Source organism: Strongylocentrotus purpuratus, unplaced genomic scaffold (assembly GCF_000002235.5).
Source record: "Strongylocentrotus purpuratus isolate Spur 01 unplaced genomic scaffold, Spur_5.0 spur5_contig_836, whole genome shotgun sequence".
NCBI lineage: Eukaryota > Metazoa > Echinodermata > Echinoidea > Camarodonta > Strongylocentrotidae > Strongylocentrotus > Strongylocentrotus purpuratus.
Window position 1 is genome coordinate 740,745 of NW_022145542.1, and position 72,089 is coordinate 812,833.

General features: G+C 36.7%; 5 protein-coding genes across 5 annotated transcripts; 3 read left to right on the forward strand and 2 right to left on the reverse strand.

The window, feature by feature from the left end:
* Window positions 1–932: 932 nt before the first annotated feature.
* Window positions 933–6,191, forward strand: LOC575133 (isochorismatase domain-containing protein 1). The gene is made up of 5 exons (XM_030985596.1): window positions 933–1,136; window positions 3,585–3,632; window positions 4,275–4,433; window positions 5,314–5,430; window positions 5,888–6,191. The coding sequence occupies exons 1-5, from the start codon at window positions 1,008–1,010 to the stop codon at window positions 6,032–6,034; spliced, it is 600 nt and encodes a 199-aa protein (XP_030841456.1). The 5' UTR covers window positions 933–1,007; the 3' UTR covers window positions 6,035–6,191.
* A 2,404-nt stretch (window positions 6,192–8,595) lies between these two features.
* Window positions 8,596–15,425, reverse strand: LOC115917919 (complexin-2-like). The gene is made up of 3 exons (XM_030985608.1): window positions 15,358–15,425; window positions 13,900–14,057; window positions 8,596–12,102 (listed from the first exon to the last, which is right to left on the reverse strand). Exons 2-3 carry the CDS (start codon window positions 14,043–14,045, stop codon window positions 11,868–11,870), a joined length of 381 nt encoding a protein of 126 aa, XP_030841468.1. The 5' UTR covers window positions 14,046–14,057; window positions 15,358–15,425; the 3' UTR covers window positions 8,596–11,867.
* Window positions 15,426–17,743: 2,318 nt separating this feature from the next.
* LOC575001 (U4/U6 small nuclear ribonucleoprotein Prp3) lies at window positions 17,744–31,935 on the forward strand. The gene is made up of 12 exons (XM_030985619.1): window positions 17,744–18,094; window positions 18,527–18,714; window positions 19,374–19,597; window positions 19,912–20,002; window positions 20,659–20,850; window positions 21,807–21,908; window positions 23,145–23,304; window positions 25,052–25,192; window positions 25,919–26,018; window positions 26,570–26,802; window positions 27,390–27,470; window positions 28,355–31,935. The coding sequence occupies exons 1-12, from the start codon at window positions 17,950–17,952 to the stop codon at window positions 28,558–28,560; spliced, it is 1,863 nt and encodes a 620-aa protein (XP_030841479.1). The 5' UTR covers window positions 17,744–17,949; the 3' UTR covers window positions 28,561–31,935.
* Window positions 31,936–32,292: 357 nt separating this feature from the next.
* On the reverse strand, window positions 32,293–48,927 carry LOC115918636 (protein KTI12 homolog). Its single transcript, XM_030985629.1, has 9 exons — window positions 48,711–48,927; window positions 44,669–44,720; window positions 43,389–43,441; window positions 40,760–40,815; window positions 38,039–38,118; window positions 36,187–36,346; window positions 35,481–35,543; window positions 34,445–34,513; window positions 32,293–33,393 (listed from the first exon to the last, which is right to left on the reverse strand). Exons 1-9 carry the CDS (start codon window positions 48,859–48,861, stop codon window positions 33,250–33,252), a joined length of 828 nt encoding a protein of 275 aa, XP_030841489.1. The 5' UTR covers window positions 48,862–48,927; the 3' UTR covers window positions 32,293–33,249.
* Window positions 48,928–51,693: 2,766 nt separating this feature from the next.
* Window positions 51,694–64,152, forward strand: LOC574856 (probable deoxyuridine 5'-triphosphate nucleotidohydrolase). Its single transcript, XM_030985639.1, has 5 exons — window positions 51,694–52,017; window positions 55,829–55,965; window positions 57,381–57,455; window positions 60,817–60,887; window positions 62,415–64,152. The coding sequence occupies exons 1-5, from the start codon at window positions 51,782–51,784 to the stop codon at window positions 62,469–62,471; spliced, it is 576 nt and encodes a 191-aa protein (XP_030841499.1). The 5' UTR covers window positions 51,694–51,781; the 3' UTR covers window positions 62,472–64,152.
* Window positions 64,153–72,089: the final 7,937 nt, after the last annotated feature.

Below are 72,089 nucleotides of genomic sequence, written 5' to 3' on the forward strand. Positions count from 1 at the left end.
CTAATAAGTGGAAATGAGCTCATGAATATTCCAAATTTTAATTTACATATTTTACGCGCTGCGCGCAGTCCAAAATCCCCAATTCGCTGGTGCACTAAACATTTGTCGTCTTCATAGGCTAATACACGATAAGTGGAAGCAGTGTGCACTTTTGACCCTCCAAAATTTCCCCATGGCTAGACGGATGCAGAAGCGGAGTTGAACCCCCCTGTCATTATTCAATAAGCATAGAGTTTGACAAAATAATACATAGTAACGTTTTTAGTCTTAATGTCACCATAATAAACACATACCATTTGATAAAAAGTTCACATTCACAATTTAATCTTGGTACCTGCAGTGTTAATCTACTTTTTTTAATGAACATATTATTATATTTAATTGGCAAACACAATCATACTGTTACAGGAAAAAAAGTTATGTTAAAAGTGAGGGAAGCAGGGTATGCTTTCGAAATGCTCTTACTGCAAACCCAAACTAGGGTTAATCCATTAACTACTGAATTATCATATTCCCCATGAATTTAATACAGGAACCGCTATTGGTTTTTAAGAATGAATAAAACTTAGGATATTGCTACAATTCTGACAGTTTCCTACCTCACTAGTGCTACGTGTTTACTTGAGTACACTCATGGCTAATAGGGAGGCCTTTTATGTTCCATGATCCTCGTCCTTCAAGTGAGAGCTCTGGAACCTGGAAATAGGAAAATAGGATCTACTTAAAAATATATATCACAGCATGATCGGGCTTTCCCAATAAATGTATGGTTTACTCTACAAGATACTTTAATTCCAATCAACTATATCAACTTAATTGGAAGTGCATATAATTTTCGCTTTAAGGTTACTCTTTGTGCCCCCTTTTCTCTCCAAAAAGTGCAAGTTTTGCTGGTGCACTCCACTGACTCTACCAGTGGTGCACCACCGCGCTAGTTTGAGAAAGATCGCCCCCTGTGGTTGGCTATTGTAAAGCTTTGACAAACTTCGAAGTCGAACTCTGAAATCATGGCTCAAAAAACTTCTTTTGGTAATATATCACCTGAAACAGCAGCCTTGTTCGTGTGTGACATGCAAGAGAGATTTAAACCGGCCATTAAATACTTTGATGATATCGCAGTTGTGGCCAAACGACTCGTAAGTGTTGACAGTTTATGATTTCAAACGTAAAGTGAAGCATATGGGACTGGGTTTAATAGAGCCTCTGAAAAGCCAAAAGTTTCGGGAACAGTTCCTGGTGCTGATGGCTGTGCCGCGGTGGATTTCTTAGTAGATAGGAAACTGCAGTTGGGAGCAGGTTAGGAGACAGGATTGGGAGTTTGATCTTACTGCAACTTTGATTATGGCTCTAATTTGGGCCTAAGTGTACTATTGCACCGCCTTAAATTAAATGTGATTGTGTTAATTCTGTTAAAAGGATCTACACTAGACTCTAGACTAAAAACTTTTAAAATAGAAAAACATTGATTGACCACCACTGGCCCCCGGCCCAGGGGCACACATAGGAGTAGACCTAATTTTCCGTCTCTTTCGTTCGTTAAGCCTCTTATTTGGGTAGGGTCGGCTCTCTCTAACTCTAAGAAGAGAGAGCCGACCCTACCCAAATAAGAGGCTTAACGAACGAAAGAGACGGAAAATTCGGTCGAACATAAGAGCATCACTATCCTGGCATCGGCATGATTGTGTGCAGTCTATGCAATATTGTGTGGTGTGAATATTGTGTGTATAGGTCTAATAATACCTGCCTCACAGCAAGTATGCAGTGCTAGAGGTCAATACGCCTTAACATTGACTCTATGCTTTGCTGGAGTGCCCAGGTCACTCCCAACATGACTGACTACGCGCCCGCGTCCAGAAAAAGCGGCGAAAGGGTGTCTTTTCCAGCTATACGGCGGCGTCGATATTTTCCTTAACTAGGGGTGTTTTTCAAGCACTGATCGCAGAATTTGTGTAGAATATGAGAGATCGAATATCACATTTTGTAATATGTTCAAAAATGTCCGCGAACTTTGGTCACCCCTTCGTACTCTATAGACTATAGTATAGCCACTCAGTCAAAGTCAAGGCTAGTCACTAGGCACTATGTATGTATGATTAGGTGACCAAGATTAACAGGGATTTTTGAAAATATTAGAAAATGTGATATTAAATTTATGATTTCTCATATTATAGACTATATGCTACACAAATTTATTTGTTTCAATCAATTTTTGGATCAGCGTGTGCGCTCAGCGCTGCATCTAAAAAAAAATCATATAAACAACGAGGCCTTTCTTGGCGTATGGGGGTTTACAGCCGTTATAGTAAAAGAGCCATCCATCAAAAATAAGGTAATTTCATACAATCATTTGTTACCACTTTTTACTTACAATTTTGAAGATATCTGCTCTCAAAATTAAGATTTCCAGACCCTTATAGCCTAATCGGTAAGTAAGTAATTTTTTGGAACAGACGCAAATGTCTGCAAAATTATCTGATCTTTTGTCAACATTTTCATAATTTCATCCCCAGTTTCGAGGAAAATTCCCTCTTTGGGTAATTTTATGTTCCTCTTTCCATTGGTGATATCAGATTTTTTGAGTTGGCGGACTTATAATGTAGGTCACACGCGAATGATGGTCGCACCACCATAGTAAGTGTTGCTGATGTGGAAAAGAGGAATTTTTTTTTAATCAAGACCAAGAAAAGAATAGAAGAATTTTTGTTGTTGATAGCTAGTCAACCCCCCCCCCCCCAAAAAAAAAGGAGGTAGGCAGGACAAGAAACTAGGTCCTCTAGGAACCATTTTTACTTGGCCTAATGTACACCTGATATATATATTTTCTCCAGAATCGCGATTTTCACACTAAGATAGGTCTTTTCTCTGCACCTTATTTCACAGAAAAAACTATATCATGTTTTAAAATGTAGGTGACTGGTGTGAAAGTGCATTGGCACCCTAATTTGTATGTTTTCAACTGTCACTGTCAATGAGAATGCTTAGCATTAAGGAGGCGAGTTGGCTCAGTCGGTAAAGCGGTCTGCCTGTCGAACCAAAGATCCCGGGTTCGACTCCCACCCAGGCAAAGACTAAAGCCTGCGTTGTGTGTTAACGTACCCCTTCCCTTGTTCATAGATGCAGGTTATGTCAAGTGGAAAACTCTCTGTCCCTCGGATAGGATGTTAAATGGAGGCCCCGTGTACAGGAGAGTCACCACCATTGCACGTTAAGAACCCATTGCACTATTCGTATAAGAGTAGGGGGAAACCCCGGTGTAATGATCCACTTGCATACCCCAACCAGGCCGAGTATACGGCATCTGCAAGAATCTTCAGTATTGAAGGAGGCAGATTATCTTGAAGAAGAAGAAGAAGAAGAACCATTGGTTTGCCATCCTTGAATAATCAGTAATCAAATATATGACTTTGCAAGTTTGTATTTCATCTAAATGAACTGAGCTAACTCCCTCTCCACCCCAACACCTGTTGTGATTTAGTTCATGTCCATGTACATGTATGTCCTTTCTGTATTTTGTATATGTTCTGTTTTGAGCTGGAATCAAAGAATATTCAAATCCTGTTCTTTTTCTTCTCTTTTTCATGCAGATTGAAGGAGCCAACATCTTGGCTATACCAGTCATTGTAACAGAGCAGGTATGAGATGGAAGATACATTAGACTGTTTTGGCAAAAACAAAAACAAACAAAAACAAAAATTTAGCATGGTAGCATGCTAAACCCGTTTGTAGAAATCTATGTGATGATAACATTAAAAAGTATATTCAATTTTGCTTGTTATTGGTTCTTTTACAAAATGTTGACATTTAACCATTTAAATTTGTTGACATAATGTCCTTAATTCAAGTTACCGGTATGTCAAATGAGATGTAAAGGTAACCAACTCCATTTTAGTTTGTACTTGGCTATCCAACTGATAATATTGTACAACTTCTTATTCATGCAAGTTGATCCTTTGTTACCAGGGCTTACTTCAAATCCTCGTGTCGTGTGGGGCGGTGGCGTTACCCGACCTTTTGTGAAAACATGCCCCGTTATTCACAAAATGTCACGGGTAATGTTTGTGAAATAAAGCCCTCTCATGTACAAATGGTCTGGTCCAATTCACCCGTTACTTTGTGAAAATCCTACAGCAAATCTATGTGTAACACATTCATCCGACTGGACGCGATGACCCGATGATTTGAAGTACGCTGTTACTAGTAACCATTTTCATTCTGTGATTTGTTTCACCAATGTTGTAATGCATTTGTTAAAGTTTTTATTTACCTCTACATAGTACCCAAAGGGACTTGGACACACTGTAGAGGAGCTGGATATCAGTAAAGCTATTGGTGTTTATCCGAAGACCAAATTCTCTATGGTCGTTCCAGAAGTTGAAGCACAGCTCACCCAAAATCTGACCAATGTGAAATCCATCATTCTTCTTGGAATCGAGGTGAGGAAGAGAGACATGAAATTTAATTACTTAAAGGCATCGTTTAACAATGTTGAATCTGAGATGCATGGCCCTACGTGTTATCAGTATCTGTGATATGGTGTATTATTGAAACCCTACAAAATTGCACTTCAAAATGATCAAGAAGTGCCTCAAAAAAGTAAAAATCTTTGAGTGACCGGTTTTACCATACCCATTTTCCCCAATAGACTTTATAAAAAACTGTTAGGTAAACGAAAAAATGAAATTTTGATTTCCAATCATAAATATCTTGATAATCAGACAGGCGATCTGCTTGTAAAAGTCATGGGATTCCTGACTGACCTAAAGGTTCATAATTATGATTGCAGCATGAGCTAAATGCAGGATTTTATTTCAACATCTGAGGCAATGTTACTGAGTCACCTTAACGAAGGATATCATGTTGTTTGAACATTACCTTTTCAATAGAATTGGATGGGGATTCAGTGTCTGTAGCTTCAAACCAGTTTCACGATCATATAAAAAATGATTGATAGATTTAATTGAGGAGAACCAATATCAATCACAGATTGAAACTTGAGCCACAACTTTTTCACCTGCAATCTTGTAGGGGGCACTTATTACAAAGTTCTGATTTTAAGAAACATGACTTTCACACCAATGATACCAAAAACAAACAAACAAAACAGATATGAATTTATATCTCTCTTACTGAAAATTTCCTTCTTTCCACAAGAGGAATAGTAAGGTACTTTTGATTTTATTTATTTTCACCACTTAGCCTGAGATCTATAATAAGCCAATGAGTATGTTAATGTAGTAGCATATGATTGTATCTCGCTTTTTTTACGGATCAGTGTCAATAAAATGATAGGGTTTGGTTTGATTTGACTTACAGGCCCATGTGTGTATCCAGCAGACCACTTTAGATCTCTTAGCCAGAGGGTATGAGGTTCATGTGGTAGCTGATGCAGTCTCATCAAGGAGTATGATGGACAGACAATTTGCCTATGAGGTCAGTTCTTTCTTCTTCTTTTTTCTTCTTCGTGTTCTTCTTGTTTTTCTTTTTTACTGAGATTCCTAAGTTAATTGGGTTTTCATTCTTTTTTCATTCCCAAAATATTTGTACATATTTATGCTTTTGTGTCGATTGTAATTGTAAATTATTCTCATTTTTTAAAACAAAAAGTAGATATCTAGGAGTCAGGAGTTAAGAATGAATATTTTTAGCCTAAATGCATGTTTCCAAATGCCAATACACCCTGTAACACCTATTTTGGTAACATATCAAAATCAAGCTTATTAAAGGATGTCAAATTTTAATCAAATTTCTTCTTTGCTTTTGGTATCGTAGTAACTCTTATAAAGCAACAGTCATTTGCATCTATATTACATTGCAATAGATTTTTACTATAAGTACACGATTTAGTCATTTAAATTCTATAATGTATCATCTTGATTTTGCATCACAGAGGTTACGTCAGTTTGGAGCCATTATCACGACCAGTGAATCGGTACTCTTCCAGTTGCTGGGAGACAAAGATCATCCAAAGTTCAAGCAGATTCAAGGCTTAGTCAAGACAAGTGCACCGGTCTCTGGACTTGCATCAAATATGTAATATGAATTAGTTACCCATCTTGCTTCAAGTACCATGCAGTGATGTCGTCATTGTATCATTCTTTGGCTTGATAGACAATGTTGTTAGATAATTTAATCTAGTCCTTGAAAAAATGTGAGATACTGTCTGAAAGGCATGTATGTATTGAACAATTTGAGGGAAAAGTGGAACATTACGTTAGTGATATATGTTTATTCATGGGTGTCACTACTCTATTTTGAATAGTAAGTGTTTGACCAAATTTCTCATCAAGTTCATTAATATTTCCATCAATCAAATGTATGGAGAACATTAATTGGCAGACAGAACATTTGGGGAGTCGTTACATCCCGTCTAGTGATGGCCATGTCTACATTACAATGATTATTTTTTGCTTTACTCTCTCATATGATTGTAAGGATCATGATATTAAAGGTAATACAAAGTTTTAGTATGGGGTCATGAATTTGGTTCAAATGAACATATTAGAAGCATATGCGATCCTACAATATTCAGTGATCGTTGTCGCGGTTGAAATCAAGTCTAAAGTTAGGAAATTGGAAATAATGAACTCTTTATGTTGTATAGCTCCCTCTCAAGGCCAAGATATTAATTAAGCTATAAAACCATATTTCTTGACTAAAATCGACCGATTGGCTATTCCCGTTTGGAAATTATATATCACAACTACATTTTCTGAGATTTTCATGGTCGCAGCTACTATTGTACGGCCGTAGGCGCTATTTGAAATTTATCCAAATTTACCGGGAGCACCGGTAAATTGTTATATTCAATTTTCTCAAAAGCAGAAGCATTTTAGGGACTAAATTTTCTATTGCTTATAATGCATCCACAGGGGCATCCAAATATACCAAAATTGTAAAGAATCACTATCCACCCAATTTTCAAAATTTACCAAAACTTTGTATTACATTAAAGCGATGCAGTAATAAAAAATGTGTAAACATGGAGCTCTACACTCTTGTCTATCATCTCATACAAAAATTATGACTGTTATTTCAGTAAGCTAGCTAATTCATATCTGATTGTGAGAATCTGAATGTAGATCAGATGTGTTAAATGTATGTAATAATATATACTGCGCCTAGAAACAAAGTATTAGGCGTGTGATACATGTGATCTATTATGTTTTGAATTAATTTGAATGAGGATTTTGTAATATTTTTTTGTAACATGTAATATGTAAAATGTTGTATGAAAATATTTGTTTAATAGTAGCACTTTAATAGAAACTGCCTGCAATCGTGCCAGCCTTTAATATCAATAATATCTCATAAGTAATGTCTCAATTAAAGCTTGAAGAGGTATAGTCTACATGTCCACCCATTAAAAATGAGGAGAGGCTACTTTGCGAGAAAAAATAAAAATTGAAGGATAGAGAAGTAGTCCATGTATTGCCTATTAGAGGTTCTCCAAATGTCTAAATTCATCTCAACTCAGAGCATTTAGTAGTTTTGCCAGAAAAGGAAAGCTAATATGTTGATATATATGACTAGGATAGATCAGATCCTACAGGGCCTGTTATACAAAAACTAAATTATTGTATCGCGTAATAGAAACTGGTGTATTTTTATATTTGGATTTGCTTTTTATAAAAATGCAAATCAGTAATTGAAAGATTGCCAAGATAGTTTAAAGATATACAGGGTGTACTGAATTATGTATACTGTGTCAGTGGTTATTTTTGGTTCGTTTATGTTCGATACTTTGTACTATGAAATTAAAAGAGCAATATTTTTGTAATTATATGGTTTATCTATTTCCCTATGTGATAAGGAAAACCAATAAATGAATTGAAAATCACATTTTTTGTTGTTTTTGTATATATTGTGCAATTGCGAACAATAGCCAGTTTAGGTATCAACTGATAATTGTTGATAGCTCGTGACACCAGCAGTCCCTGTACAGGAAATCCCCCCCCCCCCAAAAAAAAATACTCATTTCATCCTATTTCTTGATTGTGTTTTTTTTTTGTCCATCAAATAATATGTAATTCCTTGCAAAGAAAGTGTTAAAGAGAGAGAGAGTACACAAAGGGGGGGGGGGGGGGGGGGGGGTGTAGAAAGTAAGATGGCCCTCAATTTGGAAAAATCAGAGGAAAATGGATTGATGGGGGAAAAACACAACAAAATATACCAAAAGGTCACATTCTATATAAGTGTAAGATATATTTATTTTGGAATATATTTTATTTAATGATAATTTGAAGCAATTCTGCATAAATTTCAAGACTGGTAAGGCACATTTTATCGAAGGCACATATCGTCGCTGTTTTCACGAATTGACGGTAGTGAAAAAAAATTGCATTCACTTTGCGTTACGATTTTCCTCACTACCGTCACTTCGTGAAAATAGGGACGATATTTGGTTAACAATGGTCAACACTGCATACATTTGAAATTATTCACAACATATCTCTGGCCAGGTCATACCTCAGTCACACTGCTAACCCTACTCAACACTGATCCCAAACCGACTGATTCTTTTACCATTCAGTGTAATGTATCTTTTGTTCAGTCTGGAGTCGGTCTGGAGTTGGTCTCTTTGGTATGACCTGGGTATAACGTATTCTAGTTTCTTCATTTAAATAATCAGAGCAATGGGGCTATCCATTTCAAATTCCCAAAGCTGAAAAAAGGCACATTAATTCATTTATGACATAAGGCCCCTCAAGGACAACCTATAAGCACTTAAACTTAAGATGGTACATAATTATATAGAGTTCACTCACAGTGAAACAGTGAAGAATATACATGTATGATAGTTAACGCAATATATTAAACTTCATTTCACCTTCATTATTTAAAGAATTGTATAAATGTACATTTTTTGGCAAAGAACATGAAAATTCACTAACATGCAAAATCACAACCCTCAAATCCCTTAAAAAAAAAAAAAGGACATAATAATATTATCTGTCTTGAGCCAGAAGGGCATTAACTCTGTGTTGAAGAATACGAGTTAACGCTCTTCTGGGTCTAAACAGATGTTATCACAGCAAAATCAATAAAATAAGCTTTCAGATGTACATATACAATGAAGAGTGAAGTTGCATACTGTACCTAAAATGACAAAGCCCATATATCCAAAAGATGCATCATGTTTTATTGCTGGTACACCTATGCATAGCAGATTATTTTTGCATCCAAACATTCATCATATTTACACCTTATATGCCGGACAAGTTGTTTGGCCCAAATTGCATGATTAAAAGTATATTACATAAACTCAGATAATAATAAAATTTACACCTTTGATATATATATGTACATATGTTACTGCTTCTTTATGGTTGTATGTACATAATCTCACAGTAGACACATGTACATATACCATATGTGCACTATTCACATGTACATGTATGCAGGACATTGGCCAATACAAAGGCATCCTCTGAGCTGCATTCTAGAAAGATACAAATGTATGAACGACTCTGTTTATGAGGAAAATCCTCCCTTAGTAGGCATCACAAATTGCATACAGGTTGCATGTAGATTTACATTAGTAGTTTGGTTTATTTTAACCGTCTCTGATCATCACACTATCTCATTATCTCAATAGTCACTACCGGTACATTGATTACATTCTCCTCTTATCAACAGCACATATACAAAGTAGAGAGACTTGTAGATTAAAATCAATGTCTCAGCATTGTACAACTACATATTTGGCAAAAGTCATAGTCACACAATTTGCATAACATGTGATACACCTACAATGTATAATGGTTGATTTTTTACCCTGCAAAGGCTTTATCTGGAATACCTGAATAGTTTGATAAATTACATGATGAAATGTTATCTTTCATCAAGGCTGATTAAACTGAAGTAGAGTTTAAAAGAAAAAAGGAAAAAAAAAATCAATTCAATACCAACCGAGTACATAAAACAAGAATATTGTACTTTGTAATAACATCTAATTAGTCCAGGAAGTCCAATAAATCTAGGGTGACCAGATTTTTGGCATTGGAAGTACAGACTTGGTGTACACCTGTATAATCTAAAAGTAGGACTTTACCCTGTACATTATGTTTGTACATGTACATGTATTTGTGTTTTCTGATGGTAGGCAATCTCTCTTTTCAACAATTTGCAAATCAAAACCAATACCACAAATAGGATTTCCTGGAAGACACAAAACCTAAAAATATGCAGTATGTACATTATACAGTGGTCATGCTACTGTTTCTTTCATCAATACAAAAGAAGGCACTTGTTCAAGAAAAAGAAATTGTCGGTTTCCTGTATGATCTCTGGAATATAATGAATCAGAATGAACAAAAATAATTTGTTAAATATACAAATCCAACAGGAAATGAAACTAAATCCTCATAGGAGCAGCACAAGTTGATCAATTTCCAGGACATTAACTCAGAAATTAATTCATGTTTCAAAAATTCAACAAAAAAGATAGGTTAAAGATACAGAGAATTGCCAGTGTGAATTTCCCCATATCAATTAGTAATCGTATCAAGATTCTGCTATTATCACAATACCTTTTCAAACCTTTACTTCTCTGTTCATACAGTGTATTGAAGAAAGAATATCTTTACAAAATAGAATCAAAAGTCTACAGATACTCCTCTATAACGTAAATGAATATGAAAGGACAAAAATAGATAATAAGTGTACTAGTAATACTAGAAAGAAAAAAATTGTCCATAAAGAACAAGTGTTATACATGTACGCTACTGAATGAAAACAGGAATATCTTGACAAAATAGAATAAAGTTTACTACAATTTGTCCTTTATACTTTGTAACTGAATATGAAAAGGAGAAATTTGATTAAAAGTGTACATATGCAGCGCTAGAAAAATATGTCCATGAAAAGCAAGGCACTACCTGGACTGGAAGGGCAACCGCTTAGCCTTAGATGGAAGACTAAAATATCAAGAAATGTGATTGGTGAAAGACAAATTTCTGAAGGCATTCAATAATTTTGGATAATTACTTGAAAGATGTCTTCGCTCAAACTGTGGAGGGAATCCAGTACAATCTCGCCGAGAACAGATAATTAGAGTATTAGACAATATACACCATATCAAGAATACAATGAATAGCTCTGGAAGACCCTTGTGCAGCAATGAGAAACCTAGATTGACAATGTTGACATCTCTGCAATCTTCACTTTGTATACCAGTAATCACTTTGTTCCTGCATCATATATCAGCAAATCAGCATTTTCAATAGTCGAGATAGTTTCGTTTAAAAATGAGAAGCGGTGGGGCAAGGCAAATGTTTGATGGTAAAGTCATTCAAAAAGGAAGAAGAAATTGAACACCCTCTAAAATAAAAATGGCCACTGAAAATCACGTAAAAATTTCCATTCTTGAAGGCATAACAATTAACATGATGACGTAACATGACTTCCATAATTCATCAGATTTTATAGTAAGCCACAGAAATGAGAACATAGGTGAACGTATGAAAAACAATCTTGTAGCGGTAAACAAAATTCATTATGCTCATTCAAATACATAACTTTACCATTGGAATGACCACTGCATGCCCACAGTGAATTTCAATAGCGTATCTTCATTTGTACCTTGCCATTTACTTTGCACAATCATAATAGAAGTTACCCATAATAGAAGTTACCCATCTCCAAGGAAGATCAATCACTGTGGCAAGCATCTCATGGTTTTTATCATGTTTGTCCCAGGCTGATAGAAGCTACCAAAGCCATGAAGCCATTCTCCATCTCAACATATACAGAATATGCATCATGATCTTAGGACGAAGCTACTACATGTACTGTATATTACTCCCAGAAACTCATTCAACACACATCCTGAAATGGTCACCTGATGTATTTAAGGCTTTGAGAAAAGATCACATGACTGCACACTTGTCATCTTTCTTATCCTGTGATGATGATGAAGACCCACTCCTTGTTAAAGAAGAATCGTCTCTTGAGGGTTCTTTCGCAGAAGGGTTTGGTTTTCCATGGTTCGTCACTAGTTGCTGGTCGTGCTTGTTCTGCTTCAGTCCATATTTTTCTCTGATTTTGTTCCGGTTGACCGCCCTCTCTGCTTGCTTCTTACCCTGTGCTTCCTTTCGACGTTGTCTGGAGGAAGGGGTAGGAGAAATAATAAATATCATTATCTATATAAGGCTTCCAAGTGGTACAATAAATCAGTGTATTCAACATCTTTAGCGCAGTACTGGGAACACTGATCAATATTGTTTTAGTAAAGCTCAGTCATCCAGGAACTTCAACTATCAATATCGATATCACGCGAAAAAAAAGCCATATTTACCGAGGCAAATCAAATGTTGAAATTTCGCTGGTCAGCCTGATATAGATAATAGTAATATATATATGGCTTCGTTTTTGTGTGATACAAGAATATATTTCTCTCGCTAAGACGATATTGGACTCGTCTCCGAATCGTTCAATATCGTCATAGCTCAAGCAATATATTCTTCTATCGCACTCAAAGCCATCCAATATTATATAAGGATTTATTTGAAAAACAATTTAGCGAAGATTAAATGATTACATCCTAATATGGCACTGTGCATTATTGGTCTCATGATAAGTTCTCTACTACATGTATAATCATTTCTGTAATAACCCTACAGCTCATGTGAGTAAACATTATCATACTTTTAACCTCATCCTAATTCTACCCCAAACACAATCTATTAACCTCAGATCAATGATGCTAATGTTCCAAGATTTTTCCTGACTTGTTTTTCAATTACAGATCGATCAATCAATCTTATTTACTGGGTGTAAGCCACAAATATGTTTAAACTATTGAATTTCTCCCAGGAAGCATTACATTTATAAAAGGTATTGTCCTATGGCGGACTAATGAATATTAATAAGTCAGAATGAATTAGGAGAGCTTGGGTATTTGTTTCTAGTTCATCGTTCATTCATATTTACTGGGTGTAAGCCACAAATATGTTTAAACTATTGATATTTCTCCCAGAAAGCACTACATTTATAAAAAATGTATAAATTGTTTATAATAAATCAATTTTCCAGTATGGGCTGATTTATTTTTCTCTGGGCTAAATATGAATGATAAATCTACTAAGTACATAGCAGACCAGGGTATGATCTCATTAATTCTCAGCTCATCCTCAACACCAAACTCCATGACCTGCATCACAATGAATTGAAATCCATGGCAAGTGATCAAATTGATTCTTACAATACTGAATGGACTTATAAATGTAGAATAAACTTTAGGCAGTAATTATCAAAATATCGCTCATAACTGTTACTTTTTAAAGTAGTATTTAGTCAGATATGTAAATTTAGAATATGATGAGATAATGTTGTCATACTTTCACCAAATCTTTTAGAATTTTAATGAATTACAGTATTCTTCAAGTTCAAATTCACATGTTTTAAAATAGTGATTCCAGTAAATGTGCCTGGATACTCAATTCAATTCATTCTATTCAATTAAATTCATTTATTTTCACATTTAAACAAAAAGAATAATTACTATGAGTTAATGATAAATACATAATATATTGAAAGAGAAAATAACAAGTACTGTATACAGAACTGTGTCATATCATCAAGGCTCAAAATACACAGGGGCGACAGGCAATTTGCCCCCGGGAGCTACATAATTGCCTCGGTCTGATTGCTCACGGGGGCGATTACAAAATTAAAAATCGTAAATTTAAAAGAGGAAAAATGCTGACTTATATCAATGATAATGACGGAATAGCAAAGAATTTAGGAGTATCATGGTTACAAATTCAATGGAAATTTGTATTTAAAAAAGAGTCTCTGTGAGAAGGCTCACCGGGGCTCTTTTTTTTGGAGAGCCCCCGTTTACAAAAAATTAATATGAGCCTTGCATATCATACATATCAATCATGAAGCATGACCCACCTTTGTTCTGCTAGCTGTTCTTCTTCCTCTGCTTCTTTCCGAGGATCATAGTTACTCGTCTTCTCCTCCTCGTCTCCTTTCAATCCAAGGTCTTCTTTGAATTTACCAACTTGGTGAGAGAACATAGCCTTCCCCATCATATCCATCCTGAATTCAATCTGCAAGAGATTATAGCAAGAGTCGTTTTACAGCATGATCTACTTAGGACTTATCTACTTAAGTCTACTTGGAACTTATTCTTTAATCTGAGCCTTTTAAGGACTCATCAGAAGTAAGTTTCGTACCCTTCTGTTTATTTTCTCAATTGTCTTTAAGCCTTTTGCAATAAGCGGAACTTGATTCTCCTTCCCTTACCTCACGGTACACTATGTGGACACTGCATGGAAATTTGTTGTGAAATCAGAGCACTCAGGGGCCAGTTTCTTGAAACTATCATAAGTCTAAGTTCATGGACATCCCATAGAAATTTTGAATGGGATGTCTAAGAAGTTAGACTTATGACGGTTTTGAGAAACGGCCCCCAGCATAGTGGTTCAGCCTACCATTTCTCTCCTTTCTTTAGTGAATTTGTGCGACAAACAATCTTCATGGAGAGAATTTGACTATGCTATGATTTCCAACTGTTACAACATCAGTAGACTATTATTAGATACATATGACAGAATACAGTGAATATTTATTGGAAGTAGATCTAGGCCTATACTGTACTCTTTGGGGTTTTGGTTTCAAGTAAGAGCCTACTCTCATCTTGGAATAATAGTCAAAAATCAAAAGCATAATTAATAATACTGATGCTGATGATGATATAACAATATTAATAATAATAATTCAAAATAGATCTAATAACAGTAAATGATAATAATTCTTATTATTCTTTAAACATATTAAAAGTTAAAACTTATTTAGTTATTGTTTATGTAAAGATGGGAAGAAAACCCTGACAATGATGAAACAATAAAACAGTTTTCCTCAAAAGAAACATTGTGTATTCTGTTCACACTAATTTTTTGTCATCAAAGTACATTAATTTATTGTAACTCTGAGATTGCTAGGTGGAGCCTTTCATAAGTTTCATTCAGTTTCTTGCATAGCAGCAAAAAGTAACAATATATTATAAACAGAAAATATTGTCATTATCAAGAATACCTTGCTATAGACTTCTACTAATGAAGGCTAAGCCATGTCATTTAAAATACTTCAAACAAGTTCACACACAGTGTCAGACTGTATCATTTCAGTGACTTCGTCCTGCCCGAAACCCGGGCGGAATTCTACCAGCAGTCGCCATGCCCTAGGCCTCGGCTCGAGTAGAACTCAAAAGTCAAAGCCAAACAAGATTCCATCGCTCTGTCGTACTCGTACATGTTTCTTAGACTTTAATAAGTCAACATATTTTAGACTAACTATTACTTATTATGCCACAGACCAATCTATACAAAAAATCAAGTGGAATCTTACTTGTATGTACGCAACCCCTCTGTCAAGAAATGCCAAGGAAGTTAGAAAAATAACCACTACCACACACACAACATGAACAAGGAATACATGTTTCTAGACTATTCACTCCATAATACAACTCACTGTACTATTTTGTCGCCCTTATTACCGACCGATTGTTCAAGGGACACTGGTAGATGATGGATGGTTGGGGACTATGTCGGGACCATGGGGTGACACTACACGACAACGGAGACAAAAAGAGTTGCCCCAGTATTGTGTTTCTATATCATTTTAAATTTCAGTTCCAAAGTTTAAACCCAACTGGAAAAATTACGTGCCCCCCCCCCTTTTTTTTCCTTATCCGACTCGATCGATCTGGAGTAGGCCTATTGTGGCACAGGCATATAGGCCTCAATTATTATGCAGTGATGTGATCCCGTTGTGATCCTACTTTTCAGTGAAAGTGATTTCTACTTTTAAGCAGGATTAGTCTTAATTTGTTTGACCAGAAAAATCAAGCCGGTTCTTCCTAAAATACGACGCTATTTAGCAAGAACTCAAGATATAATTAGAGATGCAGTCTGGAGAATGGGGAAGTTTAAAATCTTTAAAAAGATGATATCACTTTTTAATTCAATTCAATTCAATTCATTTATTTTTCCTCTTTTTCAATAAATCTAAAATCTCAACCCTTCAACCAGGCGCTGTGAAAAGTTCGGGAAGATCCAGAAGCTATAAGCGTATATACGAGGCGAAGGAAGGTTTTTTTTTATAGATTTTATAAAGTTTCCTCGGATATTTGGGTATTACCACCGCTTCGAATTTGGGGTGAAGGCCATATTTGGGCAGTTTGTGGTTATGGGGGAAGGGTAGGGTCGTAGTCGGTCACTAAACTTAGCTTATAGATTCGGACCTCACTTTCAGGGCCAATTTCTACATTTTCACTACAAAAAGTGTAAATTTTGTGCACGCTCACTATAGCAGAAAATTTAAAGGCTTCATCCTGGCCTCTCTTAAAATTGTTTATGTACGCATATCGGTCAAAGCCACGGTCGTTTCATATATATTAAAAGCCCCTATTGGAGACGGAACTTCCAACACTGACTTCAAAAGTTCAAAGCTTTTTACCGTGGTGCCAGGATCAGTGGCGGATCCAGGGGGGGGCGGGCCCCCTCCCCCTCCTTGAGAAAAAAAATCATGTAAAATCATGTGATTTTTACCTTTTTGGGGGGGTCAATTTTTAAATTTCCGAGGACCAAAAAAAAAAATGTGCTCATTCCCCCCCCCCCCCCCCCCCCCCCCCCCCCCCCCCCCCCCACTGAGCAACTTTTCGCCCGGCGCGATTTTCAATTTTTTTCGGGAGCAAAAAAAAAAAAAAAAGTTAGGCCCCCTCCCCTAAGAAATCCTGGATACGCGCCTGGCCAGGATTATAGGGTCACTCCTAATAATCTGACGAACAAGCACGTAAGAAATAAATATCAAAATAAAAGTGGAGAAAGGTTTTAAAAATACTGAGAAAAAAGTTAATTATCACGGTGTGCTGCATCATTATTCGTTGACCACACCCAAGCACCCGAACCAGAGCACCTCACCACACCCAATCCTAATTCCATGGACAGAGGAGAATATTTGTCGACCTGACAAAAAAAGGTGAATAAGGTCTTTAAGATGCCATGGTCGGGCATGGTCAGGCGCGGATCCAGGATTTCTTAGGGGTGAGGGCCCAAATTTGAAATCACTAAATTTAGTGTGCTGAAATATGAAAATCGTGCCAGCCATTATTTCACTCAGTGGGGGGGGGGGGGGGGGGGGGGGGGGGGGGGGGGGGGGGGGTTGTGAGCACTAATTTTTTTGGGGGGCCTTCAAAAATTTGACAAATTGCGTATGTGTATGAGCGCTAGGGGGGGCGGCCGGGTGCCATCGATTGATTGATTGATTGATTGATTTTTATTCGACAAGCTTCCAACATACAACAATATACAATAATAACAGATCAAAAAAAGTCAGCTTGAACAGGATAACCCACGAAAGAAAGAAAGAAAGGATAACCCACCAAAGAAAGGTAAAATTTACGTTAAAAAATGTAAAAATACACATCCCCCCCCCCCCCCCCCCCCCCCCCCCCCCCCCCCCCCCCCCCCCCCTGGATCCGCCACTGGGCATGGTTACACCAGGGATCTGTAAAAGTCGCAGCTCCCTGCTTAAAAGGTTTTAGGAACCCCTGGCCCCTGCCGACATCGACAACTCGTTCGCAAAAAAAAAATTTGTGCTAGGAGCGAGGAGGCGAATTGAGAATGGGACGATCATTCAACTAGGTTCTAGACAACGTTAATGATTTGTCCAAAAACTTTCGGGATCTCGCGTGTAATCTTTCGGAGCTTGGAAGCTGTCTCGTTTAAATCGGGGATGCAGTGCTTGTACGATATTTTCATGTGATTGCTGTCCTGTAGTTTATGGAGTTTTTGGTGAAACAAAAGAACAGACTTCGCCGCAGTGGTACCGTTTCTACATATCGGTCCCACTAATATAATATTTTGTTGGAAAAATTGAATTGAGGATTCTGAAAATCAAACGTCACTCGGAGCACTGTTGGGAAGTCAAACTTTAAAAATGGCATTGTCTAAGAGAGATTTAGACGAGCTGCGGCCAGTCGTGCAGTCATCAGTTTTAAAAGTGCTTGGAATCAATGAACCAAGTGTGGTTATTGCTGCTGTTAATTGCATTGGCCAGAGAATGTCCAAGACAAAAACTGTCGGTAAGGAAGAGCTCCATTTTGTAAAATATTTGTGATGTAGATCTAGTCTAGACCTAACTCACCTAAGACTAAGTTTTAATCATTTCATTAGTACTTGGGGCTTTGGCTTTGTTACTTAGACTTCGTCTGTTGGAAACATCACAGATTCTAATTTCTATTTTCACGAAGGAATAACGTCATCTAGACTGTAAATTTATGTTTAGGGGATTGCTAGATGGGGATGAATATGAAGGGTGTTGTCGATAATTATTTTGTTATTGTAACAGTGGGTGTAGCTTAATCTAGAAAGTAAATTTAAGTTGGATCTATCTAACCAAGAATGGCAAGATAGATCCTCCTTATCAAAGTTTGATATAAATTATAATTATGATTCTATATAAATATTTTATCATGCATAAGTTTTCTCATTTCTTGTTTGTTTGCTCACTTTAGATATGTTAAAACCCTTGCTGGAAGATTCTGCTGAGAGGTTTGTGGAGACTCTTTTTGTTGATGTAGCAGGTTTTCAAGTAGGAAATAGAGCTTCCAAGAGAACCACCAAAGAGGATGATTGTTACGAGGGACACAAGAAACGATCCAAACTCTCTCACTTCCCAGGTGAAGAGGAGAATGGAGTCAAGGTAAAAAGGAAAGATGGTGCATTCACCATAATTACTATTTCGCTGTTAATTACAGTTAATGAAACATTGAACAAATAAACAAAACAGAGATAGCCCATTGTTAGACAGCCCTTAAAGAGAGGTATTAAAGCACAAATTGCATATGACCAGATATAATTGATTCTCAAGCAAAATCCGAACAGCTGCCAATGTGCAATGACTAAAGTAAATTTGCACCGCTGGAGGATTTGGGTAATTTAACAATGAGCATTAGGAAGCATAAACGTTAATACTAAATCAAGTGCAGCTGAATTCTTAAGATTGAGATTACAGATGTAATGATAAAGTTGCCTTATTAGCCTCCATAGTTTAAGGCATCGAATTACAACAGTTGCACATTTTCATGGGCTTTGTAAATGTATGTTTGTGTTTAGGCCATTAAAACTCCTGTATATAAGAACATGTTTTAATGGGTCGTCAGTGATCTTAGACTTATTACTGTTTTGAGAAACTGGCCCCAAATGCCTAGGAGAACATAATTTTTGGGATATATTGGGTTATATTTTCTTAATACGAAGCACTCACAATTTATAATTAGCTGGTGTACTTACTTATCAGTCCCCCCTAAATGTATCCTTATCGGTACAAATTGACTGAAATATTTCTCCCTCTGACCCCAGTTTGCCAAGAGTCAGCCAGAGGCCTTGAGGAATGATGCCCTGGAGAAGGCCAAAAAAGCAGCTGAGATTCAAGCCCGCATACAGGCAACCATGATGAGTGCTGGGTTAGGAGGTCTGAAGCTACCACCCATGCCTGGGATTCCCCAAGCACCTGCGATACCTAAAGTACCAGCTACTAAGGAAGATATCAACGATATGAAATCACCCCCTTCTGTTCTTACAAAGTGAGAAAACATTCTACTATTCATCAGTCGAGTCTTTTATCTTCCAAATGTAACTCTATTTGCTGTTGTTAGTGTTGATGCCATTGTTGTTGTTTATCTTTTTTTTAAAGCTTATGAATGATTGATAAGTCCAGAGGAATAAAACGGTTTCTCAATCCTTTAGAATAAACCTTTGTTTATCTTTTCCTCAAAGCTAAATGTGAATAATTGATTGATAAGTCCAAAGGAATGAAACATTTTTGGATCCTTTATCCACGTAAGTGTAAGGTTTTTATGTGAAGCCTGATATGTTATTTATCTTTTTTTTGCCCCAGACCAGCGCCTTTGATTCTGGATGAACAAGGAAGAACAATTGATAAATCGGGACGTGTTATCATACTGCCTCAACACAGACCAACGATTAAGGTATACGGTAGATGCTGAAGTAACTTTGCATTTTATCTTTGATATGTTTCACTTAAATATAAGATCAAATTAATATTGATAATATGTATGTTATCTCCTTGTCAAATAAAACAGAGAAAATGCACAGAGAGAGTTTGGAATAAGAGGAAGATGTGAGGATGTCTTTCAATTTAGTTTTCATGCAGAAAAAAAACAAGACCTTGCATTTTATGGAGATGTATACAATAGAGAAGACATTGTGTTTAGGAAACTTTGTGTGATTCACTGCAATTCTTCATGATTTGTTAATTCTGATTTACTTCTGGATTGGGTCATTGATAAGTGATAGATAGTGACTTTAGTAAGTTAATGTACCTGCAAGAGCTTATGTAGTGTTTAAACAATTTTAATGCCATAATTGTACTCTGAAGAAGAGAAATATGAAGGCTTTACATGCTGATGTATTCTTTTCAAGCCATGTGCCTATGATGGTAAACAAATGATCTAAATTGCTGCAGTACTTAAGGATTCCTGCCAAACTATTCTAACCTGTCAGTACGTTTGCAATGATCAACATTTCGTAGACTACAAAAATTATTATAAACGAACATTTTCATGTGTTTTACTTTTTAGGTATTCACTTCTAATACCATTTTCCTTCTCCAATTTATATTTAGGCAAACATCCGAGCCAAACGGAGAGAAGAATTCAAGGTCAATCAGCAGGAGAAACCACAGGACCTCTCTGCAGACTCTAACAAGTTCTTTGACCCACGGGTAGTGCCTGTAGTCGGTAGAGGGAACAGAAAGTCATTCAAGTTTCATGACCAGGGCAAATTTGAACAGGTTGCACAGAGGATAAGGGCAAAGGTGGGTTTGCCTCAATTTTTGTTTTTTCGTAGAATGGAGTCTGTATACTCTACTGAATTCTGATTGGGTCAATATCAGGGGGAAGTCCCCAGGAAGTGAAAGGTATGAAATGCTAAATTGATTCTTGAAAGGAAGCTGTGTAATGAGAGGGAAAAATGGACAAGACAGCTGGAGAAATCATTATGATTAAAAAATACATGGGTTATTAAACTCTTGCTGGCATACCATCATTTTTCATGCGAATGTCTTTGAAAGCATGAAAAAATATCTATCATTGGTCTTGCTTGGGCACATATCTACCTGTTGGAGCATTTGGTTTATCTGAATGAAAACACTCAAACAGTCTTTTTATCGCAAACTCTCGAAAAAAAATTCTTCTGATATGGCTAAACCTGATTCTAGGTGTACCTGTCAGTCATGGTCAACAAAGGAAAAACCTTGGTCTAATTAAATGTCTTCTTCTTTATGTGCCATGTCCTGAGACGTTGGCGACCATGGACTGCCACAACTTTCTGTCCCATATTCTATACCCATCCACATAATCCTCCTTCTACCCCTACTCCTCCTCCCCTCAATTCTTCCAGTCAGTGAAAATTTTTCCAAACCATTATTTCGAATAACATGACCCAAGAAGCTCAGCTGTCGACCTCTTATATTATTCAGAAGCTTTCGTCTTGTTCCTGCCATGGCAAATACCTCATTATTTGAAACTCTTTCTGTCCATGAAATTCATAGCATCCTTCTCAGGAACCAAACTTCACAAATTTCCAGTCGCTTAAATGTACTTTTGGTAAACTCAATTGTATACCTTACTTATTAGCCCCAGCACTGGTTGTAAATTTAAATAGAATATGAGCTACAATATTTTTCAAATATGGCATTTCTACTATGCACACCTATATACATGTATGCTTCTTACATTGACTCATGGTATTTCCCTTTGCAATCTATTCCAGTCACAACTAGAGAAGCTTCAGAATGAGATCTCTCAGGCAGCTAAGAAGACTGGAATCACATCAGCAACCAAACTAGCCTTGATCACACCCAAGAGAGAATTGGTAAGAACAATTAGACAAAATCAGATCTGTAGCTATGAAGGCTGTGCATAACCGTGTAATGAGGTACTCGAGTACACTCCCAGGCTTTCAGGCGACTACTCGAATACTCCGGCTACGATAACCCACACTATTTTACTGCAAGTTGCAATTGAAGGCGCCGATTTGTGCTTGTGAACTTCTCACAAATAATAATAACTATGTTGTTTTAAAAACTAAAGATGACAGACAAATTATCCTCCAAGTTCAAACAGAAATCTGGACATTGGCAGCTAGTTTGGTCCTAGTTTCTGAGTGGTGAGTTGACAGTGACACCCATGTATGATTGAGCTGGGAAACAATTTTACTCACGGTACCCTGCCGGTGCTTATCCGGGCACAGGTGAGCTTCGGCCGGCCCGCATACTGCCAGGTAGAGAAAAAAAAATCAGCAAAAAAAAAAAAAAATGCCGGCCGTGTATTCGAGTACGACAAAATCGTACTCGAGTAGTTGTCAACTGTGCGAGTACTCGTCGCAGCCTTAGTAGCTATATCAAACAACTCTCAACTCTAAAGAGTTAAAGATGCAGAAAATATTACAAGGTCTTCCTTTGAATGCTTTGAATCATTATCAGGCACAGACTGATGTTTTCGCACTGCCCCTGCAATTGAAGTTATATACTTTAAAACAAAAAAGAATATTAACTTGTGTTCATTAAATGAATCTGTTTAAAATTAAGTTATTGTTTCTTTGCTGTATTGGTAGTAACACTGTATATCCCTGTACATTTTTGGACCATGCATCGGGAATGCAATGCATGTCAATCCGGACTGCCCAGAAGGCTTTTGTTCTTTTCCTTTTTCTTCTTTTTTTAGTGTGACGATTCCCCTTAAATCAGATATAAACCTAACATTAGTCTCATTTTCTTCAGAATTAAAAGTGTCATTACTGTAAGTTTTAGGAGTAGATTTTCTGAGTCTGAAACAAAATTAAGTAATATTGTGAATCGTGTCCGGCTTTCCAGGAATTAATAGCATTTTATTCTACTTTTTTGACGTAATAATTTTTGTAATAACTTTTAGCTTTTATGGAAATCACATCGGGACCATAAAGGAAAAACTTTGAGAAACCCTTGTTTAAATTTTTTACTCGTTTGTTGCCCTACTGTATTACTTGCTAATTCTTTCATATGATAGTTGTCTGTCCTTAAAAATCCTTAAAAAATACATTCTCTGTTTATCTCCTCCTCCCTCCATTTAGAAAGAGAATGAAATACCGGGTGTTGAATGGTGGGATAGTTTCATCCTTCCTACAGAGACATATGCAGATGTGAGCAAAGGTACCACTCAGGCTAGTGGAACAGATAAATTAGTAGGCATCACTAATTTGGTAGAGCATCCCATTCAAATCGAACCTCCAGGTAAGATAGCGTCACTTGTTATGCCTCCGCCACCGAAGGTGGTGCCGGAGGCATCATGTTTTCGGGTTGTCCGTCCGTCTGTATGTCCGTCCGTACGTCCGTCCCGTTTGACCGTTATCACAATATCTCAAGAACCATTTAAGATTTAAACTTAAGACTCGGGAATAGTATTTTTCACCATAGGAAGACGATCTGATTAGATTTTGGAGTACGTAGGTCAAAGGTCACAGGTCACAGAGGTCAACTTATGAAATTCCTTGTATTGAGTTTGTTAGCGCGATATCTCAAGAACCATTTGAGATTTAAACTTCAAACTTAAGGATAGTATGTATCACCATAGGAAGACGATCTGATTAGATTTTGGAGCACGTATGTCAAAGGTCAAGGGTCACAGAGGTCAACTTATGAAATTCCATACATTGAGATTGTTATCATGATATCTCAAGAACCACTGGAGATTTAAAAACTTCAAACTTAAGGATAGTATGTATCACCATAGGAAGACGATCTGATTAGATTTTGGAGCACGTAGGTCAAAGGTCAAGGGTCACAGAGGTCAACTTATGAAATTCCATACATTGAGATTGTTATCATAATATCTCAAGAACCACTGGAGATTTAAACTTCAAACTTAATGATAGTGTGTATCACCATAGGAAGACAATCTGATTAGATTTTGGAGCACGTAGGTCAAAGGTCAAGGGTCACAGAGGTCAACTTATGAAATTCCATACATTGAGATTGTTATCATGATATCTCAAGAACCACTGGAGATTTAAACTCCAAACTTGTTTAAATTGCTCTATGGCGGAGGCATTATTTTCGACTGCACGCAGTCAAAATTCCATCTAGTTTTAGTCTCGTTCTAGTACCTGCAAAATAACAAGTTTAGAGAGATACCACCTAGTCTGTTGTTAAAGAAATAGACATGAGTTGTTTTGTTTATATTGAACCCCAAGCTATATAAGGTAACATTGAATGGAATACACATATATCCCATGAATTGATGGGAATATACCAAGAGTCAGCATGACAAGTGAAATATTTTCATAGCGAATGTAATGTACCCTTTTTTATCAATTAAGCAAAACCTATTCAGTATTATCAACAATTATATAAAAATCTAGTACCTCAACCCATGTGTTTTTGTATCAACTTCAACATTAAAAAAAGGGAGCAAAATATATTTTGCCCTTACCCAAGCATTTGGTAATGGCTGTGCGCATACATCTACTGTCCTAGCCTAGGCGCATTTATAAAATGCGTTCACGCACCCCAAAGAAAAATATTGGATGGTCATCAGGGTACTTTTGCACAAAGTCTAAGATGCACGAATAGTACTGGTTTCCAATGCAAATAATAATACATAATACTATGTAAAATAATTCATGTGATGTATTGTACCTTTGTTGAGACAAGATGAATATGGCATTAATAATTGCAGATCTCCAAAAAAAAATGAAGCTTTACCATGTTGATAAAGTAGCTACATGTAGTCCACTTTTCAGATGATACTAGAAGTGACTAAACAAGATAAAATACTGTGCAATAATCTTCTGTACGATTATATTGACCGTTTCAGGTGGACTGTCATTTATCCACCAATATAAAAGAAAATATTCCTTTAAGATATCCCTTTAAAATATGGAGAGGTGATGATTTAGTTAAGAACTTGGAAGTAAATGACTTGTAAACCTATAGTTCTCAGGCAAATGATAAACCTCATGTTTGTTTCATTAATGTACAGCTGAGAAGAAAGATGTTGAGCTTCCTATTTATCTGACAAAGAAGGAGATGAAGAAACTGAGGAGACAGAGGAGGAGAGAAGCATTAAAAGAAACGACAGAAAAGATTAGAATGGGCCTTGAACCACCACCAGAACCAAAAGGTAATACTTCAATTTAATTAAATTCCAATAAAATATACAAAACAGAATACAATTATGACAGAATAACAGTATAAATCCATCAAGAGTACAACATAAGGAAAAAATGATAAAATAATAAAGCAATACAAGATGGAGCATTATCACATACTTGAATTTTGTTGTCACCATTACATTATGGTTGTTCTTTTGTTGTTGCTAGATGAGTATGATATCTACAGTTGACATACTATTTGTCATTTTGTAGATACAGTCTCCACATGAACAGATAAGGGAAATTCCCTATAGGTCAACCAGATGATTAGACAATAGCTTATCCTTCATCATTCTTTAGAAATAATCATTAAACAAAGTTTGCAAAGTTATTGTTCACTGTCAATCAGTGAGTACTAAGTACCCCTACAAGGAGGGTAAAAGTTAGAATAATAACTCTATTCTGTTGGACATCAATTTTGTTCTTTCTGGTATTTTTTTAAAGCCCCACTGCACTACTTATAGCTACTTGCACCCTCTATGTAGCAGTCAATTTCTAATTGGTAACCGTTGGTCCCCCATGGTCCCCTTTTTCTTATGTTAATTGAGAGCTTATTTGATGAGATAACTACCTGTTAGTGACCATGCAGGGAGGTCTAATCCCTCCTGGCCTAACTAGTGCAGATAGGCTTTAAATTGTGTACAGTATTTGTCTTGTAACTCTAGAGATATGTTTTTTCTTTTTATCTTGCACAGTACGCATGGCAAACCTGATGAGAGTATTGGGTACAGAGGCTGTCCAGGATCCTACTAAAGTAGAAGCACATGTCAGGGCACAGATGGAGAAAAGACAAAGGTATGGACTTGATTCATTCATCGGATAGTGGAGTTCGAATCCCCACTGAACTACTTGTAGCTACTTGCTCCCTCTATATAGAAAACAATGCCTACGTGGTACCTGTTGATCCCCCCCCATGATCCTCTTTTTCTTATGTTAATTGAGAGCCGAGTTGATGAGATAACCAACTATCAATCCCTCCTGGACAAACTAGTTCAGACAGGCTTTAAAATCTTTACTTTAAGACTTGGATTCAATGGTCCTACTAAAGCAAACTACAAGACGAAAACAGTCTCGTGCAAAAGCTGACGAGAATTTTAATGAACCAATCTTGAAATGCAAAATTCAAAGGAATCTGGCATGATAGATGAAATTCGTTTTAATGCACTTGGGTATAATAATAATAATAATAACATTTTGCTTTTATATAGCCCTTAATACATCTATGATGTCTCTAAGCGTTTAAAGATATACTATTACCCCACTCATATCAGAGCTTCAATAACAGCAACCAGTACTTCTTTTTTGTTTTATTGCTGATAACTTGATGTCTCTTCTCTGTTCGCTAGGACACATGAGGAAACAAATGCAGCGCGGAAGCTGACTACAGAGCAACGGAAGGAGAAGAAGGAACGCAAGATGAGAGAGGACACCTCGACGGGCGTCACCGTGAATGTGTACCGGGTATTGAACCTCAACAACCCAGCTAAACGCTTCAAGGTCGAAGCCAACGCCAAGCAGCTTCAGATGACGGGCATAGCTGTGGTCCACAAGGATATGAATTGTGTTGTGGTAGAAGGGGGTAAGTATTCATCCAAATCTGAAGAGTATTTAAATGGAAGAAAGATAAGAGGATCAGTTTTCGAATAAAGGATTTGTTGACAAGTGAGGATCCAGGGTAGAATTTTAGTTGTGTATAACACCCAAATACAACTTTTACCAAGGTTAAGTACAATTTTAGGAATAATCATTTAAAAAAGAAACACTGGTTTGCTATTATTCAAGCCCTGATATTCATATTAGCTTCATGCTTTTAGGGATTTTCGCCCCCTTCCTAGATAACCTAAATATTTATTTCATGATATGTACTTTTTGTTTTTGTGCAGGAAATATATTCATTGGTTTGAAGTGAATTGAATATCTATCGGATCTCATACATTGCAGAGATTGAAAACCTTCTGTAATCTGACCGCACATGAAATTGTCAATATTTTTGCTAAAGCCTCGGTCACAAATGCCATTATGAACTGCTACGAACGCCGCACGTACGATTTTCAGACAATGGAAATTCGGGAAGACAATGGAAAAACAGGGAGATTCGTACAAAATTATCGTTCGTACAAACCTTTGTGACCGTAGCATAACTATGTACTGTGTTCTATTTTTCAGGACCAAAGCAGCAGAAAAAATTCCAGCGGTTGATGTTGCACAGGATCAAATGGGGGGAGGATAAAAGGAGCAAACATGATGGTGAGTTTGAGAAGCACATTTAAGTATATTTCGCCCCCCCCCCCTCCCTCCCTTCTGTTAAGCAATGGGAGATGTTTCGATTGAGTAACTGATGTGCTGTTGAAGTGTAAAAGTTTTAGTTCTTTTGAGATAACTACTTATCAGTATTTTACTCCTTTTGTGGCATGAGTGGCAAAGTTTAAGAGATAGTTACAGTATGATGTAAAGTCTCTGCAAGATGTTTTATGCCAACATTCATTTAGGATTGTTGTCTAAAAAAGGCTCAGAAGGAGTTTGAACCATCAAGGATAGCCCAGTTTTCACAAACTCTTTGACAATAATTGCATTTATGAAGTATGACAAATTCAAATGAAAAGATGTTATAAATTTTTGATCACCAGTTATGTTATTCTTGGGCTACTTCAATTGTAGTATTGCTTCAGAGGTAGTGTTTAAGTAGTCACCCCAAGAAAATTCACGATAACTGAAAATTTTGGACAAATTATATATGAATGGAAAGATTTTCTCTTGAAAAACATGAATAATTTGCTGAAAAATCATATACGGTAGATATCATGGATAGGCGTAAAATGCAATTTTTTGGCTAGCTGAGTCTCGCATGTGACATCACGAATCTTGACGCTATACGGAGGACCGCTGAAGGCAGAAAATCTGGATCTCAAAATTAACATTTTTGAGAGATGATTACTGCAGCCCAAAAAAATATTTTGAAGAGGGAAGTTGTTATATTTGATCAGTAAGGCTTCCCCTTTGCATTGATATGAATTCTGCATCAATTCAAAACACTTTTGATTATTTGGGTGACTACTTTAATGAACTAATAGTGTTTCAATGATAGAATATATACATGGGAGTTTCTATGGAAATGTATGTCTTCCGTTCAGATGATGACTCTGGAGACGAAGCGGTCAAGTCCAACCACTGTCAGCTGATGTGGTCAGGGATGATCAAACAACGCAACTTCAGTGACCTTCACTTCAAGCTGTGCCCAACCGAAGCGATGGCCAGAGAACAGTTTAAGAAGCACAACGTGGAACACTACTGGGGCCTTGTTCACAGTCAGAGCGTCCTGGATTCTACAGACACATGATCGACAACAGTTTGTAAAAATCAGTCATCAAAGCAAAATGTCGGTATTTTTGTCTCTTTTCAAATGTGAATGTTATTTTTTGAAGTTTTTAATTGTTTTATGAAGCCTTTTTTTTGCTCTAAAGCTTTAAGTTTTTTAAAAGTAAACTTATGAAAAGAGCAAGCATGAATATTTTCCTGTGAGGTAGGAATGAGAGCATCTTCTTACTCACTAGCAAGTACATCTTCTACTAGATAATGGCAAATCAATCGAGATTTACTCTTTGATTGCTATGTAACTGAATGTTTCTTTTAAAATGTAATTTCGCTTGAGTTTCTTATATCACATGCTATTGGAAACTGATTTGATTTGCTTTGCATAGGCAAAATAGTCAAATGAATCATTGCACATATTATGAATTCAAACAAGGGAATGCAAACAAAAAATATTAAAATCTAATATGGTATGCCTTCAAAATCAGCTAAGGAACACACAATTTCAAAATGTCAGATCACATAAACTTCTCACCAATAATGCAAGCTTGGTTATTGGTACTACTACTGATAAGATGATTTTATTTATGGTGAAAGCCACAAAATTACTTTATTATCAGTGCAATCTACTTTCACCTTTGACCTTCATAAATTGGTAGGTCAAAAAAAGGAATTTCGGTTGAACATTGGATTGTCTGAACATTATTGATTTCTTGTTTTGTTCCACTCTAAAAAATCCAAAAGTTGAAGTAGTGTTCCATGAAAGGATGAAAGTTATCCAGAGACGATGTGATCCCATTTTGAGATTGTGTTTCATTGTATCTTAGAGCAAAGGTACTTTCATGCTTTATTGCTGTTTCTGTTTCTATCTCTCAAGCCAATGGAGATATATGAATCTACAGCAGTTGAGGCAGGCAGGCCACAGGATAAAGCCGACACTCCTCTGGTAACGAGTCTTATCTGCTATTAAGTCAAGTCTAAGTATGTTATCCATGTTAATGTTTTGGACATTTTCTATGTCTGCATCAATGAAGGTGGTGCTGTATTGCATGTCTGTGGTCTTTTGGTTTTAAGGTGTTGATCTTTCAAACCTTTTAGAATTCTTGATAAGATCAAAACCAGAGCAAGCTGATTAAAAAAGAAAAAGTTTGAAGAATTACTAAGCTTATAATTTTGGTGTACTTATACCATGGGTTAGAATGTTACTGACCCACAAACAGATGTATGAGTTGATGAACAGAAAGGGTAGAATACCTTTTTGTGTTGAAAAAACAAGTGATTTTTACAGAAAACATGTTCCTTATTTCTTTTATCTTATCATCAGGCTCTTCCTTTCGATTGATGTTTTTCATTTGAAGGGAAGAGCATATTTGTAATGATCAGACTTGTCTGGTAAATACCCATGTGATGTTTTGTTTTGTCTATATGGCAAGATTTTTATACTTCTTTTCCTGGAATGAATGATGCAAATTCAAAAAAGGTACTTTAGCTTACTTAAATATCAGTTGACAATGATAGTAATTCCTTTCCCCTTTCTCTCTAAGCGTAAAGTATCAACTTAACAACCATGATTATTCCAAATGTTGCTTTTTTCATTGATTATATACATACATGTATATATATATATATTATATGTATATATTTTTACATATATTCATCTGAAACGACAACATGCAAAGTTGATAAGATATTGTTATCTTCTTCTTTTTTGTTGGGGGGGGGGGGGGGGGGGGGGGATGGTTGGTCAATAATTTTGGTTGTAAACGCCCTGATCAAGTACAATGTATATGGAAACTAGTTCAAGCGATTTATGTCACTAATGGGAGTAGGTGTCAAGGTGCATTACAACAGATTTTAAAAAATGGAGGAGTACTCTCTTTTAATACATACAACTGTAAAACATGTAGTGCAAGATGTGATTGTACATTACTTTGGAATTGTGGCAAGATTACACCAGAGAGGAAATATTGATTTTTTTTTTTTTTTTTTAATATCTTAAAGACATGTATATCATAATTGGTTTAACAACTGTAGCAATATTGTGGATCGTACAAACATTTATCCTCAAATGTATGCTAATAGGTTAATAGTGTTTCTCTGAACCAATTTAAGCTTGTAAGCATACAACAAAGAAGTGATGTGAAGCAGTAAGAGCAGTTTTGTTTGATTTTTCAAATCAAGGTTTAAAAGGCTTTCCTGGAAATGGGCATTGCTTTGATAAACTTGGTCTTGCTCCTAATATGGTATTTTTGACAATAGTCTAGTACCATCTGCTACAACATTTGTGTAAGACATCAAAATCGTTTATGGAGTAATGAAGCTGGAAATTTGAGATGCTTTGAAATATATACCCAGGTGCTTGCCCCGATTCTTGTAGCAATGTACATGACATAAAGAAATCAGGTATGCCTTGAAGTGTTTTTGTTTTGATTTTGTTTCTCCAGTTGGAATCAAATGATCTCATCTCTCCTAACTCAACCCATCAATACAACGTGTAAGGTAGGTATCATCATTGTGATGATGTAAACAAAATGTGTATGCCGATTACAAATGTATTAACGATATAGAACCAGGATGATGCATGCATTATCTTCTGTTTTATTCTTTGATTGCTCTTCTGGTTGTTTTTTGGTTGGGGCAACCTGTAGGAAACAAAGATAGCATGCTTCCTTCTATCTTGCTGCCCACTAATGTGTGGTATACTTATGGATCTATACAGCAATGTAGTTCTGTAGGCCTTTCCCACTCTGGATCAGCACCTTTAGAAAGAGTCCTTATTTAAATTTTATGGGTTCTTCTTATTTTGGCAGATTATTCTTGTTATGAATTTGTCAAGATATTGCATCATTACGCGAGTTTACAAACAAGCAAAATGTCAGATTTGTTATCTGTTGATTTCTAATTACTTGATATGTGAAGAAAAGGGTAGTAAATCCAACTTCACTCTTTCAGGGTTTTTCTAACAGATTGTTATGACATCATTTGAAATGTACAATTGTATTTTTATTTAGATCATTCTTAGAACTAAATTGATTATTCTAGGACATGTGTTCAGTTCTATTCAGTGTAAAAACGAGAAGAAACACTACAATGTCAAGCAGCATACCTTACCCTCCTTTATACATAAGCTGCACATATTTTATCCCATTTGATAGTAGTGTATGCGAAGATTAAAATTTTTACTTTTTATTGTGACAACAGTCTCATCTTATCCATGTTTTTTTTTTATGATTGTACAGAGCACTGGAGGAATGTTTGTCATAAAGAGTACAGCCCTAACATTTGCTAGAGTTTCTGTTTGGATATGATACTTATGTTTTGTAATTTTGCTTTGATATGTTTGTATGCAAAGTTCCAAAATATCTCTTATGTGAAAGGAGGATCAAAATAAAACTTGTAAATACCATCTGAAATAACAAATTGTGAGATCATTGTTTTATTGCCTTCCTCATGAAAGTATATCGGGCCTTTTCTCATTATGATATCATTACATGTATATCTTATATATGCTCCTGTTCTTCTTTCTTCTTCAGCCATATTATGTCACCTTATGTATCTATCTTTCCATCTCTTTATCTTTTTCTTTTATCCTTTTTCATTCAATCTCTTTCTCTTTGCATGTATCTTTAGTGTTGTCTCTTTCAATTTATTTTAATTCTCTCTCTCTTTCTCTCTGTGACACTTTCTTTCATCTCATTCTTGTTTTTGTTTTTGATATGTATATCACATACTTGTATATAAGAAAATTGTTCAACAATTATTCTTTTTTATCAAAACAACTTTAATAGATTATTTTAGCACAAATTATGAGTGACATATGAGAAATCTATACAGACATAAGCCCTTTGTACTTTGAACACTGTTCAGCATCAACAATCAAGACAATGGATATTTTTGTGTTTAAAGACCATATCCAAACTGAAAAATAAAATGTGATGAATTATATATCAACGGACAGCTTATAAGCCATAGATTACAATAATATTGATTTTTCTAAGATGCACTTTAATAGTTGCTTTAGAAGAAGCAAATCTTAATATTTAAAATCAACTTGCATGAATTTATTCGCAAGCCTTGAATTAGTGTCTGTATCCAATAATAATGATAATGATAATAATAACATGTCCTGTTTACACAGGGTAGCCTCTTCAGTATTAATACTGTTCTTCCCGAGGGCCCTTCAATCATAATATTACCCTGGCTTTAGCCAAGCTACCACGAAAAGGCGCTCGGGCATTCAGGGAATTTCTTACCAATTCTACCCATTTACCTCACCTGGGTAGAGGGTGGCAAATGTTGATTAATATCAAAAGATGTTAGTGCTGCCGCAGCACTCTAACCATTCACCATGTGATCCACAGTCCAGTGATGTTTCCACTTGACCACGACATCACGACACCAATATGCCATTGTAATATGTTAAATTTGTTAAGCATGTATCTTAATACCTGAATGCAAGGCAAAGGCAAACAGAGGTCCCTCTAGAGGTGAAGTTGTTGGAACCAATGGAACGAATGAGGGCATCTTCAGGTCAAGTTGGTGTTGTCAGGACCATCATTAAATCACTTTTGTCAGCAGATCATTGACAGGAACATAGTGGGGCTCATACACCTCAAACAGTTACAGAAGCCAGTTTGCAATTTTCAGCACACTTCTGAAAAAACTTCCTTTAAATATATTGCAAATATGAGTACAGTTCAGTCCAGATGTCCCATGGTCATTTAATACTGTTATTGATGTACTGGACAAACATGTTTGCAAGCATGGAGATATCTTCTATTGCATGTAGCTTGGTGTAGGTGATGAACTGCCTTCTTATCCTCTGTAACTCAGCATTGTTGATAGATCTTGCTAGATGAACGTATACATACCATGGTTAAGGATGATGAACAAAAAATACACTCAATACACTACGATTGACAGATTAAAGGGAGATTGTAGTCGGTTTCTAAGTGCAGAAGGTTTTTATTCGCTGACACCAGACTTGGTGGAAATACCATTAGGCCTTAAAAAAAAGATGTTGTATTGCCCTTTGCGACCGACCAAAAAAATCTTGAAATCTACTGTCGGCTTTTTTTAAAAGTTTTTTTTTTTACCGTTTTTTAGAGAAAAAAATGAATTAAAGCATTCTAAACTGAGAAATATTAGCCCAAAGAGGGAGTAACAAAGAAAAAGTAAAAAAATTCCAACCGACCGACCCATGTTTTGGCACCTAAAGGGCAATACAACATCTTTCTTTTTAGGCCTTAATGTGTGTACAAGTCTCGCACACAGCAAATTACCTGTTGTCCCATCAAGATACACCCCCTAGTCTCGTGGAGTCTTTGGGTGAGGGAAATGTAAGATATTGGCCCGGTTGCATAGAACTTACCATTGATAGTAACTTTGCCATCAATGGCAACTACCATGGTAACAGGGCTCAACAGCCAATCAAAATCAAGGTTTCCATGGTAGTTACCATTGATGGCAAAGTTACCGTCAATGGTAAGTTTTGTGCAACTTGGCCCATTGACTTTTCCATATGGGGTGATTGGTGGAAAATGCAAAGCATTATATAAGGCATGTTGGTCATAAAACTGAAGGCTAATCCTGGTGAGCGACAACACCTGTTATTTGGTAAACGTCCGAAAGTTGGCAAATTCCCCACGAGAGCCCACTACGATGCGTCTTTAAACCAACAAGAGATACAATTCAACCGTCTACAAATGAACTAAACAAAAAGTGAGCTGAATATGAAAGTGCACTTTAATTGATAAGTCCTTTGGACAATAGTGACAAAGAGTATATACTACCCTAGGAATTCAGGTCAATCATGGATTTAAATAATGTATAAATAATGTATAAATAATAGTAATCAGCATCTCAACATGAAGTCATTTTATCAATATTCCTGCGATATTTAAAAAGGATATTTTGTCCTTCGCTCCTGGTATTGAAATATCATCCCCTGGTATGCTGGTCTTCTGTGCACTCATCAGAGTCTGTTGATCAATGATAACGGCAGAAAACAGAACATTCATATTTCTATGTCATCCAGTACAATATAATTGAAATACATAATACAATTACAATATAACATACAAATCCCTGATCTCTGAATGAACATAAAGACATATTTTGATCAATAAAATTAATTTTAATCAACATTCTGCATCAACAATATCTAAAAGTTGAACTTCAACAGTTATGTTTAATATATTTATTCTTTGCTGAAGAATTTTTTCAAATTAGGAGTTCAAGGTGTTGATTTTAAGGATAAGTTCTACAAATATAGTATTCAAGAACTATAAGGAGTGTAAGGCAAGAAATTAATTGAATTGTTTTCACAGGATGACACTGTCATAAATTTGTAACACTCACAAAATTTGCTAACTTTTGTGCAGAAGATTCTAATTTTACAGTAGTCTTGTGGTGGTATGCATGAATGAACCATAAATATTATTATGTAACATACTCGAGAAACAATGTAATCTTTCATGCCACTTCATTTCTTATTCCTTTCACAAAATCCTGGCCTTTCCTTATATCATCAGTAAAATGGCTGTCAATGCTTGGCATAATCGCATTCGATTCCATGAGCTTTTATGTGTCTCAAAGCCATATCCCTTCAGGCTCTGGCATGTCATTTTCAGGCACTTCTTTAATAAGATTTTCAATGACATTGGGCTTAAACTTTCTGTGCTTTAATTTAAACCAAAAATTGAATTATTCAAATAATGTATATTAATATAATATGAATGGACTGAATTATATTTCTCCTTAACTTGAGAAAAAGTATGAATATGCATTGAAAAAAAAAAATCATAACGATTTATGATATAAGATATTAAATCTAGTATTCAAGGAAACAAAATGATACCAAAAATTGAGGATTGCGCTCTTGAACGTTCACTGATAACTCTTAACAAATCAAGTAGCATTAGAGGGTTGAGAGTTGGGAGTCATTACCGTCACTGCTTCTTGTGTTCTCTTGTCCAGTTCATATAGAAAATTAGTTGCTGACAGAGGTTGCTAAAAAAGAACGAAAAGGAATAAAGATCAGTAACAAATATGATTTATTCATGTCATTTATTGCGCTTATTTTCATTTCCAAACATAAAAATAATAATAACACGATAACATGTGCAGGGCATGGTAATCACAAAGAACTAAACAAAGTTTAAATATATAAATCTACAACATGACTTGGATCCAACAATTAGGTACATTTTTCCATAATGTTCAAGAGATTGCATAATTCAATATTTTTTCTACCACCAAACACCTGAACAAAACAAGACAAGAAAAAAAGAAGAGATGTTTAGAAATGCAGAGGCCAAGATGGAAACCAAAGGCTCGTACGATGAAGGCCACTGGGAAAAGCACAAACTCACACGCACACACATCCGCATGATCTAACTGTGGTATTATAATGCATGCAGTATGAAAAAACCAAACTTTTGGAAATCCAAACCATTTTCCAGTAATTAGAAGCTCCAAAAGTTTTGTTCATCAAAGACAAGTACAGGTAAAATTATTAGCTGCACGCCATGAGACTCACAGCCTACGAGACCAAAATGCATTGCCATAGGGATTCTCTTGTGACATATATTTCATGATTCTGTCTTTCCTTCAATCTACTGCCAACCACAATGACATGGATGCTATCACTTACAGACACTGTCGATAAGTTACGTGGAGGAGCTTTCCTGAGGAATAGGGCATCGTATATTTCCTGACATGGCAGTTCATCTGAAGGAGCTATGGAGAACAGAGGAGAATCCCATCTATTCTTGGAGACGGGAGCCTCAAATCTCATCACCAAACCATCAAATCTAAAAACAAATAGAATACAGGGGTGATAGTGAGCAATAAAAAAAAAAGTTTTTTTGATTTCCCCTCGACCACGCCCCCCTTGAGTAAAAAAAAAAGAGAAGAGGATTCGCGGGGAAAAAATGGCATCTAACAACATTCCCCCCTTTCGAGTAAGAAAATTGGGAAAAAAATAGGGCAAAATAGGGAAGTTTAGAAAAAATAACAGGGAAATCGGTAACATCAGGATAAAAGAGGGAAGAAGAAAAAAAATCTGGTAAAAAAAATTGGGAAACCGATTTAAATAGGGTTTCTATCAGGCCTGAGAATAACACAAGGAATAATATTTTAATCATAGCAGTGAAACCACAGAAAGAATAAATATACCGGTAGAAGGGATATCACTATGGAAATTACCAGAACCATAACAAGAGTTCCCATTTCTTTCACCAGGGCTGGAGTCGCTGGACATATTGTCCCCTAACAGCTTGCTACAGATCCTAAAATGTTATTAACATGGGGCCACTGCATACAGATCCTAACATGGCAATGCAGATCCCTGTGAAAAAGAAAATAGTATCAAGCAACTAGAGCCCTGCTTTAATGCAATGAAGCTTTCTGTAACATAACTCAGGATAAAACGTTAGTATGTCGGTCATTGACAAAATTTAAGATCACCTGGAATTTTGATATTTCTTCAAGACACTGAGCCTGAATTAAACGTCTCGATGAATAATGACATAACCTGTATTTTACAGTGGTCCCTATCGTCTTTTTAAAATTTTATTGCAAAGGCGCGACTTGTATGACATATTTGTTTGTAATGCAGCATGGGGAAAAAAAAGCTAGAATAAAAGGAACCCTGATAAAAGGACCTGCCATTATAGAGCTTCTCTTTTTTAAAGTCTGAATGTTGATTAGCCAAAATAGGGTTCAGCAAAAAATGACATATTTGCTAACGATAGAATGTGTGGTAACCCAATGAAGCAATACTTCATAAGTTTAGATTTTCAAGTTTGCATTTTGCAGGGGTGGTCATAAATTCTTTTAAATTACTGTTCACCGAGAAGAACTTACTCTTTCAAGTCCTTCCTATGTTTAGATGAATGCCAAATAGGGCATTCAATCATATCTGAACTAGGTTAATTGAACCGGAGTAAGATCAACTGGATATGAGATAATTAAAAACAAAATTACATTTCTTAAAGTACCACATACTTTTACCAATTTCACATACTGGTTGAATGAGTAGAGTGATATAACAAACTACGGTAGAAAATAATGTTTATGAATAACCTCAAATGAATGGGAACTGGAAACTTACCATTTTCTTCATGGAACTACAAGTATATCAAGTAAAATTGTAATTTTCGATGACCAGTAGGTCAAATAAACCAAACATGAAAATATTTTATAACCAAAAGATAAACCAAACATGAAAGCATTTTATAACCAAAAGATAAACCCAACTGATTCGATGTCCATAAGGAACAAGATGTCATTCGTGTTTTTAACTGAAATTATCCCAGTGGTTTTTACTAATCCAATGCCTAAGTACATGATGATTAAAAGTTGCAAAAGAGAAAGAATTACTTGACTCATCCAATTAAATTGAAAGATAATTTTTGCTAAATTTTACATTATGAGCTGGAATAATTGATAGATTATTCTGCTGATTTCCAAATGCTTATGAATAATAAAATTAAAAACCTTACATTTCCTTTGTATATTTTTCCTGATCCTCTCTTTCTGAATTCCATGTTGTCGCCACCTCAACAGGAGTATCACAGAAAATCTTTTCCAGAGAAATAGAGGTAGAAATAAGTAATAAAACAAGACAACTTTACAATGCCGTGCGTCCCCCCAAAAACTATACACTTTTGAAATGGTTGCCGAATAAAAAATGTTTGATTCTGGGGGGAAAAGTTTTATATGTATGGATAGCTCATAAACTCAACTTTCATATGACACCAAAGAGTCCAAAATAATTCATGCTTGGGTGAGCACTGCTCACTTTTGTAAAGGGTATGAAATTCAGGTTGCGCAGGAATTAGCCTTCCAATTTGGGAGAGGTAAATCCTTTGGAGCTTTATACAAAGTTTTAAGGGTGATATAATACATTCATGATTTGCTGAGTGAACAGGAATTGCCGTATTTGAATATTCAATTTACATAATCCCTACCTGGGTATTAAGTAAATTGATGAGATTTTCAACTAATCTTACAATAATTGCAATGTGGGGTGAAGGTTTTTATTCACAGAATAAAGATGTAAAAAAATAGATGTAAAAAAATAACAATTTGTAACATGGATTTGTGGATCATGTCATCTTCGGCTCGCAGCAGGTGGGGATTTAGCCTTCTGACAAGGCCTATGACTCTTTTTTTGGCTATTTTCCACCCTAATCAGTGGCTGAGATGAATCTAGGGACCCGTTGTGAACACGCAATCGAATGGCGTTAGCCATGAGGCCTTTTGCAATGTAGGTTTTACTGCTCTGCATGAATTATTCATTTTTCATTATTCAGGTTGCGCAGGAATTAGCCTTCCAATTTGTGAGAGGTAAATCCTTTGGAGCTTTATACAAAGTTTTAAGGGTGATATAATACATTCATGATTTGCTGAGTGAACAGGAATTGCCGTATTTGAATATTCAATTTACATAATCCCTACCTGGGTATTAAGTAAATTGATGAGATTTTCAACTAATCTTACAATAATTGCAATGTGGGGTGAAGGTTTTTATTCACAGAATAAAGATGTAAAAAATTAGATGTAAAAAAATAACAATTTGTAACATGGATTTGTGGATCATGTCATCTTCGGCTCGCAGCAGGTGGGGATTTAGCCTTCTGACAAGGCCTATGACTCTTTTTTTGGCTATTTTCCACCCTAATCAGCGGCTGAGATGAATCTAGGGACCCGTTGTGAACACGCGATCGAATGGCGGTAGCCATGAGGCCTTTTGCAATGTAGGTTTTACTGCTCTGCATGAATTATTCATTACTTTGGATTTATTGACCAATCAGGAGAACCATCTCCCAGTTGGCTTCGTTCTTGATTCGTTCATTATCAAAACATGTATAAAGAAAAGGTAAAAGACGTAAATAAGTTTTGCTCATGAGATAAACATATAAATGATAGATACAAAATATCACATTCAAATCTATTTTACAGGCAAAATTAAAATAAAATAGGAAGCATTGATGACTTATGCTAACAAACATAAGTGAGATAATTGGACTTTCCCTAAAATGCACCAGTTCAACTCGTTTTCGTTCCATGTAGAGGTCAGTGGTCTTAGCCCGTATGTTATTCTTTAATAGTTCATAGTAGCTAGGTCCATGTTCGCACTACGTAGAGTTTACTGTGTGTGTGATGGATACTATATGCAAGGATACGTTCGCTGATTGGACGCTACCATTTTGGTAGAGAATTCCAGTCGGAAACGAAGGTTAACATAAGAAATCCAACCTTGATTGCTAAAGGCTACTTGGATGCCCTACTCGCACTGTCGTTCACTCGGGTTTTCACGATTATTCTCGTTATAGTCCCTCGGCGTCTATCAGACACGTGGCCTTGTTTAAAGGCTAGTGGGGATTGGAAACACTGTCCAGATTCAAGACTACTGGACAGCTAGTCATAGGTCATGTATTATTTTCACTATTACCAGTATAAGTTTGTCATCTTATTCTGTAAATAAAAAGTGCATGCTAAATCAATATGATTGCTAATGTGAAATTGCAGCCTCTAGCTAGTCTCCAGCTCGTATAAAACAATGGTGCAAGGAAATGTATAGTGGCCGAGACAACAAACACATAAAAACATGACATTAATTCATACACTTTGAGCTGTAAAGAGATTAAGATTCATTTGACATAGAAACATATTGTCATTTCTTGACCCTATCTATTCTGGGCTATTGTGAAGCTGCATAGCCTGGTTTTATTGTTGTTTTATTTCATTTCTAACTATAATCCAACTATTTTGACCCCCAAAATAAACACCCAAACTATAAACAAGACCAAATAACCAATGTTTTATCTCTTTTTTTGAAAAATAAGATTTCCCATGTTTTGTACACAAATCACAAAAATGAACGATTTTCAGGCTGACACTCAACGGTAGGTCCGATTTTTGGAAAAAATTGTTTCAAAAGATGTGCAAGACTCGAAAGAATAAAGGCATACAATTTCAGTGCAAGATTTTTATTGCGTTAAAAAATTATCGCGAAAAATGTAGAGGGGGGCTTCTAAACCCCCCCCCCCCCCCTCCAGACTAGATAGGGTTAAGTAACATGAATCAATATATAAAACTGATAAAACAATACATTGTAACAAATGTTGCTCTTGGTTTGTGCAGTAAAAAAAACAACCAAACCAAACATTAAATCCAAAGTTAACATGCAATGAACTCAGAGCAATGTTAATACTCACCACACAATGAGGAGTCTGAGATGATTTAACAGCACAGTACAGCTCATACCTGAAACCTAGCCAGAAATAAGAGAATATTACACCATGTAAAAAATCTTTAATTACAACAACTTCAAAAGTAATAGGGCCTAATAATATTTTTTAAATGGTAGGAGAGGTTAAATTTGGTGGCAAAAACATCTCAAATCTCAGATATGCTGACGACACAGCACTTTTCGAATCTTCCAATGATGGAATTGATAGTCTCAATCATGCAGTAAACGATGCTGGCGAAAAACTCAACTTGCATTTAAATGTTAAAAAGACTAAACTCCTAGTTGCTGGTAAAACCTCAGATACCGATTGTAACATCCAGATCGACGGGGAAACAGTCAAAAGATGTGGAAAGCTTCAAATATCTTGGATCTACAAAAAACAGCAATGCCAGCTGTCCCTGTGACATAAAGATAAGAATAGCCATAGCAAACAAGAGAATGGTTGACCTGCAGGAACATCTCAACCGGTCTGAAAATAAAACTGGTCAAAACCCTGGTTTGGAGTGCTTTGCTTTATGGTGCTGAAAGCTGGACACTGCTCAAAGCCGATGAAAATCGCATCATGGCAGCAGAAATGTGGTTCTGGAGGAAAATGCTAAAGATCAGCTGGACGGACAAAAGAAGTAAACTCAGAGTTCTACAAGAACTAAACACAAAAAGAGATCTCCTTGGAAAAGTGGCCCGCCTCAAGATGGGTTACTTTGGACACATTCTGTGTGGCAGTGGGAGCCCCTTAGCAGCACAAATAATAGAAAGCCAAGTAGAAGGAAAGGGAAAAAGAAAAAGAGGGGAAAAGAAAAAGAGGCAGACAGAGAAAGCAGTGGTTTGATAACATTAAAGAATGGACAGGTCTCACATATTCAGAAGCCAAAAGATTAGCACAGGATAGAAACAAATGGAGAAAGACAACAAGAAGATGTGCAGATGTGGTCGCCAATTGCCAGCAACTGACGGTGGCAGCCAGGTAGCCAGGTTGCCAGGTAGTAGAGGTTATATAAAAGCTAAATATTATTATGGATAATTTGTTTCTCTCTGTCAAAATTCAATCCAAATGATATGGCAGTGAACAATTTACATTTCCTCCACACTGTACAAGGAAATTAAATCTATAGTTGCTGTAAGCTACTTTTTCCAAAGATAACTTCATTGGATGGATATCCTAACAAATTCATTAGTTGCGTTAATCTCCAACCATGCCCACCCAGCATGTCTGCTTGTTATCATAAACTCACAGGATTACAATAATAGAATGACCTTTTCCACACAAATCTAGACTAATACATCTCAGGTCTGGGAATGAATAACTTTCCATTTTGGGGGGTCTCCTATAGAATGTAAATTTGGTCCAGAGGGAAATTAGTAAAAGCTAGTATCCACATCCTCAACCACTATGTCATGACAGTAAGGATCATGAACCTCCCTCGTGAGAGATCCAAACACACATTTCCACCCAAACATAGTGGGAATAATAACCAAGTACAAATTTCCTAGGGAAAAAACAGTTTGAATCTGGAATAGAATGCAGAAGAAAAAAAATCAAAATGCTCAATTTTCTCCTTGATTCATCTCTAATCAGAAATAGGGAAGATTAGAGATAATAACCGGGAAATCTGTAAAATCAGGATAAAAGAGGGAAGAAGAAAAAAAATATGGTAATTTTTTTTTTTTTTAGTTGGTAAGAAAAAAAAAATCGGGAAAAAATCAGAAAAAAAATTTAAAAAATGGGAAAACCGATTTAAATCGGGTTTTTATCAGGCCTGTTGTAATTAGTGCTGTAACATCACGGATATCTCCAATTCCGTTTAACCGCCTGTTAAACGAGTTATTAAAAAAAAAAAAAAAAAAAAAACGTTTTTTTTTTTTTTTTTTTTTTTTTTTTTTTTTTTTTTTTTTTTTTTTTTTTTTTTGGCCGTGTGAAAAAGCAGGAAGGTGATTTAACTGAAGGCGCCGATTTGTGCTTGTGAACTAGTCACAAATAATAGTAACATTGTCGTTTTAGAATAATGTGTAAGATCATTAAAGTAAATTAAAAACAGTAGAGGACCTAGGATAGAACCTTGAGGTACACCATGTGTTAAACTTGAATGAATATATATTGAGATTTATTACAAAGATTACTTTCAAACCAAGATGACAGACAAATTGGAGTGTTGTTCTAGTTTCCAAGTGGTACGTCATCACACCGATTACTGAGCTGGGAGACATTGCCAGGCATAGTGCCAGGTGGAAGGGCATAAATCGAAACTTAAAAAAAAAAAAAAAATTAAAAAATTAAAAAATTAAAAATAAAAAAAAATTAAAAAAAAAAAAAAAAAAAAAAAAAAAAAAAAAAAACGGGAAAACGAAACCGTCCAATTGAAAACGGAATCCGCCATGAGCGGTCGGATACCGGACGGTTAAACGTTTGACTACAGCACTAGTTGTAATCACATGATTCTCTCTACTCCAGGACTAGGGTAGTTTGGGCTGTGTGACAAATAAGTATGGGACTCTTGAAGAGAGAAGAACACAAAACTTGAAAATGTTTACACCTAGGGCCATTCTCTTTAGAAAGCAATCTGAAAGAAATCACCTCTCACTCGTCTCAGGCTTACCTTTAATGTAATTCAGGGAGTCCAAAATGACAAGATCATCTTTAGAAAGCAATCTGAAAGAAATCAACATTGTCATATATATAATCTGAGTAACCATGTGTTAAAGAAGATCCCAGAGTTACATGTATCTCCTCGCCATTTGGCCCTATTTCATATTTCATAAACAACATTTAAAAGTAGGTGAATGTTGCTGCATGTGCTTCCAAGAATATTCTACAAATTGCTAATCACTTCCAATGTCAAAGTATTGGCTCACTTTGGCAATGAACAAAGCTGGGGTGATGATATGATTGCAGGGCCCTCAGGGAGAAAGATGGAATACTGATCATACCTTAGTAAACAAGATATATTATTATTATGATGATGGTGATGATGGTGATGACAATGATGGTGATGACAATGATGGTGATGATGATGATGATGGTGATGGTGATGGTGATGATGATGATGATGATGATTTTGATGATGATGACGATGATGATTATTATTATTATTATTATTATTATTATTATTAATAATCATTATAATCTTCATTAGTATTATTATAATTATTATTGTTATCGTTATTATTATAATGAAAAATTAATATCACTGAAAAGTATGATTCTTCTGGGTAGCCTATGCCTAAAGTTGTTCTTTTGACATTTTAATCAGTATTTACTTTATGCATTCATGTATAAGACTGTAAGTATAGTTTAAGGGTAAGTCCACCTTGATATTAGGTTGGTTTCAATAAAAGCAGGAAAATGAGAGAAACAAATTGCTGAAAGTTTGAGCAATATCAAAAAAAGGAAAATTACACATTTTTGAAGCTGTCATCAGTAAAACACAAATTGGCAACATTATGACGTATCTTGCGAGCTCCTCTCCAATTTGTTCTGTACTGGAGATCTTATAAACTGCATTTTCTTAGTTATTGATGATGAAATATATTTCTGTCATACAGGGGTTGTATAGGAACAATCATATTTAGGGTGAATGTATGACTGAAAATTTTGGTAGGGGAAACTAAACATTTTTGAAGTTCTTTAGTACAGGGTAAATGGGAGGGGAGCTTGCAAAATACCTCACACAGTTGCCTATTTGGCAAGACAAGTGCAATAAAAACAAATGTACCATAAAGACAGCAATATGAAGCTTTCTGAGACATGGAGTGAGACAATTTGGCAGTGTCTTTATAACACCAAATATATTTTTTATATAAGCGATATATTCAGTATCTGCCACATATTGCTGTCAACGCTGTGTAAGGCTTGCTTACATTTATAACTGAGCTTTACCTTTGAGTTGATGACTTGAGCTTTCCTCTGGCATCTTTTTCTTTCTTGGAATCTATGCAAGTAATGAAAGATAAAGAAAATTACTTTCAAATTGTTTTTTTGTTTGGGGTGAAGTTTGTAGTGTTAGTTTACTGCAGGAAATGGTCCACATAACACGTTGTACCTGTTCTAAAATTAAAAAAGAAAAAGAAAACAAGCACACAATCACAACAAGAAGCCAAATGAACCAGAGACCAAGGCAAGGGGGCAGTTTCTGAAAACTGTCATAAATAAATCTAACTCTAAGTTCACAAATATGTCCCTGAGAAACACATATTACTTATGACTGTGTCATGAAACGGGCGACATGATTAGACCATTGAATCATTTGTATGTTAGTTTTGGACAAAAGCAGAAACAAAAAAGGAAAAAGTTTTGAAACTACCAACTGGATAGAAACACACATAGCTGCATTACTATCCTGGCTGTGTATTAAAAGCTGTTTTATTGATTCGCAACACCACTTCTTCTTCTTACTTACTTACTTACTTTACTTTAATACACGATGTTGTAGGTCTAAGCCTGTTCATCGATCCAGGATTCTTCCAGGTAACTGCGATTTGTGGAGGGAGGAGGTTGTGTAAAACATGAAACAACAGACAACACCTAGACCGGCTCATACAGAAGGTTAGCATTCTTTGACCAGTGACTATCCAGTCTATTTTTGAATGAGTTGACTGACCCAGCTGCCACAACGTTTTCTGGGAGACTGTTCCACAGCTCCACGACTCTATTGCTAAAAAAGTATTTTCTGATATCTAGTCTTGAATATTTCTTTTCCAGTTTTCTAGAGTGACCTCAAGTTCTATCTTCTGTACTCAACTTAAGGGAATCTCTTGCACATCGTACAAGCCATACAAGTACTTGTACACATCGATCATGTCCCCCCTTCTACGCCTGTGAACAAGAGTTGGTAATTAGAGTTTGGTCAAGCGCTCCTGGTAAGATAAATTTCTAAGGCCAGGAATAATCTTTGTTGCAGTACAGGCCACCGTCGGGTGTATTGTCGTACTGTTGAGGTGCAGGGCAGATGTGTGTACAATGTCTGATAAGAGGTACAGTCAACTGAGTGCGAGTAAAAACAACTACCGTTTTAGCGGTCCTGGGTCTTTTGTACCTCTTGCTTGCAGGTGTTAGCAGAGGTACAATTAACAGTGTTCTGAGGGAGGAAGTTCCAGAGTCTTATAGCATCCGGGAAGAAGCTCCTCTAGTAGACCAGCGTTCGGGCAAAAGGAACTACGAGGGAGGTGTGTGGGATGTCCATTAGCGAGTTGATGATGTGATAGATCATCACCACCTTAGCCTGTGCTTGTCCTGCGGTGGTCATTGAAGATGAAGCGGACATATCGTCGTTGAACCATTTCAAGCTTCTTGAGGTTTGCTTGCGTGTGAGGGTCCCATATGATGCTGGCGTACTCCCATGATTGGTTGAAGGAGAGTGTTGTAGCACATAAGGCTGTGCACAACAGTGTAATGAGGTACCCAAGAACACTCCCAGACTCACAAGCGAATACTCGAATATTCGGGCGCCATGTTTTTTTAATAATTTTTTTTTACTTTTTAAATTTTTTTTTTACTTTTTAGATTTTTTGACTTTTTTTCTTTTTTTTTCTTTTTTTGCCACTACCATACCACTCAGCAGTTTCCCAGGTCCCTCGCCCAAAACGCATGCAATTTTACTTCGAGTTGCAGTTGAAGGCGCCGATTTAATAAGAATAATAACAGTAAACTATGCTGTTCTAAAAACCAAAGATGGCAGAATAATCCATTTTCCTCCAAGTCCAAACAGAAATCTGGACATTTGGTCCCAGTTTCTGAAAGGTGAGTTTGACAGTGCTTGAGTTGGGAAACATTTTTACCGACGGTACCATGCCAGCGGCTGCCGCTCTCCCTGGCACGGGTAAGCGTGGGCCTGGACATTTTTTTTTTTTTTTTTTTGGCAGCCGAATATTCGGGTACGAGAAATCGTACCCGAGTAGTTGTCAACCGTGCGGGTACTCGAGCATTCGACTACCCGTCGCAGCCTTAGTAGCACAGCACTTTAACCTATCTGGGACATGGTTGCATATTCCTTTGAAGAAAGGCACGGGTAGAGTTGGCCTTTTGGGTGACAGTGTTGATGTGTTGGTTCCAGCTGAGATTCTTCTGCAACTTTAACTTTGCGGGACGCCAGATGTTACTCGGCTGGTGTTGGAGATGAATCCTTCCAGTACAACCTTTTGGGTCATGTTACTCAGGAAGTCAGAAACCCATGTGCGTGTGTGTGTTCCCGGAATAGACCCGGATTCCATAGAATTGAAGCTTGTGTAACAGCCTTCCATGGGGAACCTTGTCAAATGCTTTGGAGAAATCAAGGAGTACCATAACCAATTGTTCTCTGTCATCGATGGCTTTGGCGAGGTCTGGACAGCAAGAACAAGCTGGGAGACGCAGGATCGTTTCTTGAGGAATCCATGTTGTGCATCAGACAAGATATTGTGGTCTTCAAGGTGGCTCATGATGTAGACCGAAAACTTCAGTCTCTCTAATCGTCGGTTGTTCCACTGAGACTACGTCTGGCTCCACTAGACCTCCGATTATAGAGACTGAAGTCTGGGGACCTCTTTCTGTGAGGCACTGTACGGAACAAATGGTTCGGTTCGACCGGACCGCGATGAATGAGATATGCAACAAGATTTTCACTCTTTACATCCTCATAACTGCTGCAATTACAACACAAATTAAAAATAACATATATATAGCTTATTTGACTTACGATAGCTTGCTCATTTAGATCCTAAATTAATGATTAATCCGAGAAAGTCTCGTCGTCAACATTATCCGTCTTGGTTTTAGTTGATGAATATTCATTTTTTCTTTTCGAGCGTCCAATAGCTACCGTAGCTACGTACGAGTCGGCCCAGCTTGACCAACGAACTCCCACGAAACGAGTGCTCTGATTGGCCATTTGGCTATGTTTTGGTAGGTGGACCCGGAAATATATCGGCCGCCGGGTAATATTTCGAATGCATGAACGTACTGCTTCGCGGATCTGAGATACAAATTGGATAATTCATATAAGTAAGTCCGTAAATTATGTATTTAATATTAAGTTATCAAATTTTGATAACTGTAATTAGGACAAATGACATACCGACCTAATTTACATCTGATTTAGAAATCAGAAAATTAGATCTAAATAAAGAAAATCGGGGAGAAAATGTTTTGACAGAAAAAGCTGCCATTGTTGGCTATAGCTACCCCCACGGTACGAGATCTCTGGGTTGCCATCTGTATTGGGGAATGACAACAAATGTCAGTTTTATTAAAGAAATGACCCTAATCAGATGGTTATTGCTGTCTACTCATGATGCTGCTTAGAACGATGTGCTCCAGTACTTTACAGGTCACTGACGTCAGAGAGATAGGCCTGTAGTTCTCTGGCTTGCTATGGTCACCTTTCTTGAAGATTGGAGCAATATTCGCCATTTTCCATTCATCCGGTATGACACCCTGGTTAAGGGAGACTTGGAAGAATAAGGTGAACACAGGTGTCAGTTCGGTGGCAAGTCCCTTCAGAAGTCTGGCTGGGATTTGGTCAGGACCCATGGCTTGAAGAACATCAAGCTCAGACAGGGTCTTCAGAACCCCTGGTGGAGAGAACTCAACTGATTTCACTCAAAATCAGTACTTTAGTGTTAATTGATGACACCTAAATAGCAGTAAAATACAATTTTCAACTTCTATACTGATGTTGAAAAGAATAATTTAAAAATTTAAAATGTAAGTAAGTCTAGAATTTGCCGATCAGCCACATCGGTTCTATTGTGTGCAGTCTGTGTGTGGTGTGTGTAGGCCTATTTGTGTATTATACCTGTCTCTCAGTGCTAGAGGTCAATATGCATTAGCATCGACTCTATCTATGCTTTACTGGAGTGGATAGAAACTGGGATAGCATATGGACATGACTAGACTAAGCTAACACAGAATACAATACGTGGGACAAGATATTTCCACCACTTACCTGCATAGACATCGTTTTTGTATGTTCCAAAGCTGTCGTCGTTAATGACAAGGCATTTTTTGTCAGTAGATGATTCAATAAATGACTGGAGCTGGTTAGATCGTTTACTCTTCCCGCTACTCGGGTACCCACACATAATTACCAACGGCATAATCGAGCCAAAATAAGGCCTACACAGCACGAGATCACCGCACAGAATTTCAGAATTCACAATCTCACTCACGAGTCGAGTCGATCGTCGAGCTAGTGATAACACGTCGCCCGGTCGCGCCGGGCCGATTCTTCTCGCCGACGAACCTGGCTAGGCTGGGTCCTTCGATTCTCGTATTTCAGGTGTAAAGAAGAAGAAGAAGAAGAAGAAGAAGAAGATTGAAGATTTATTTATTTCTCAATTCCACTGACATGAAAACAATTCATTCCTGAACAACAACAAGTTCATCGTCAACAAGAATAAATTCATGAACAATAACAAGAAAGTTGTAAATACCTGGGATAAATACTTTGAAAATGTGGAAAAGAGGTGGTCTGTAAAAAAGCACAGAAGAAGAAGATAATGTGAACATGATGAAGATCAAAGAAGATGATGAAGAAGACGAAGGAGGAGGAGGAGGGGAAGAGGAGGAAGGGGAGGAAGAAGGAAAAGAAGAGAAAGGAGGAAAAGTGAGGAGAGAACTAATGTGCTGATCGCAACGTATGGGGAAAATATTTCTGACAAATTGATTATTTTATTTGAAATGTATTTCCATTCATATACATATTTCATTCTGTTTGCAAACATGTTCGTATATCAATCCTTATACCATACGCCATAGTTTACAGGCACGTAGCCACGGGGGAGGGGGGACGGGGAAGGGGGCACGTGCCCCCCACCCCCCCCCCCCCCCAAAAAAAAAAATCCAAGATCGGTTGAACTTTTTTAAACCCCTCCCCAGGACGTCGATCGATAAGGCCTAAAATTAGAACTTGTTGTATTGGCCTTTGGGTGCCAAAACATGGATCGGTCGGTCGGATTTTTTTTTTTTTTTTTTTTTTTATATACCTTTTTTTGTGTGGCCTCTTTGGGCCGAACTTTTTCAAATTTGAATGTTTTGGGGTTTTCCGTTTTTTTCCTGCCCTCTTTTGGCTGATATTTCTCAGTTTTTAATGCTTTGTGTTTCAGCGTCATCATTCCATTGATATATTTTCACCTCATAATTATCCATGGTTTGCACGAGTGAGAACTTTTGAATAATTTAATTGGATGCATTTATATCCCATTTAAACAAACGAAATACATATTTTTTTATTCATTAATTTAAACAAATCTAAAAAATGGTTTAAAAAAAAACTTTTTTAAACTGGCCGACCGTAGATTTTCAGATTTTGGGGTCGGTCGCAAAGGGCAATACAACAAGTTTTTATTTTAGGCCTTACATGTACAGTATGTGCCCCTCCCCCCCCCCCCCCCCCCTACAAACATCTAACTCTTTTTATATTGGCCTACATCTTTGCGTTCTATATTGTTATAGCCAGCGTATGTGTAGGGCCTACGTGTACGTACCCAATACCCATCAAATTTTAGACTTACTAGTGGTTCTGAAATGTCTGCATGCATATAGTTATTATAGTAGGGGAATATAAAACAAGGACACGTTTGATGTAAATGTCATTTGATGCTGATATAAACCCTATGTCTATTCCACCCTGTATTGAGGTAACATGCGCAAGCGGGTATGAAAAGCAAGGTAGGAGGCACAAGCGCTGTGTATCATAGCATGCACAGGCATGTAGGGAAGGGGAATCCCCAACATCAAGCTATCCGGATATCCATACCAGTAACAGAGTGACGGAGGAATCGTATGTATCGCAGACTTCATGTATGTATCGCAGACTTCCTTGTTAGCGTGTGTTTTGTATACTGTTGTACATGTTATGTGTTTAAATGTTGTGTGGGGTGGGGGGTAGTAGGTGTTTTGTAGCTTTTTCCCTTTTTTATATATATAATTTTTTTTTTTTTTTGTCTCCAAAGGAAAATGAAGAGGTGTAACTTTTGTATGTAAATGTAAAAGATCATTGGTAAATTTATAAAGAACTATGTTAAATTATTTTGTTATTTTGTATCCAATGTATTATGTTATAAATGTACAATTTTCTTTGAGAGAAACGAATAAAAACCTATGAAAACAAAAAAATGTGACGAATCCTAACCTAAAAAATCTACTTGGAAAAGAAGAAAACTGCTCAATCATTTTAGCCTTTATAAAAGGTGTGCTTTTCAGGATATGTATTGCAGACTTCATATGTGACGAATCCTAACCTTAATAAAAATCTACTTGGAAAAGAAGAAAACTGCTCAATCAGTTTAGCCTTTATAAAAGGTACTGTGCTTTTCAGGATTTTTTTTTCTCCATAAAAATAACAGAGTGACGGAGGAATCGTATGTATCGCAGACTTCATGTGACGATTCCTAACCTAAAGAATCTACTTAATTGGAAAAGAAGAAAACTGCGAAATCAGTTTAGCCTTTATAAAAGGTACTGGAAGATATCGAGAATTATAAAGTGTATTATAGCATTGTGTTGTTATCATTCTTGTGCTTTTCAGGATTTTTTTTTATTTTCCAAAAAAGTAACAGAGTGGCGGAGGAGATGATGGACATACGAAAGCCTGAATAAATGATGGCAGCCGATTATTAAATGCGCATACTATTAAACATAAAACACATTATTTATCATTAACCCTATAAATTGACACCGAAACTTCATGATATTAATTCCAACCAGCTCTAACAATAAATGACTAAAAAATAATGAGTAACGAGCACATTAACCCCCCATAATCTTCAATCTTGCACTTAGCCAATAACAAAGGCCAAGATAAATCTTTCTCTCACACACTGGGCAAGTATCAGAATCACAGAAACGTAGAGCAGCGCAGCAGAAGTGAGAGCAAGACGCCCTCACACACAGCCTGGCGAAACAACAACAACCAGTTGGTTTCCCGCGTTTGTGGGATTGCGCGCCAGCGCCAGGCCAGTTGAATACATAACAAACGAAGGTTCGTGCCTAGACTCTAGTTCTCAACGATCTGCTATGCTGAGAAAGACGTTCTCTGTCCTTTGTCGAAGCCGTTTACTTTTGCACCCTTCTGTTTGTCAACCTTTTTGCGACATGACTCCTGGTGTCGAATCCCCTGCCAAGAGGCAAAAAATGGAGGTAGACGGCATGGGTGATGCTGTAGTGGAACCCGTTTTGCAATTTAAAAGACTTAACGATGCCTTCGCTCCTGTTCGAGGCTCTGATCATGCGGCGGGTTTCGACTTGTTCAGGTAAGATTGACTCACTGACTGAGTAAGATTAGTTAAAAGGAAACCTCACCCCAAGAAATGAATGAGCTTAGTTAGACTGAGAGATTTATTATAGGCCTATTCTACAATACAATACTCCAATTCCCCTGCAAAGAAAGTGTATGAGTGATGTATAAACTTGGCCTAGGGTCTAGATTCTAGAAATATATAGGCCTAGAGTAAATACGTAACTAAATAGGTCTAGGGTCTAGTACTAGTAAAGTAGATCTAGACTAGTCTAATGCAAGAATAATTAAAAGTTTCTTAGTACGACATTTTCTTGATTAATGTGACGTAGTCTCGAGTAGAATACCTTGAATACCTTGAATACCAAAGCTTCTGGAAGAAAGCCGTCTCCAGCTGCCAAGCTTCCAGGTCTAACTTCAAGGGGGGGGGGGGATGTCCCAGCTTCCGGGTCTTGCACCATAGTCATTTTACATCTGTATCTTGCTTGCTGGGTCATATCTAGACCTAGATCTATACAGTATACGGTAGCCTAAAGATCTAGTCTAGATCTAGATCTAGTACTAATACTTTGTGAAGTCGTTTATCATGTAAATTTATTCGAATTTTTGAATGCTTCCTTTCCTGGCCTGGTGTGTGTGGTGATGAAGCATTTTGTGTTGTTGTTGTTGAGTTTGTTGGAGCTATCCATCGATTTCGATGATTTCCGCCAGGCTTGGTGAGAGAGGGCGTCTTGCTCTCTCTTTTGCAGTTCTACTTACATTCAAATGCAATTATCCTTTGTACTGCAATCGCCAGATTTCAATTTGCATAAATACGTTGCAGAGCTACCAAGTGTCACCCATATCGAGGGCCCAAAACACTGTCGTGCATCAGGGCCAAACTGGATTTTTGTCATGCATCAGGGACAGGGCCAGACTGGGGAAAAAAAATTAGTAATTGCTAGACTACGTACTGGCCGACCGCCTCAAGGCCTCGGCTAGCACCTCGCTTGGGTTCATGAACGTATATCGCATGCACGTAGCTAGACAGAAATAACCGTCTGATATGGGTCATTTCTTTAATAAAACTGACATTTGTTGACATTCCCTGACATTCCCCAATACAGACGGTAAGGTCTCGCAACGTGGGGGTAATCTAGAGCAATTCTGAACATCTTTTTGTAATTTTGGCTCCCCGACATTTTCTCCCCCGATTTTCTTTATTTAGATCTAATTTTCTGATCTATGAAACATCTATGTATAAGGTACTCCTATCTGGAGTAATTAAATATTGATAACCTACATGTATTATAAAATGCGAAATTTACGGACTTATGAGTTATCCAATTTTTGTTCAGAACCATGAAACAGTACGTTCATGCACTCGAACTAGTTATGACATGACCCGGCGGCCGATATATTTCCGGGTCAACCTACCAAAACATAGCCAATGGCCAATCAGAGCACTCGTTTCGTTGGTCAAGCTGGGCTGACTAATGCGTAGCTACGGTAGCTATTGGACGTTCGAAAAGAAAAAATGAATATTCATCAACTAAATCCAAGATGGCTGACAACGAATCATGTTGACTACGACACTTTCTCGGATTAATCATAGATTTAGGATCTAAATGAGCAAGCTATCGTTAGTCAAATAAGCTATATATATATATATATGTTATTTCTAATTTTTTAATATACTCTAATTATTGTAATATTGCAGCATTTATGAGGATGTAAAGAGTGAAAATCTCGTTGCATATCTCATTCATCGCGGTCCAGACGAACTTCAGTCTCTATAATCGGAGGTTTAGTGGAACAATCAACGATATGGAGAGACTGAAGCTTTTGGTCTATCACGTTGCTTCATGTGCTTGCGCGATTTCGAAATGTACACTTTATTTGCAATACGTACGATATATACCATCACGCGCTGAGTCATAAAAATATCACGCGAAACTGATCTTTGAACTTGGCATCTCTGACGTTGGTGCTCTTCTGGAGTGAAGGTTTCTCATAAATTAAAGGAAATAGATTTGTCAACAGTTTATAGTATTTTCAAATAGATTAGTTAAATTGTTTGCCTGTTATATAAATTCTTCACCAAACATAATTCTATCTTCTCAGCTATGATTTTTCCTCATTGAAAAGTAAAGGTTTCGTTACTGATTTTAAAAGTCTTTCCAACTAAAGCTGAGTGCATGATACTATAACTGGTACATGTAGGCCTACTGGTATGTCACATTTTCAAGAAAATGTCTGCGCCCATGTACATCAAAGGGTAGAAATACATCTCATTTTTCAGAATACCTACACTTATTCTGTGGGGTGAGGATTCCTTTAAGACGTAGCTCTCTTTAATCATTTGAGCCATCGCTACTGTTCTCAGCTTTAGGTAGAAGTGTACTCAAACACGTAGTACAAGCATTAGTTCATAAAACGGCATCAGACACGTCAGGACAGAAGAAGACCCCAAAACAAAACAAAAACAAACTTAAACAATGACTACCGGTATGACTTTTATACTAGATTCACAGTCATTTTCTAGATTCTTTAGTTTTAGTAAACTGGCATTTGTCCACCATCCTCGTACAAAAATGGTACCCTTTTCACCTGAACCGCAGCTACAATGTAGTTCAATTTTCACCACAATTTAGCAAAAACTTTGTCCCTGGTTTTTCTAAATCATGTTTAAATTAAACTATGCCCATGGTTTGATTTAGAACTAGATGGATGTTTGACTGCACGCAGTCGAAAATTATGCCTCCGCCATAGAGCAATTTTTCAAATTCAAGTTTGATTGTAATTCATTAACAAGTTCGCAGATTATTGCGATTACAAGTTATTTTTTATATACATGTATGACCCTTTGGTCTTTGATCTTAAGACCCTAAAATCGAATCAGGTCAATGGTGGCTCTGCAAGATACATACATGTCTTGAGTTTGATAGTAATCTATCTGTCAGTTGTAATAAGAAGGCGTTCACAAGCTATTTTTGCATACATAATGAGCCCCATGACCTTTGACCTCATGACCCCACAATCTACTCAATTCATTTGCTTTGCAAGATAAATACATGTTTTGATGGTAATCTGTTCATCGGTTTAATTATGTGATCATAAGCTATTTTTGCATATATAATGAACCCTGTGACCTTTGACTTTTGACCCTCAAATCTAATCAGATCATTGGCTCTGCAAGATACATACATGTACATGACTAAAGTTTGGCAGAAATCCATCCAGTGGTTCTTGAGATAACGTGAGCACAAGCTATGTTTGCATACATAATGAGTCCTTTGACCTTGTGACCCCAAAATCTAATCGGTTCATTAGCTCTGCTAGATACATACATGACCCAAGTTTGGCAGGAATCCATCAGTCGGTTCTTGAGATTACGTGATCACAAGCTATTTTTGCATACATAATGAGCCCTTTGACCTTTGACGACTCCCTGACCCAAAAATCTAATCAGCTCATTTGCTCTGCCAGATACATACATTGTTCAAGTTAGGCAGGAATTCGTCCATCGGTTCTTAAGATAAAGCGATCGCAAGAACGGGACGGACGGAGGGAAGGACAACCCGAAAACATAATGCCCCAAGTTTTTTTAATTTTTTAAGAGCTATACAAAAATTTGTTCCTACTCACAGTTTATAGATGGCTGTGTTTAAGTAAAAGTTTAGATATAGCATTGCTATCTTAATGACTTTATAAATGACTGTTCAAGTGTTCATAATGCAAGTCAAATTAACGTACTTGCTTCATGTAGTTGGACTTCTGATTTTATCAATGAGTTCATATTTGACTCCCTCAACTCTTCATCCACCGTTTCTATTTCTCCTTTCCAGTAATAAGGACATGGTTGTACCAGCCAAGGATAAAGCCTCAGTTCCTACCGACCTCCAAATCGCTCTTCCTAAAGGTTGCTATGGTAGGATAGCTCCAAGATCAGGGTTAGCATTAAAGAAGTTCATCGATGTCGGAGGTATTTTTCTTCATTTCACTCATAAAGATATTTAATCCATTTTGGCAGATTCTTTTATGCTTTCAGTAACATTTGGGTGATTTGAAGCTCCAGAGTTCTGATAATATTGCTTGACATAGTGATGGATCTGAAAAAGCTGCACTTTCTTCTTGAAATTCAGTTTTTTTTCAGAGTTTTCGTGTCATGATCGAAAAAATCCACAACTGCCCAGCAAGATTAATTTAAATCAAATTTGTTGGCATCTGTAAAATTTAGTGTCACGAGGGTTAAGATTGTCTTCTTTTTTTTTCAAAAGTAGAATGCGATCAAAAAAACAATACACAGAGCGTGTCTAATACCCCATTCACAGTGGTTTTGAAATTTGTAGCGGCGTTGTAGCGGAGCGGCGACACCGCCATAACACCGCTACAAATGCATTCACAGTAGAAAAGTTATCCCGCTGCAGCAGCGGGATAAATATCATGTACCCATGCATTCACGCTGCAGCGGGTGATTTTTATTACCTCCGTAACAAACACGTGTATGCATGGCTCATGACCCGCGAGTGACCCCGATATGACCGGAAATACTTCAGCGCGGGGTTTTCGATTGCTTGAAATTGCGCGCGCTAGCTGTACTTTACACACTCTTCCTCGTCTAGCTAGCTCGATCATTTTACTTTTTAAAAAACTAGCATTTTTATTGCTTCCAGTCAGAATATTTTTTATTTTTTGAAGTGTGAAATATTTTTATTTGGATAATTATAATATCTACATAATAATAAAATCAATTTGAATCCACTGGTTACTTTATTTCTATTTCACTTTATGTTCCCCATTGCTGGAGAAAAGAGGTCAGTGATAGGTAAGTAAACAAATCACACGTGTTTGTCGCGGTGTTATAGCGGAGAGCCTTCACACTGAGTAAACACCGCGACAGCAGCGGGACTGTCCCGCTGCTGTAGCTAGGCGAACCTAGCGATAGTTTGTCGCGGCGTTATCGCGAGGCGGTGTTATCCCGCGATAGTTTATAACGGGTCCGAGCCTTCACACTGAAGACAACACCCCGACAGCAGCGGGACAGTCCCGCTGCTGTCGCGGTGTTTGAGGCCACTGTGAATGGGGTATAATTTCAACTATTTGTTGCACTTGTATAATACCACTACTATTCTTGCAAAATTTGGCTTGTTATTCCAATTAAAGTGTTGATTACAGTGGTAATACAATTAGTCTGGTTGTCATATTGAGTCATGTAGATTTATACCATTAATATTAAGCACTAATATCTCAAGCAAAGCAAACAATTACAATTATGTTAAACATCTGCCAAATTTAGAAAGTTTTAGAAGAAGAATATCAAGATCTGATAAAATATTATTTTTAAAAATATGTTGCGTGTTCATCTAATCTCAATTTTTCTATGTCTGTCTTCAACAGCTGGTGTTATTGACAGGGACTACAGAGGAGAGGTATTTGTTCTACTTTTCAACTTCTCAGATACTAACTTTGAAGGTTTGTTCCTTGAATATTTTTTGTAATGATAGTTCATTTGAAATAAATGTGTTCAGTAAAGATTTGTTTTTTTTTGTGACTTCTAAACTAAAACTGCACTTTGTGAAGATCTTATGGCAGCATCATGCCATTTGAGTTTGATATAAATCACTCTTGTGTTGGTAAAGATGTGAGGATTTGTAGAAACATCAGTACATCACTGAAAATTCTTTTTTTCTCACGCTGATATTGTTCCAAGAATTCTACTTGTATTTAACATGTGATGTAAGTTGAATGTGAGTGAATAACAAATAAAGATACACTTTGAGTTTCTATAAAACACATAATATCTTAGATGCTGCATGTAAGTATCGGCCTACATGGTGCTGTAAATATACAGTAGTCTTGCGGGTGCACCATGTGAGAGAGAGGGAAGATTGAGGAGTCCTGAAAAGGACTCTCAGTAATCTTTCTTGAGGGTGTGTAGTCCTGAAAAGGACTGTTGGGATAGTCTTGAAAAAGACTGTTGGTTATCTTTCTTAGCTTATAGTTCTAAGGAGAACTATAGTGCTTGGAGAGGAGAGTGGCGTGAGTGGCTCGACGACGGATAGTCAACCTGTTCGAAACGTCGAGCCACTCCCACAGTCTTTTTCAAGACTACTGTACATAATATCTTTTTTTTTAAAATAATTTTGCACATCTCGCAGTCACATTTTAAATGTAGATCACCTTATAAACTGACATCGGTAAATCGATTGTCTCTTATACCTGAGAAATATACCTTGGAAGTAGGCATTTAAAGTTAAAAATTATTTGCCTCTCGTTGACATTCGGATGAAGAATCCATATTTTGGCACATGTTTAGTGGCGCTATACAGCAATTGACGAACATGGACAAGCGAAGGACTCCTCTGGGTCAAATTGATCTTTTCTTGACGACCAAAATTTCAACAATTGGATTTAAAGCTGTTTAGTGACTTGCTCTCCACAACTACAGAGGAGAGGTTGTTCCATTCATTGTTACATCTCTGTGAAAATGATCCATGTCTAAGCTTCGAGTAGACTTTCTTCTTAACGATCTTGTATCGATGGCCAAGGGTTCTATTATCAGTTGGATGGTCAAAGAAGTGTGCTAGATCCAGTTCATCTAGGCCATGCATTATTTTGTATATCTCTTTTAAAAATTTCAAATTTCTATCAATATTTTCCCTGAAATCCCCCCTTTTTGTCTCGCCTGCGTAGCAAAAAGCGAGACATAGGTGCCGCTTTTCCGATGGCGGCGGCGGCGTCAACATCAAAAACTTAACGTAAGGTTAAGTTTTTGAATTTTTGATATAATTTTTAAAGTATAAGTTCTTAGTCAATGAAACTTGACTATAGGGTAATCAAGTATCCCCAATCATGTGAGTAGAATTTCAGATCACAAAGTCAAGGTCAAAGGTCATTCAGGTCAACAGACTTGGACTATGCTGTAGCATCATCATCGAAAACTTAACGTAAGGTTAAGTTTTTGAATTTTTGATATAATTTTGAAAGTATAAGTTCTTAGTCAATGAAATTTGGACTATAGGGTTATCAAGTCTCCCCAATCATGTGAGCAGAATTTCAGGTCACTAAGTTAAGGTCAAAGGTCATTTAAGGTCAACAAACTTAGACTTTATTGTGGCATCAACATCAAGATATTCAAAATGCTTCTTCGTTATTTTTCATTTCATTTATTGATTCTGATTGTTTCATATGATAGGGCTAGGAGGGGGATTTAAAATTTCTACACAGAATCGTGAAATTCATTATCTATGCTAATTTATGCAAATTTATTCGAAATCACAAAAAAGGCTTCTTCTCCTTTATTTCTCGACCGATTTTGATTTGGTTTGCTTTATATGGTAGAGCTAACTTTGGTACACTAAACTTCTACACAGAATTTCGAAAATGTTCTCCATTAATTAATTATGGTAATTTATGCAAATTTATTCCAAAAATAACAAAAATTGCTTCTTTTCCCTCATTTCTTGACCGATTTTGATTTGGTTTGCCTTATCTGGTAGAGCTAAATTTGGAACACTAAACTTCTTCACAGAATTGTGAGATTTTGCTCCATTGATTATTTATGGTACTTTGTGCAAATGAAATGAAATTACCGGTCTGTCCCTTCCTGGGCATCAAATTTTTATTTTTTGACCAGTTCAAAAGTGTACCACATAAAATTAACGATATTTGTTGTTGCGAGATGCGGATGAGCACTACGTCATTGACGTTCCGGTTTATCATATTGTATTGCATTATGCAGGCGAGACCGCCGAGAGCGTTTCCCTTGTTTAATTACATATTAAGCTTTGCGATTTTCTGCCTATATGACCTATTAAATTCAATTATAAAGAGATTTGTTGACATTGTTTATTACTATTCTATAATCTTTTAAAGTAGATATTCATTGATTTTAAATCTAGCTTTATTTTCATTATTGCAAAGTTGAAACTTTGATTCGACAAGGTTATCAAAATTCAATGCATTGAAACATTCGAAGTAATGATTATTATAAATTACAAAACGCTTAAATACAGCCCCGGCATAGCACCTGAATAGCTCTCCGAACGCTGCTGAGATGTGTGAGATCACAGCAGGGACATGATTTGCACAAGCAGACGATGTACCATGACATCTCACACATTTTCAGTGCCTGTATTTTCATCTTCTCTTGAGTTCTTTCTCTTACTTCACCACCGCCAGGCTAAATGTATAATCTATTGCCTCACTCTAAACCCGCGCATGGTTTTATTTTGATGACAAATGCAGCGATACAAAAATAAAGGAATCTGTCGCTTGTAAACAAAATAAGACGCCATTGTATATTCAGCTGCAGACACCGCGGTATGTTCGGCGTTTTAAGAGGGAACAAATGCCGTCCTTAATATCAGTCCGGGGGCTTTTCAATTTGAAAGGCTGGTTTCTTTGATTGTTAATTAACCCCTATCCTGAGTATTTACAATCAAAAGATTTTAGTTATCAGAATCGGGTCATGTCCCCTTTTGATCGGTTTGACGTGCCAGTACATTTATATACACTAAACTCATTATAATTTGACAAATAATAGCTTTGCAATTATGTTCATTCTTTATGGGATGTCGTCTACTTGGGCAGTATTGGTCCCTGTTGTGACGTCATTAAAACATCGTTATTTTTCTGGCGAATCTCTCGTATATCCCAGCTGCTATGGAGGTGGTTGTATTTTTATTTTTATAAATCACCCGATATGTAGCTGACCTCAAACTTGTACGATGGCCATTTGTTAGCTTACCAGTTTCTAGTGATACATTAGTTGACATATTTGTGATTTTCTTTGAATTTCACTTTTAAAATGTTTGTTTCTCTCGATCCACAGTGAAGAGAGGAGACAGGATAGCCCAGTTAATCTGTGAAAAGATCTTCATGCCTACCTTAGTTGAACGTGAGGTAAGATTGCCCCAACTATTCTTGAACTGGTGCATGCCTGATGCAAACACCTGTTGTTTATTGATATCTAGAATGCTAAACTTTTATTATGAAAAACTAAACAGTATTCAAAGGTCAGACATGTTTTTATAATTTTAGGGATGGATACGATGCATAAATATTAAATCATATATTTTCATCCTTATTCTTGACAAATTGGTTTTTAGTATAATGCTTCTAAGATCACCACCAGAGAGAGTAATGTATTTTGTTTTCGGGTTGTCCGTCCGTACGTCCCGTTCTCGTGATCGCATTATCTCAAGAACCGATTGATGGATTCCTGCCTTGGTCATGTATGTATCTTACAGAGCCAATGAATTGATTAGATTTTGAGGTCACAAGGTCAAAGATCAAAGGTCACAGGGCTCATTATGTATGCAAAAATAGCTGGTGATCACATCATTGGAACCGATGGACAGATTACCATCAAACGCGGGACATGTATTTATCTTGCTGAGCCAATGAACTGATTAGATTTTAGGGTCATGAGGTCAAAGATCATAAAAGGGTCATACATGTATATGAAAAATAGCTTGTAATCATGATATTCTGAGAACCTGTTAATGGATTACAATTAAACTTAAATTTGAAAGATTGCTTCTGTTTTGGTTTGTGAAATTGCTCTATGGCGGAGGCATCAGTTTCGACTGCACGCAGTCGAAGTTCCATCTAGTTCTCTTTTCTTTTGATGCTGACTTTGTTTTGGCTACAAACACACACAAACACTCAAGCATATGAACGTGAGATGTGGTATAAATGAACTACGGGGGGCTTGTTTGTAAGAAATATGGTTAATGGGTCAATTTAAATGCTTTTTGGGTGATATTTGTAGAGCAACTTAACCTTCAATACAGCTTTTATGTAAAATGGTAAACAGTATTAATATGAAGAAGACGAGCATCAGTAATATTCCTCTATAGCTACAAATACTGCAAAATATTAAGTGATCAATCCCCACTAATAACAGCCTCGTTACTAGTCACAACATGAAATTAAGATGAAACGATTATACAAAGTGCATCAGATATAATGTATTATATGATGTCATGCATGAAGAACATTCCCATTATGGTGTGTTCTAAAAATTATCCAACATGACCCTTTCCTACGCTTATGATATAATGTAGAGCAAATTTTTCTTACTGATGCATATAAAATGGGCGACACATTGTTACCTATTCCAGGACGAAAAAAGTCTGTTCACCCTACAAAATTGAAAAACTAGGTACCAAAGTAATATGTGAACTAAGACAAATGGTATAGTTTTCCATGCGATACATTATGACTGTATTGCCAAGTGGAGATTTCACAAATCAGTAGTGATCTCATTTTTCCTATTCATATTCTTTAATTTTCTGAAAGTTTTACTTGTTGTTTCTCAAATATAATTGATAAAGGTTTCTTTTCTCATCAACATGAGGCCATGTCATTTATTTTTCTTTTCTAATTTGCTTTCCTTCTTCTTCTTTTTTCTTCTGATTTTTACAGACATTAGAGGAGACCAAGCGAGGAGAAGGGGGTTTTGGTTCAACAGGGACAAATTAATTAGCAACTCCAAACAGTAGTTACCTCAGCAGTATACCGTCACGAAACCAGTCTGGATGGAACAATAAGCTGGAAATGTTGGACATTACTCCGCAGAACAATTCAAAACGAGTGGTAGCACGTTTTGCTACACATTTTCATGGCATAGAATAGTGTTACATGTATTTTCTGTAATTTCATACACCATCATATGGTCAGGTGATAATCATTTGGAAATGATAAATTCTGACATCAAAGGCTCACATATAAAAAAAGAAAATTAGGTATCAATTTCAAAGATTTTCTGAATTTCTTGCATTAAGCCAATGACAATTTTGAAAGCTTGTTTTGTGCTCTTTGCAGTAAAGATCATACAGGTTTAACTATAATGAATGTATAAACAAAATTTTCAAAAATGACCAAGATGCCTGTACTCCGGGGTAACAGGCCGCATAGTTAAATTTTGCTGCAATCCCTATTGATTTACATGTAAAAAGATACTTTATGCGAACGCAGATACCATACAGTGTGTTTGACAGCAAAAACACCAAAAATTCTCCCTAACAATATTTGAAGACTACCTGCAAGTTATCAACACAGACCTCGATAGCTCCAGAGGTTTTACGCTGGTGCTAGACAGAAGAACGGTTCTCTATACAGGAAGAAGTCGATGTTAATTATTAGATTCAGACACACTTCTCACAAGAAGACATGAAAAAAATCCAAAGTTTCGCTTGATGTAGATAATTTACTAGGCCTTCAGGACAAGGAATTTATTAATGTTATGTTGTATTTTTGCAAATGTGGGAGGAAGAATTTGCGTGAAATGACACTCGACAGCATAGAAATTTGTAAGGTAGGGGGGAAAATGCTACATAACTCTCATAGATACATTCTCAAAAACAACCGTGCAGTTAAACTAGAGAAAAGCCAAGTTGGTTTCATGACTCCAACTAATGGTCCACAATGTCCTGTTGCCTCCTTCTTACGCTACAAAGATAAATTGAACACCCAATGTAACTGGTTTTGGCAGAGACCGGCAAAGCCTAAGCGTGAGTTGAATCCATCTTGTTCTGGTCCATGGTACTGTAATGCACCCCTAGGGAAAAACACCATCGGAAAAAAGATGAAAACAAATTACATCTCGTGCAGGTACCAAGGCGTACACCAACCATTGCCTAAGGGCAACCAGCATCAGTACCCTACAAAATGCAGGGTTCCGAGATCATGAGTGGCAGCTGTTGATCCGCAATCAGTACCATCATCATCGACATTCACTGGTGGCACTGTTAGAAAGCGTAGGAACTCAAAGAATATATCTATACTAATAACCATTGTTATATAAATCAAAGAATGTATAGTTGCATGTAAATACAGTAGGATTTGTTTATTTCGCTTGCTAGACAAAGCCTTGTTTTATCTATTGTAAATCTGATAAATGGTTGCAAGGATACTATCTTAGTGTTTCGCTCAAAAACAGATCTGCTGCGCTGTATTTGTTGCCCTCTTGAGGTGAAAGTCTTCCAGGATGTATACACTGTTGTGTGCCGGGCAGAAAGGCCACAAAGTGCATGGACGTCCGTTGCTATAAATACGCAATTCAAGTTTATGACCTTTCTTTCATTACATCTGCACAACAAAGTTTACTCCATTAATCTTAATTGTGAACAATTTGTCTTCAGTTATCCTTTCATCACAAAAATAAAGGGGAAAATATTCATAGAATGCAAGTACTATGTAAGTTGGTATATACAGAGTGAGTAAAAAAAAAGTTTACACCTAGAAAATTGCTTATTATTTAAAAAATCATCGATGAACGTTAAACTGTTATATGTCTTATGGAAAAGTGTTTTATCCCAAATCATTTGGTACCATTTTTGTGTGGTATGTGTTCACGCTTGGATGAACAGGAGACATTGTTTGCGAGAGTGCAAAAATTCGAATTGCGCCAAAGTTGCCTGTGTGATGTTTGAATAAAACAATTGGGATTTGGGTATTAATCCGGTCTTTGCAGATCCAAATAACACCCCTAACAAAATTAATCATGCCACACATATCAAATATCAACGAACATTTGCGCGCATATGTGTGGGTGTTTGTGACTTTGCCCTTTGCAAAAACATATGCAATGCATTTCATTTGATACATTCAATCCATTCTCTCACTCCACTAATCCCAACATAATACATAATGAAGGCATCACTTTGGCGCAAGTCGATTTTTGCACTCGCAAACAATGCCACCTGTTCATCCAAGCGTGAACACATACCACACAAAAATGGTACCAAATGATTTGGGATTAAACACTCTTTCATAAGATGTATAATAAGTTACTGTTCATAGATGATTTTACAAATAATTAGGAATTTTCTAGGTGTAAACTTTTTTTTGACTCACACAGTATATACTGATTAATGTGGATACTGAAACTTAGCTTATAGTTTGAGTATCATGTTAATATCAGTCTCTAAACCTTGATATGATAAAAGTACTATGAATGGTATCATAGAATGGCATTACATGGTGCACTATTGCTGAATTTTGGCATCTCATGATTTAGTGTTATTATTAATGTTTCTATACATGTATTCAGTATGTTTTTCATTCTGTATGTAAATAACAACAGTTGAACAACTTTCATTTTGTATCGAAATGTCTTTATTTTGTGGAGGTCTGTCAGATACTTGCAATGGTGATTGTAGTGATGTATGGTATGAGTTATGGTGATGGTAATGATAGCATTGATAATATTGATTACGAGGTGAATTGTAATGTTGATATTTGTGGTATGGGTGATGATGGTGTTCACAGCCAATAGCTGCATGTGGTACATTACACATGTATATTACACTACATAAGATTGTGGTAATAATGATGACATGATGGGTTCATAAAAGTATGGTGGAAATGATGGTTGTGTTAGCAGTAGAATTGGAGAGTGTTATGATGTAAGAATTGTGGTAATATTTGTGATGATGTTGATAGCAGTAGCAAGGATACGATTGCTTGTCATGAAGATTAACCTGAATGCAATATCGATGATGGTAGTCACAGTTTAAGTGGTGATGTGACGGTGTAAATGATAATGGTGATTACAATATATGTGATAATGGTAAATGTGATTACACTATCTGTGATAATGGTATGAATTATAAATCTGATTACACTATCTTTGATAATGGTGTGAATGATAAATGTAATTACAATATCTGTGATGATGGCATGAATGATAAATGTAATTATAATATCTGTGATAATGGTATGAATGATAAATGTGATTACAATATCTGTGATAATGGTATAAATGATAAATGTGATTACAATATCTGTGATAATGGTATGAATGATAAATGTGATTACAATATCTGTGATAATGGTATGAATGATAATGGTGATTACAATATCTGTGATAATGGTATAAATGATAAATGTGATTACACTATCTCTGATGATGGTATAAATGATAAATGTGATTACAATATCTGTGATAATGGTATGAATGATAAATGTGATTACAATATCTGTGATAATGGTATAAATGATAAATGTGATTACAATATCTGTGATAATGGTATAAATGATAAATGTGATTACAATATCTGTGATAATGGTATGAATGATAAATGTGATTACAATATCTGTGATAATGGTATAAATGATAAATGTGATTACAATAACTGTGATAATGGTATAAATGATAAATGTGATTAAAATATCTGTGATAATGGTATTGATAATAATGAAGAAAAAAAATACTGCATTGGTGATGGAATTTATCACATGCTCATATAAGTTATTAGTCCTACAATCTCTAAAAAGAAACAGAAAGAAGGTAAGGCGATGACCACATTGTTTTTTTTTGTTTTTTTTTGGGGGGGGGGGGGGGGGGAGGAGACAACATTTTTGGTGCTAATCTGTTCAGCCAAATAAATCTTTGCCATTTTCTAGTGTGTTCTCCTGTGTGACAAGAGGAAGTTCATGGCGGAGAGATTACCAGGGATAATGCATTTGATTACACAATGACATTAGTACATCAATAAAGACTTCATTACTTAAAATGAGAAAGTGGAGAATACTAAAGACATGAGGGAATTGTGTCTTGATTTAGAGGGGGGGGGGGTGTGGTCAAGATGAGTGTCCAACTAACGGGGGTTAGTTTTCCTTGGGATGTATTTCTGGAAGCAAGTGTCCAGGGAACTTGTCCTTTGTGGTACTTGTTCAAGAATGCTGGTGCAGGAAATTTAGGGATTTTGATGAATAATGGTGTAACATTTTATAAGCGGTGATAGTAATGGTATAATTAATGATATTAGTGAAAATGATGACCATTACGACTGATGTGAATGTGGTAGTGATTGGTATCAATGGTGATAACCCATAGGAAAGAAATGAGCCTGCCGCATACTCCTGCGGCAGACTTGCCGCAGATCTGCAGCAGACCTGCCGCAGACAGTCATCTTTTTCACATGCAAATTAGTCTTGCCGCAGACTTGCCGCAGACTTGCCGCATACTCTTTCAGTATGATGAAGAGTCTGCGGCAGGTCTGCCGCAGACTTGCTGCAGACTTGCCGCATACTCTTTCAGTATGATGAAGAGTCTGCGGCAGGTCTGCCGCAGACTTGCTGCAGACCTGCCGCATACTCTTTCAGTATGATGAAGAGTCTGCGGCAGGTCTGCCGCAGACTTGCCGCATACTCTTTCAGTATGATGAAGAGTCTGCGGCAGGTCTGCCGCAGACTTGCTGCAGACTTGCCGCATACTCTATCAGTATGATGAAGAGTCTGCGGCAGGTCTGCCGCAGACTTGCTGCAGACCTGCCGCAGACTCTTCGTCATGAATATTCATATCTCATATAGACCTGCTGCAGACCTGCCGCATACTCTTTCATATCCAGTACGTGTCAATAAAGTATGCATGTAGAAGAACCAGTGATAAACTGATTGATACATAATCGATATTGGCAATATCGATATTACCAATTAGGTAATACCAATATATATCGATGTTACCAATTAGGTATATTCTTTTCTCAATTGTATTAACTTCATCACATTGATCATTTGAAGTGTATTCAATAGTAACATTTAAAGTGACACAGGCTCGTACACATATATAAACTAAATATGTATATTGTTTCTTGGTTAGTAATCATAGTTTCTTGGTTAGTAATCAATATATCTATTGCTTAAACGTGAATGTAATTGTAACATGATCAGACAAAATAATCTATTGGTTAATAATGGCAAAGGAAAATAGAAATCACAAAAATGATGTGCATTGTCTTAATTTGCTTAACAAATCATGATAAATGTATTTTTCTGTCACACGTGTAAAGTAATAATGAATATGCATGAGATGATTGGTTTCAATTGGCCCTATTAGACTTTAATGGGATTTCCTGTGGCAGACCTGCCGCAGACTGTTCCTGTGGCGTACTGGTATGCGGCAAGTCTGGAGCAAAGTTTCGCCCTGCCGCAGATCTGCCGCAGACTGTTCCTGTGGCATACTAGTATGCGGCAAGTCTGTAGCAAAGTTTCATCCTGCCGCAGATCTGCCGCAGACTGTTCCTGTGGCATACTAGTATGCGGCAAGTCTGCCGCAAAATTTCATCCTGCCGCAGATCTGCCGCAGACTGTTCCTGTGGCATACTAGTATTTTGGCAAGTCTGGAGCAAAGTTTCATCCTGCCGCAGATCTGCCGCAGACTGTTCCTGTGGCATACTAGTATGCGGCAAGTCTGCAGCAAAATTTCATCCTGCCGCAGATCTGCCGCAGACTGTTCCTGTGGCATACTAGTATGCGGCAAGTCTGCAGCAAAATTTCATCCTGCCGCAGATCTGCCGCAGACTGTTCCTGTGGCATACTGGTATGCGGCAAGTCTGCAGCAAAATTTCTTTCTGCCGCATACTTCGGCATACTCTTTGCCGCAGACTAAAAGTCTGCGGCAGGTCTGCGGCAGATCTGCGGCAGGTCTGCGGCAGGTCTGCGGCATACTTTTCACTTTCCTATGGGAATAGCTGTAGTTGATGGTAATAAATATCGTAAAGTTGATGGTTATATAATGTTGGTAATAGTTATGATTATGATATTGTTTTGGGTGATTTAGGTGACAGTAAAGTAAACACAACCATCATGATCATAGGAGGCAGGGGGGCAAAGTAACTTCAGTACCCGCCTTCGAAAGAGAGAGAGAGAAAAAAAGGGGAAAAATAGGTCGACAGATTAGGATACGTCGGGTAAAGATCATAATTTTTCCTGTTAAAATAATCAGCTTATCAATAAACGATTACGAATCAAACCTACTTTCTCAATTAATCTCTGAGCTTGCTTTTTATATGATTCCTTGAAAGAAATAGTCAGTTATAAGACAAATCCCATGAACAAGATGCGACATCTCATCATCTTCATTTCACAAAATGACAGAAAACCTCGATTCCAATCTAACCTGAATTAAAATTTTATCTCAAATTATTCATTGGTATCGTAAAATTATTTGCTAAATGACAAAAGGTAAGCATGGGTTTGAAATTATGGAAAGAGGTTAACCGAGACAGCGAATATACCAGCCAATGACATCGTAAGGATGATTGGAACGGCCTCCATTAGATGTCATACAATTCGCTTTATTTGCTCCGTCCATGTAAAGGAGGTTGGCGGACAGAGTAAGGGAGACGAGAGTGCGTGGGAAGAATCACCGGAAATTGTAAGCGGAAATCATGTTTAATTGGTTGGCTGAACTGTTGTTTTTTAACATCAATTGACAAACAAAGTAGGACTACGATTCTTCATCTTTAAACAAAAATTAACTAAAAATAGCAGATGAAGTTTGATCTATCCCACGCATAGCCGGCGTGCTTCCTCGAACAAGTCGAGATAATTACATCCCCAGTTATGAACAAACAATTTTTCGGAATTAAAAAACTCAGTAACATTAACTATTCGGGCAAACACTAATTGTTTGCCCGAAGGGGGGGGGGGGTGGGTACTCATATTTGGTTTGAACGGGGGTGTGCCGCGAAATTCCTACCCATTTTGAAGGGGTCATTTTGAAGGATTTTTTTTCTCGGAAGTTATGCCCATTTTTCGCAATTTTTTGAATTTTGAAAAACGGCCCCATGTTTAGGGATATTTTTGTTAAAATGGGACCCATGTTTACGGATTTTTTTGTGTGAAAACTGACCCATTAGAGCGGCACACCCCCGTATGTCTTAATATGTGAGAACTGGGGGGGGGGGGGGGGGTTGTTTGGTTGACATTATTTTTTATTTTATTCAAGTTTTTGAGTTAAAAAGAAACGAAGAGACATTAATAAGGCTTACCTTGATCCGTGCAATCGCGATGTATCCAGATGACGAACGGGACGGGAAGTTATAGGAGGGGGATGATATACTCGGTTTCTAGACGGGAAAAAAGAACCAAATCACTTCTCGAGATCTGGACATTTCAAATTATTGGCGTAGTCCGAGCATAACGTTCGTTCATCTAAGAAGAAAAAACAAAATCATCCAATATTTTTAAAGAATTCATTCTGTCAACAACGATGTACATTTTGTTTTTATTACAGTTTATTTACTGTAAATATATTTACCTTACCCGGAAGCTCCATCAATGACAGGCTTGTGACATGCTTGTGGGTAGCTAAATTTACAAATTGATATTGTAACACCCAAAGAAACCATTTTATTCCTCTGTGATATAACCTTGATACTCTGGTTTCTCTGCTCGATTACATAATTAATTCTCACAAGTTTCAATGCCGTTCCACTGTGTGAGCAAGACGAACCGCAAGCGTTTCTTATTACAGGGAATATAGTCTTCAACTGATTGTCAGTACTATTTCTCTGTAACAGAACTTATTCACTCACCTGCGTTATTTCAGTGACGAAGCTAAAATGTATATGTTACTCAGCAAGGGAATAAAAAAAAGCCCCCCTGGCCATCCAGTTTCTTCTTTTCATTTTCGAATTCTTTCCATCAACCTAGAAAGGATCCTATGGGACCACAAAAAACAAGGTCTAAAACTTGAAGGTATATATTCGAATTTTCAGCCGAAATGTAGAAAACGTACGTGCAACCTTTTTTCACTTTTTTTCCTCAAAACAAAAAAGCTTTTTCCAGGATAAACAGAATTTTCAAATGTGCAGTATGAAACAAAGACGGGTAAGAGAAAGATGAAGCTTTACTTATGACGATACCTTTTTTTTTTATCTGTGTATGATTTTATGTTAAAAATCCGTATATTTGAGATGATGCATATATGGAAATAATGAACATCAATCAATCAAAGTAAACAGATGAAAAACAACAGTAACTCTTGAAATCTCTACAGCCATTCATTGCACAATATATGGTTTATGAAAATAAGTATTGTCATCTTATTTAAAGAGCAATCCAAGCCTTGTAATAAGTTGATTTGTGTGAAAGCAGAAAAATAACAGAAACAGAAAGGCAAAAGTTTAAAACGAAGACCTACCCCCGCTTGGTCGCTACGCTCCATCGTTTTTCATACATTTCACCCCATGCGATTTTGTGCCCCCCCCCCCCCCCCCCCCCCCCCCCCCCCCCCCCCTCGGTAAGAAATTCCTGGATCCGCCACTGGATAGCATTCTTTATCCGGACGAGCAGATTACAAAAACACCACTTTAAATCATGTTTATTCTATTAGTATAGGTCGTTTTATTTGAGGTGTATTTTTCTATTTGTCTCATAACCACATCCATTTTACAAATTGTATGATGCCCAAGTGAAAAAAAAAGGTATGAATTGACCGCAATCTCCTCGATGTAGCAAAGCATCTCAAAATAAACCACGAAGGAATTAATCCGTTGACACTGGTAATACTATACGGGTCTGTGAACTTGAACAGCGGCAGTGAGACATATTAATTACATTAAGGGACTAAAGTGAAGGAGTGTGACCGAGTAAAAAGGATGGACGCACTCTGAAAAGGGCAATCTTTTATGGATACGTCTTCGTCGACTCATCTCCATCCATATACGCATACGTACATGACTTATACAAACACAGGCTTTGACAAGATTTACTACTCGTTACAAGGCATGTCAGAAATTAAACATACTTACAAAGAGGAATGGAATGCTGGAGACTATAATTGTTAATATATTAGTCAGGTCATGCTTTTTTCTGTTTGCATAATTTACCGACTGGTAACAAAATCTTCTATGATTTCACGGGATCAGCATCAATGAGATGTTTGTAATACATGCAGCATTATGATTAAATGATGATAAATTAGATTCCTGCTAACCCTGAAGGTAATTGAAATAAATTTGCTAATATTCGGTTGGATATTAAGACGCAGGATTATTATGATATTTTCACATGTCAAATGGCTGTAATGGAATGCAAGAGGTTTGGAAAGAATTAGGATGAATATTGCCTTCATGAATCATATGATACGATTTGTCTTGTTGATGCTGATGTTCTATCCCAGCACATATCAGTTTGGTACTCGAAGACTGGAAGTTGTAAATGGTTAAACGAAAAGTGAAATTATTGAGACTAAGTGATAATTTGTTTTATATATTCATATTCCAAATATGAATGGTTTAGGATTGTAATAATAAGTATTGTTTATAGAGTCTCTTTTGGAAGGATCGTAATCCCCAGTTTCTAATT

What these genes read in the sequence shown, in the direction of transcription:
- LOC575133 (XM_030985596.1), top strand. Translation starts at nt 1,008, where the DNA reads ATGGCTCAAAAAACTTCTTTTGGTAATATATCACCTGAAACAGCAGCC. An exon ending in CAGTTGTGGCCAAACGACTC is followed by an intron (nt 1,137 to 3,584) that starts GTAAGTGTTGAC and finishes TTTTTCATGCAG; the next exon opens with ATTGAAGGAGCCAACATCTT. An exon ending in ACAGACAATTTGCCTATGAG is followed by an intron (nt 5,431 to 5,887) that starts GTCAGTTCTTTC and finishes TTTGCATCACAG; the next exon opens with AGGTTACGTCAGTTTGGAGC.
- LOC115917919 (XM_030985608.1), bottom strand. Translation starts at nt 14,045, where the DNA reads ATGGATATGATGGGGAAGGCTATGTTCTCTCACCAAGTTGGTAAATTC. An exon ending in GAACAGCTAGCAGAACAAAG is followed by an intron (nt 12,103 to 13,899) that starts GTGGGTCATGCT and finishes CCCTTCCTCCAG; the next exon opens with ACAACGTCGAAAGGAAGCAC.
- LOC575001 (XM_030985619.1), top strand. Translation starts at nt 17,950, where the DNA reads ATGGCATTGTCTAAGAGAGATTTAGACGAGCTGCGGCCAGTCGTGCAG. An exon ending in TCACACCCAAGAGAGAATTG is followed by an intron (nt 21,909 to 23,144) that starts GTAAGAACAATT and finishes CCCTCCATTTAG; the next exon opens with AAAGAGAATGAAATACCGGG. An exon ending in CATTCAAATCGAACCTCCAG is followed by an intron (nt 23,305 to 25,051) that starts GTAAGATAGCGT and finishes ATTAATGTACAG; the next exon opens with CTGAGAAGAAAGATGTTGAG.
- LOC115918636 (XM_030985629.1), bottom strand. Translation starts at nt 48,861, where the DNA reads ATGCCGTTGGTAATTATGTGTGGGTACCCGAGTAGCGGGAAGAGTAAA. An exon ending in CAAAAACGATGTCTATGCAG is followed by an intron (nt 44,721 to 48,710) that starts GTAAGTGGTGGA and finishes TTACTTGCATAG; the next exon opens with ATTCCAAGAAAGAAAAAGAT. An exon ending in CTCCCTGAATTACATTAAAG is followed by an intron (nt 40,816 to 43,388) that starts GTAAGCCTGAGA and finishes ATTTCTGGCTAG; the next exon opens with GTTTCAGGTATGAGCTGTAC.
- LOC574856 (XM_030985639.1), top strand. Translation starts at nt 51,782, where the DNA reads ATGCTGAGAAAGACGTTCTCTGTCCTTTGTCGAAGCCGTTTACTTTTG. An exon ending in CTCAGATACTAACTTTGAAG is followed by an intron (nt 57,456 to 60,816) that starts GTTTGTTCCTTG and finishes CTCGATCCACAG; the next exon opens with TGAAGAGAGGAGACAGGATA. An exon ending in CTACCTTAGTTGAACGTGAG is followed by an intron (nt 60,888 to 62,414) that starts GTAAGATTGCCC and finishes TGATTTTTACAG; the next exon opens with ACATTAGAGGAGACCAAGCG.